At 42.9% G+C, this 72089-nt stretch overlaps 1 protein-coding gene and 1 pseudogene across 1 annotated transcript; both read right to left on the reverse strand.

Annotated features, from left to right (window-relative positions):
- Positions 1-1524: 1524 nt before the first annotated feature.
- Positions 1525-18712, reverse strand: LOC120837355. The gene is made up of 7 exons (XM_040206640.2): positions 18622-18712; positions 18098-18249; positions 13406-13504; positions 9049-9137; positions 7836-7931; positions 4119-4193; positions 1525-1630 (listed from the first exon to the last, which is right to left on the reverse strand). Exons 1-7 carry the CDS (start codon positions 18710-18712, stop codon positions 1525-1527), a joined length of 708 nt encoding a protein of 235 aa, XP_040062574.2.
- Positions 18713-32006: 13294 nt separating this feature from the next.
- Positions 32007-32494, reverse strand: LOC120837354 (annotated as a pseudogene).
- Between the last annotated feature and the right edge of the window lie 39595 nt (positions 32495-72089).

Consider the following 72089-nt stretch of genomic DNA (forward strand, 5'->3'; position numbering starts at 1 on the left):
CAGCTTTAGCGTCCTGATCTGAAGACAATTACGACTATTTTATTTTAGTCAGCGTATAACTATTGCGCCAAGATACCATTCAAAAGCTTCAATAATTCCACAAATTTTTCATAAAAATAAAACATATTTAATATATTTTCTAAATAATTCTGCCTAAGATTATGAAGGCTTAGTCAGAAAAAATAATATTTTATTTTTCGTTGTAAGGATTGTTGAGCTCAGGCGTTTTATTTTATTTTTCTGATTGGTTGAGAAAACTTACTTAATGTGTTAATTTTAAATTATTCTAAGTTTGTACTGAAGAAATCGAGTTTTCAGTGTTTGTCAAACATTTATTATCCGTGCATAAAAATTGCAATGTCACTTTACTTCACGAGCTGCTCATCACATCGTCAGATTTTGTTTCCAGGCCGGCCGAATCCATTGAATGAACGTTGCTGGAACCTGCGACAGTAATAATATGACGTTAAAAAAAATCAGTTCACTTTATGTATATTAATAAATAAAATAAAACCAGGGTTTTGTGTTTTCGGTGTTTATCTTGTTTGTAATACGGGGGTGTGTTTTTTCGGGGTTCATTTCTTTCCAAATATTATTGTGGTTTTTGTATAAACAGGTTCAGTTATGACAAATTTACACAAAAACACCAAAACCCCCTTCCCCCCCAAAAAAAAAAAGAAAAAGAAGAAAGGAAAGGCAGCATGTACACATTACATTTGGAGGGAAAAAATGAAACACCGAACTTTAGTTATAGCATAAACACAAGCCTCTCAGTAATTGATCGGTCGAGGCATATATATCAAATAGATTATTTGTTATGATCTTACCCAGATGACGTTTAGCAAGCACCTCTTCGAGATACTCTTCTTACGAAGCGTGATCACGATAAGCCGCACGTCCTTCATATTTTAACCTGTCAGTCTGTATATGAGAAGGGTCTGGGCACTGATCAATCTAAGTAAACATACGCCCGTGTGGTTTGCCATCCAGGGCTCAATTATCCCATTCGTGTGATCTGTGGAAAGAGCTCCGCAAAAAAAACAAAAAAACGGCGGGATAACTGTCTATTTTTCCACAAAATTTAGGTAATTATGTGACGCCGAATACAGAAGGAGCATGTGAAACGCAATATTTATTTTCACGTCGCAGACATTTTATTGTTATGTCAAAAACTTTTTTTCTGTTAACCCCTGTCTTTTGCCGGGTACGTTGCATAGATCTTAGCGATTGTGGGAACGTTTGCAAAAAAAAAAAAAATAACGCTGTGGCTAGCGTTACGTCCGGACGGAGCGCTGAAACGCGTATACCTCACCCCCCCCCCCCCCCCCCCCCCGCTCCTCTCTCTCCCCAGTGAACAAAGGAAGGCGAATATTTGGACGTAACTTGGGTTACGTCGGACGTAACGCTAGACACTTAGAAAAAATAAACGCGTGGAAATTATTTTTTTTGTAAGTTCTGATAGGATTAGTTTTCATCTTCGCAGTTCGCGTTTCTTCCGACCTATTGCGGCCTGAGTCAAACAGCTTAGCTGCTTACCCAAAGCACGAGTACTCCCAGTAATGCCATTGAACCTTTTCTGAATCCGAATGTCTCCACCAAATACCCGGCAATTGGGGACGTCACTATGGCACTGTAGCAAAATAGAAACATAAATGAGGTACACCAGAAACATAAATGAGGTACACCAGAAACATAAATGAGGTACACCCACGTAAACCTGGAAAACAAGTGGGGTATTTTGTATCAAGTTACTAAAGAAATGATAAGTTATGAAAGGAGCTACTCACCCGACAGGCGCATAGTTAGAGAGAATGATTGAAAAGCAATCTCTATGAGTTTGTTTTTAGCATTTTTGCAGCATAACTGCTAATGTGCCGCTCCGAAAAAAGGTAAAAAAAAAACAAAAAAAAAACCGTCGCGGTTGACATTTTGCGAAATTTTGTGCCTACACACTCAAAGAAAGAGCTCAGCTCTTACACCCCTTGTCCAATATAAAGCACCCAAAACTTCTGCTCGACGGACAGTTCACTGACGTGGAACCGAGGATACAAACTTTCACGAGCGGCTTGATAGCCGAGTGTACAACTCGTTAGATAGCTAATGTTCGTGTTAATGAATACAACAACAAGAATACTCTTTTTTTATTGGCCCTACAGCAAAAGCTTGTTCTTTTATTTTTCTATAGTTATTGATACATACTTTAGCTGTTTAATAAGTTATGTCGCACCGTTCTCAAGCCCCTCATAGAAGTTGGGGACGTCAGCTCCACATCAGTGCGCTGTACGTCGAACTGAAGTTGTAGGGTGTATGATATGAGACAAAAATCTGTAACACTACATTTTTTCTTATTTTTTTTTTCGAATGTATCCTCGTGGAAAAGGCGTGTTTTCATTGGTGTACGCCAGATGATTTCATGTTGTGTACCTATCAAGCGCAAATGCTAAGTTTCATCTTGGTACATTTGGGTGTTTTTATGTTATCGTTTTTATGCTGATGTTGAACAATTTAAGATCTTTGATTCAGGCAATGGAATATAAGTATCTAAATTCACTGCCTTGCGCCGCTCGACATCTATTGCGAGAGTTCATTGCAATGAATCTATTTAGTAATCATTATTAGCATTCAATTATTTAAGAAATATTTTACATTCGCTGAACCGCTAACTCCAATTTTAGTATTCCTGCAAAACTTTTCTCAGCTAACTAAATATGTTTGACCCGTACCGAGTCCAGTGTTCTAGTCAATATTTTTGGATTATGTGACTACTTTTTTTCTTGTTGAATCAATAATTTTCAACACCCCTTGAGTGTCAGTCTGCCTCTATCAATAAAGTGTGGGTGGACTGATTAAGCCAATATTTGCTGTTTTTTGGTGGTGTGCTCATGACTGGCACCAGTAGCCAATTACAAACAAATTGAGATCGAAGTTTATTATGGCGCATCACTGAGGTCGGCGCCGCGACACGCACGCTAAAATCAAAAACAAGATGTATGTAAAAAAAAAAAACAAAAAAAAAAAAAAACATTTGCGCTTAAAGGGGCCCTGCAATCGTATTTAAGCATCTACCTTTTTTGCGGTTTCCACGTCTGTTGAGGTTCGGACAAGCCAGCGGGCACGAAGAGAGTAACTAAATATCATTGCATCATATTTTAACCGGATGAGGCGGATAGCTCCTCCACCGACGGGGGCGACCCGCAGTACCAAAAGCGCTCGATGTGTGACGTGTTTGATCCTGGGCTTACTACTGGTCAGAGCCGCTAAAAGCTTTTTTTTAGTCCAAATAGAATAAATGAGTGGCGCGAACCGTTTCAATTATTTATAAAAGTAGTTTTTGTTCAGTATTTTAAATCAGGAAAGAAACGAATGCAGTTTAGAAAGTACGGAAACAAGAAATGACCCGTTGACATACCCGCCACCAAGCAGTGGAAAAGGCGGCGCACACTAGGAATGTGTTGTGGGATCAGGCACTAACGAGCGGCGAGCGTAGAAAGGTCCCGGATGTATGCGGCGGCGCTGCGGTCGTATACGTGCTCGAGGATCCGACCGGTTCCGAGCGTTCCGAAGGCCTTCGGCGAGCAGCTTTGTCTTGCAGTTTGGCCGTTTCGCGGTAAGGCAGCGCGAAGTGGCTTCCGTTTTGAACTGATCTTTACCCCTTGTTTGCTGTCGTTTGTGGCCAATGAAGTGTCATGCCGAATTAGTGTTTAATCGCGCAGCAAATGCAATGCGAGTCGCCCTGACTGCTTGCTTCATACAGCCTATCCAGAACACGCTTTAGTGGCGCCCTCTCACGCCGTCGACACGGAATGCGGCAGCCGTGACCGCTCGCTGAGCTCACTCCCTCTCGTCTAGTTCACGGCCACTAAAGCAACCAAGGACGTAATGAAGGAGGTATTTTTTACTTGTTTTTGTAATTTTAATTTGCCTATAACTTTTAAAATAAAGCTATATTCGAGAAAAGAAAAAAAATCATTAAGTTACTACGTTCAGCGCGCTCAGGTTCGGTGCAAATTAAAAATTAGAAAAAAAATCCTAGCAGGGCCCCTTTAAGATTTTCTTTTTAATTTTGTTCGTTGTCTATGCAAAATCTATGACTTGTCGGATAGTTTCTTACAACTTACCCTGTTACAATGAAGGAGAAAACAACGCCGGACACGAAACCGACTGTTCGCGCTGTGTCTGGATATCCGCGATCTCTGCAAAATTACATAACCATCAGTATCCTCTTAAATTTGTGTAAAACAAAGCATATAAATGTGTCCAGTGAACATAAATAAATGTATGTGCCCATGTAAAACTTAAATGCCTCTTGCACAATATTTTAAGGTCTGGCATATTTAGTAAAAAATAATATCAGAAATCGTTTTCTTTGCATGGGGTAATTACTACTTAAAACTCCATTAAACCTAAAAAAAAACTCTTTCACATTACAAAAGGGCTAGTTTCGTCTTATAATGGTACAACACACTTTGCACTGAATATCTACACTCTAACCGGTAAAGGCTTTTTTTTTTAATGAGGGTGTGAAGTGGCATTTTTTTTTCATTTTTTCTAATGATTCGTAAAGAAAGGTGCGACAAGAAAAATACTCACAAACTGAATATGACGGCTTACACTAGCTACGCGCAGGATTTGAAAACTTTTGTATATTTCTGAGAAAATAAGAAAAGTGGTTCGCTGCTTCCGCTACTTTTATTCTCTCAGAAATGCTCTAGAATTTCGTGCAGCGGTTATATATAACAAAGCGTGGTAAATGCAGTCTCAGCATTTTTCGGCAGAGTGAACATTCCCGAAACACTCTTCTCCTTGGTGCATGCTGATCAGGTTACTTAGCGTGTGCATGAAGGACGACCGCGCGATGCGCGGAAAATGACAAAGCCATTTTGTTGCTGTGCATACATGTTGTGCACATAGGGGCGACGACACCGTGGGCATACGACCTGGTGACACGGTAAGACGCCTGCGTGTAACGAACTGCGTGGCAGGCCGAAGAACAGAACCGAAGCCCTTGTGCGTTCACAGGTATGAAAAGCCGGCGGCAGGAGCTTTCGAGCGCTTCCAAAGCGCGCAGCTTCGCTCCGGCCGCTTATATTGAAAATCCAGGCGATAGAACGCATAGCAACAGCGGCCGCACAGGATCGGCTGGGTATGGAGAGCGGCGGCGTGACGTAACACCGAACAACAGAGGAGCAGTGGGGGGCAGCGGGGCTAGGAGGTGCTTGGGCCGTCGGCGCAGTGCCTGGAAACGGCGTGTACGGGGGGGGGGGGGGGGGGGGGGGGGGGAGCGGGGGGGGGGGGGGAGAGTCAAGGTGGGTTAATATTTTGTACGGAGACCTCAGCAGGCTGCCGCCGCGAGGCGGGGTTGTGCCCCCCCCCCCCCCCCCCCCCCCCCCTCCGATAACCCCACTTCGCGGCGACAGTCTGCTGATGGGGTTAGCAAGCGCCCCAGTGATACACCTCCCGTGCCCATCTGCTCGGCGCCAAAATTGCCGAAGGAAAACGTCAAAGGCGATCTTCGGTTGCAAGGTGTTACGTCACGGTCTCACGGTGTAGCGTGACGGCCTGCGGCCTCCATCCCTATGCGTCTTATCGCCTTGCCCCTCCAAATGTGCACCCAGCCGTCATCTGTCGGCGCTTGCAGAAGGTGTTTCCTAGCCAGTCTCGACAGCTTGCGGGACGTTGCGAACTTTAGTTTGTCCAAGCCGTCCAAGGTAGGCGTATGCACCAAGGCACCGATTCCAACGCAATGCAAAAGCGGGGTGTCACTCAATGCGATGCATTGTGGGAGCATAACACAAGGCATTCCTCCGACGTAATCTGATTTTCTAAGCTTTGTATTTTTTTGTTTCATCTATGCCAGGTTTTTCGAAATATATAACTTTTAACGGTGTCGCTCTTAGTTACCCATCTAAACTATTAACTGACTGATGTTAATTGCGACATGTTTCTTGAGCAAATTTACCTAAGGTCTCCTCAAGGCAGAACACGCGGCAAACTATCGATTTAGTGGTGCATAGTTATTGGTGGACGTAATGGGTGTTGTTTAGAAAGCTACACTCTAAAAATGGTCACGCAGAGCAAGCGTGACGCAAAGCGATTTTTTGCACGCTTGTTCTAAGCGTGGTGTTTTTCAACGCTTAGAATTCACGCTCCCTAAGCGTGAACTGCGTTACAATTGAAAGCTTGGCAGGCGTGACGCAAAGCGATTTTTTACACGCTTGTTCTAAGCGTGGTGTTTTTCAACGCTTAAATTTCATGCTTCCCAAGCGTGAACTGTGCTATGGTATAACACTTGGCGGGCGTGAGGGGGCCGTTGTGTTTACACGCTTATTAGGGCGTGCGTTTTCTCCATGCTTAGATAATGACGCCTCCTATGCGTGTGAAATTCGCGTCGCGGTGGGAACCTCTGGCCGGGAGCATGGGGCTTTCTCGTATTCAGTATACCGTCCTAATAATCTTAGTTATAGGGACGATATACTAAATTCGAGAAAACTCAATGCTCGTGGCCACAAGTTTCAACCGCAACGCGCATTTCACACGCCTAGAAGGCGTCATCGTCAAAGCGTGGAGAAAACGCACGCAGTAATAAGCGTATAAACACAAGGGCACCCATGCATCATATCGTTATCCGATATCGTTATCGAAGCTCTAAATCGATATACTAAATCTCTCTAGAGACTTCACTAGGCGAATTGAGTACTGCAAGGAAGCCTAACGTGCTGCTTCATGAATAATACGCACATATACGAAATGGAGTTGTGAATCAAAAGAAATTGCCCAGATGCGTCGCGTAGATAATGCATGTTACGCCTGGCAAATTGCGCCAATTAGCTGCGCGCTGTTTCTAGCTGTGGAATTTGTGTGAAAATTTGAGGAAATTTAATCTTGGTGTCTAAAAACCCAAAGAGAGAGAGAGAGAGAGATCCGGCTAGGCTTCAGTTACCAAAAGGAACAGTCCAAAACGAACTGAATAGAAAAAGGCAAACACATTTCAGCTTGGGGGTTATACTCTTTATTAAAAAAAAAAAAACTATTTTCGTTTGTACAAATAAAACAAATAAAACCAGGGTTGTTACCCAAATAATGTAGTCGTCAATTGATAGCTGGCGAATGGCCGCAGTAAACACGCCAACCAAATGGGAAGCCCTTCCCTTGGCAGGCATTCAGCTCAGTGTCGCGCAGATATTCGGGACACTCGCACTCGTTGTGATCGCAGCGACCCCGCGGTACTCCATGCACGTCTAGTGCTGTAAACATGGCACACTGAGCCCTAAATCGCACGCCATCTCCCGCTAAGCCTCGCCAGTCGCAGTCAAAGTCAAGCTGGTCCAGCCACAAACAAAGCGTGTCGGGAACTGACTGAGCAATCCAGCGAGCCACAGAAACAGCGCAACGGCTTTTTCGCTTGTCCAGCCAAAAAAGAGGACGCATGCGCCCTCTGTGCTTCCAGAAACAGTTTACATCAACAAAAAAAATTAAAAAAAACACGCGCTGGTGCATCTTCGGGAGGGTCAATCCATTCGGATATATATAAGCGTGACAGTGAAAATCTAGGCGTGTGTTTTGCGGTCGTCACGCTAACGTTCTTGATCCCGCTCGAAAAAAAATGGGCGATCGGGATTCCTCGGACCGCTGTAACGCTTGGACAAAGAAACCAAACGCTTATTATTGATCACGTGGTGCTTAAAACGTCATTCCTGTCGTACTGACGGCAGTTCCGCGCTTGAAACTCCCGGTTAGCGTGAGTTTCAGCGTGATAGTTTTTAGAGTGTATATAGGAGATGCCGGAATGCAGCTTTCGCTGCATTCGCCTTATTGTGGAAAAAAAAGTTACTTACATAGCGACTTTAATTGCGTGGCAGTAATGACAGGCGAATTGCGCAGCTGTACCTATTCCGATGAAAACCTGTGCAATGTAAGCCATCCACAAAGTCCTGTATGTAACAGAGCAGCATATAAAAATACCGTTAACATTTCGAGTTTCTCAATTTTACAACTACAGATAACGAAGGACTCAAACATTCAAAAATTTCGCGTCTTCAAAGTGGTTTCAAAAATCGAGATGTCGGACTAAAGAGTCAATCACCTGGATATATTCGTAGACTATTACGGCACTCGTGATATGTATTCAAATTACTTCAAATTGATTAGTCTTAGGAAGAATTCTATAGTAGATAGACTACATTTATTAGAAAGTAATCACAACAGCAATTAGATTACATTTTGAGGTACTAAAATTACTTCAAACGGTTACCTTTAGCTCGTATAAATTTCCTGCCAAAGTCTCGTCGAACCAAATCATATACAGGAGGATGGTTAACAAAAATTGTTGCATTAAGAGAATAAGTAAGTTATAATTCGCTGATTTTATTTCAGTAATAGAAAGTACGAAACTCCTATTTGTCATCCGGGAGAAAACTGTCGTTTTGAAAACCCGAATTAATTCGAAGGAGTTTTGGTTGCTCCTTTAAGTAACGCCCAATTGCTTTTAGTTTCGGGTAGTCAAGTAATCTAATTGAGCACTTTATAAGCAAGAACAATTATAATTAATTTCATATTTTTTGACTAACGTTTACAGTAGGGTTTCTTTAAAAACATTTGTGGAGCACACTTTTGAAGTTCGTAATTCCAAGATTTCGTTACATTCAGATTTATTTAAATCCGAAATAAACAAAATGAGGACGTTTTTGTTCGAGCTCCAGTTGAGGATTTAGATGTGACATTTCCAAAATTCCTTTAAATATAATGTAAGCATGTAATTTGTAAGTCGTGGCTGCTTAGGTGTGTTAACTCAGTAGGTGTTGAAGTTATGATCGCATTATGGTCAATTAGCATTGCAATATTGGTTCAATATGTATCATAGGGATTTTGACAAGTGTCTTTATAAAACTTTGGTTTCTTAGATATATAGTATATAATAATCACCTAAAAACTATATTAAATTTGTTTGTTTATAATCTGATATGTAATTTTTCTTGGTGGGTGGTGACTGTTGTTTGTCGAGAACATGTGCTGCTCAGGCATTTTCCTTAAGAATTCCAACTTTCTCACGGTTCGTAGGGAATGAAGGGTGCTGGTCCAAGCAGTATGTAAGCCAGAATGGCTAGAAGGTGTCCTGTAAGTCCGAATCCCGCTTCCATCTAAAATGATATGAAAGAAAGCAATATTAAAATAGCCTTTATATTTTATGATGTAATAAAACGAATCACCAGTCGCTTGCCTAGGCGCTTTGTTCTCATCCCCAAGCTTAAACAGGCCCTGCAACGACTTTTTGACTACTTTTTAATTCGCACCGAACCTGAGCGCACTTAACGTAGCAACTTAGGGAAACGTTTTTTTTCTCGAATTTTTCTTCCTCTTAAAAGTTATAGGCTAATTAAAATTACAAAAACGAGCAAAAAATAACCTCTTTCATAAGGTCCCTGGTTCTTGTTTGGGTGGCCGTGTCGACGGCTCACAGCTGCCGCACTCCGTGTCGACGGCTCGAGAGGGCGCAACTCAATCATGTGCTGGATAGGCTGGATTAAGCGGGCGGCCAGGGTGGCTCCCATTACATTTGCTGAGCGACTAAATTCTAATTCAGCATGACCCTTCATTCGCCACAAACCACAGCAAACACGGCGTAAAGATCAACTCAGAACGGCAGCCGCTTCGCGCTGCCAAACCGTTAAACGGCAAAACCGCAAGCCAAACCTGCTCGCCGAAGGCCTTCGGAATGCTCGGAACCGGTCGGAACCTCCAGCCCAAATGACCGCAGCACCGCCTCGTACATACGGAGCCTTTCTATAGACCTTTGCAAAAAGAGCGCCCTGGCCGCCGCCATTTTACGAATCGAGCGACCCCTATCAGCCAGAAATTTCTGGCACCCGCCTGAGCTGTGGAAACCCGGTCAGCGTGACTCCCCACCTGCATTTTGCATTCGGAGTTCGCCGGCTTTTCTTGGAAGTTTTTATTTTATTCGCCTGTTTAGGATGCTTATCCTTTGTATGTTATCTTCCACTCTGAGAACCAGAGAATACCAGGACCCGTAGCCTGCTCAGCCTTCGCAGGAAACGAACGAAGAGAGCGAACGCCAAGCAGCCCGCGACGCAGGCAGTTCGACGTCTTGGAGGATTATTTCCGTTGAGATAATCTCCAAAAAGCCTTCCCGGCTGTGTTCCGGATCTTCGCGAAAAATAACTGATAGGGTCGGGTCCGGGGTGTGGGGACAGAATAGACGTACGCTCGTTCATTTGCTTTGAAGCTGTGGAAAAAAGCTGCTCTCTTCTACATGTTCCCCAAAACACGCTGGATTCCGTCCGATATTGTCGTGGAGTGACTATCGTCGACACTGTACATTGGATATGCTGTGTTATTTGAGACCTTTCTCAAATCCTGTTCGGATAACGCGGCACCGTGGGGTACGTACAATATACTGTAAACGACTTAATTTTCGCGAGGACCTAATTTTCGCGAATTCCGCGGATCGCCTATAATTCGGGAAAAATAGGTCCCGCGAACAATTCCGGTGAAATGTAAAGACATTGGAATCTATATTGAGATCCCACCGCGTCGCGAAAATTAGAACCCGCGAATTATTCCAAAACTTCAGCTTTGACATAAATCGCGAAATATTGAGCCCGCGAAAAATAAGTCGTTTACAGTATGTTGTTCGATTGATGACACTCATTGAATTTCATGTTGTGGGCGGGGAATATCCATGCAGTTTGGGTATTCTATGTGGTCAAATATTTTGACCTATATAGATTGGTACAGCTGAGTGTACGGTGCCGTAAAACGTTCAACATAAAATGAAACAAACATTCCAGTTGCATTTGTTCTGCCGCGCACGGACTCACCAAAACAGCTTTATTTTCTTTGTTTTTGTTCCCAAAAATAGAGCACTGCTTCCTTAAAGACCTCTAAAAATTATGTTCGTCACAGAACACAAAATAAAAAAGAAAACGCGGCAATTCAGCCGCTACCAGCGTCCGGAATTGCGCCTACGCAGGCTGCCACAGCTGACTGACGAGAAACTCCACAGCTCAGCGCAGTCGGGCAACACTGACGTACACTCTCAAAACCAGGGACACGCGCTGTAAATTGCTTCGTTCGAGACTGCCGCTGGAAAGGTCTATAGAAAGGCTCCGGATGTACTGTGAAGGGGTGAGCGTATACATGGGTTGCACGTGACGTCATTCAAAGTGCGCTCCGATGACCACCAGAGAAGAGAGGAAGAAGGAGTTCCCCTCTTATCAGGATCCTCTTTTGTGCCTCCCGGATTTGCACAGGCATCGCTATTCTCCTCCCAGAAGATTATAAAAATAAGCCTTTCACTCAAAATTCACACAAAAGCAGTCTCCCTCTCCTCCTTTTACATGGTGGTCAAAAGTATGCGATGTGACGTCAGTGCAAGCCATGTATACGCTCACCCCTTCACAGCAGTGCGTGGCGTGCGTCGGCGCCTGATCCCACTACCCTTTTCTAGTATGCGCCGCCTTTTCCACCGCTTGGTTGCGGGTATGTCGACGGGTCATTTCTTGTTTCCATGCGTTATACCCTCTATGCACTGCATTTGTTTCTTTTCAGATCTCAAATACTGAGCAAAAATTATTATCATAATTAATTGAAACAGTTCGCGCAACTTATATTTAGTGTTTCGACAAAAAAAGGAGCTTTTAGCTGCTCTGACCAGCCGTAAAGCAGCAGCTGGCCAGGACCGACAACGTCGCGATGTCTTCACATGCTGCGCGCGTTTGGTACCACGGGGCGCTCCCGTAGGTAGAGAAGGCTTCCGCGTCGCCCGGTTAAAATATGACGCATTGATATTTAGTTACTCTCTCCCGCTGGGCTTCCCAAACCACACAAGATGTGAAAACCGCAAAAGAACTGGTAGACGCTGAAATAGGATTGCAGGGTCCCTTAAAGGGCCCCTGAAAACAAAAACAAAATTTTTTTAAAACAGTCTGGTTGGGACACGCGTGTCGAAAAATGAATTTTACGCGAAAAAAAAATGTTTAGAGCAATATTGACGGCGAGAGATTTATTTGAAAATTTGCGCGCAAATTCCAGGTCATTCAGCTCGGCTTCTCATTGGTAACCATGGTCATTAAAATCGGCTTCTCATTGGCCAATAGAATGAGTGACAGCTTAGATGTTGGTTATCAAATCGTCGTGATCTCTTGAAATCGCCTTTTGAATTACATATTTTTAGGTTTAAGAAACAATCCATCGAATGAATGTCGCAATTGTTTACAAACGTTTTACAAAATCGTAACTTCCGTTCGGATCCTACAACAAAACAAAAAACAAAAGCTTCGCCAGTTTGTTTTCTGTCATGGTCGCCGTCTTCGCGTCTCGCGTTCTGAAGAGGGCTTGTTGCTTGTGTTAGTTAGTCAGTCATCGTAAGTACTTAATAAGTGGCGCGGGGTGACAGGTTTATGTTTTTCTGCTCTTCTTTGCGAGATTCGTGTGTCCCGTTTACCCCATCTTTTGTTTGTTTTCTGGCGCGCGTCAGTGCCAATTTTTGTTTAGATGTCGGTTCCCGTAAAGGGAGTTTAGTGAGGCACGCGGGCACCGCACTCAACGTTTACTAAAAAATCAGTTACCACTGCGTGTCCTCGCGGCGGCTTGAAGGGTCGTGCGGCTCGGACGAACTCGTCGAGGCACCCGCTTCGCCGCCTTCCGCGGCGAAGTGGGTGCCTCCTCGCGAGCGGTTGTCTTGCGGCGATCGGAGCGGACGCCTTCCGGCTGGCGAGGCGTGTCCTCGTACGGGCGAAGGCCCAGCTGCTAGCAGCGTTGAAGCAACCGAAGCTTCAGGTCGGGGTCCACCGCGACGACTATGTACTGTGTGTACGACCACGGCACCACGGTGACCACGGTACCTGCACGATACGACGCGGTACCAGCGGTACTTCGTGCGACCGGCAGACACAGCCGGCCAGGGGCTGTGTTCCAAATCTCCAAATGGATCCGAGTTTCTCCGGCGGATCGTATCACGTGACAGCACAGATCGAAAAACGCTGTACGCGGGTAGGTTTTAGAACGCCAAGGGTACAAAACCCTTACCCTGGGGTAAGATCGAGTAAATTTTGGAAGACGGCCAGGAAGTAGCAATGGCTATCGGGCGGGGCGCAGCCAAGCAGGGAAAGCAGCCAAGCCGATTCACTACGAAGAGGCGGGAACTACCTCTCCTCCACGCGCCCGAAGTGCCGAGAGAGAGAAAGGTGGAAAGGAGGTGACTACCGACTAAATTGCGTCTGGCGCAGTCAATATTGCTCTAAAAAAGTTTTTTTTCCGCGTAAAATTTATTTTTCGACACGCGTGTCTAAATCAGACTGTTTTTAAAAAAACTTTTTTTTTCTTTTCAGGGGCCCTTTTAAGAAAGATAAATAGCAGTAACAATCTTAACTGTAACTTTGCAGCTTACCTTGAGACTGCAGAAGACTGCCGAACATACAGAGCCTACGGTATAGCTGGCGTATTGAACCATGAAGATGACGCCGATTTGTGCGCTATTGATATTGAACTGCGAAAGGGAAAACATTATGCTTTAGCTTGCCGGCTAGAGTATTTAGGATGCAGAACAGTAAAATGACATACACCCAAACATGACACGAGGACTTCAAAACGTGAACATCGGAAATACGTCTGATACCTTCATTTGACGCAGGAAGTAAACTTCAAATCGGACTTTAAATAGCAAAATTACAACATCGGACATCCTACATATGTCTTGGGGAAAAAAGTATTTTTAAGTGCATAACCTTCTAGGTTTTAATGTTTTGTAGTCTCATCGAATAGATGTTTAGAACTCCCTTGGGAACCAGAACATATGTTAGCAACTCAGGTTATAATAATGATTCTCTTAATGCATAAACATATTCTATTTTGACCAGAATGTATTTAAATGATTGACTGGTACGTGGACTCTATCTCCACTGTATGTGTATTAGTATCGGCGTACGTTAGATTGAAATATAACCCTCAAAATTAGTGGGCTAATAAACTCAAACTTGTTAATTCATTTTTACTATTTAAATTGTTAATAGTTGAATTGATGTTCTCAGTCTCATAAGCGGACGCCAAAATATTTAAACAATATCCGCAAATGCAATGGGTTTCGAGATATACGGTATTTGCGTTATTGTATCCCGATTCCGAGAATAGAAGATGAAAGAGAATAGCGCCGGACGTCCAGCACAGAATAGCACTTAGAGGAGTGACGAAGTCATATCAATCACGTCGTCGCTAACTCGGTAACCCGTTCTTGGAGGGTGCGCCGACGACACGCTGCTAAGATGCTGGTGATGTGCCAGAGACTAGCAGGTCACTGTCCCCCGCATAATTTTTAACAGTGCTTGCACCGCTATTTTGACATGCAGTTATGGTTGGCTAAAACGGAGTGTATGACTGTCCCGGGTGCAAAAGCGACAGGCGGTCTTGCACCACGTGATCAAACTTTCTGCTCATACTCTCACTCTAGGGATCCGGCGATAAAAAGTAACCGATTGATTGGTTCGGCAAAAACGAAACTACTTCCTCCCTGCGAGGTTAAGGGCTGTACAAACAAAACACAACAAATGCCGATCACAAAAAAAGAAAAAAAAAAAAACAATTGCGTGACATTTTTGGCGCGGGTTTATGTTTGCAGTGAGGACATCAGCCAAGCAAACAGCAGGCTTTCCTTCTTGCTTTCTAGCGGTCGTCTCCTCCCTCTTTTTTGTTTTGAAAACATTGGCAATAACAACAATAGCGGACGACTTGACGATAGCCTACAGAGCGTATGAGTGGTTGTCCGGACCGTGATGGGAGCACTCCAAACCTTTTTCCAATGACAAAAGCTAAACCCCCCACCCCCTTTTTTCACAAAAAAAAAAGTTAGAAAAATTATAAGCGAACCGGGAACGAAGAAAAACCTTTACATCCTCTGTAGTTATTGTTATGACCAAGAAGAAAAATAAAAATAAAGATGATTTCAATTGTTATTTAAATCACACCGGTTTTCTGGTGATGATTGCAATCAAATCGTTTCCGCAAAAACATTTAATAAAATCTTTCTTTTTTCGTCGTTCGTTTTTCATTTGAGGTCTCAATGCGTTTGTTTTGCATTTAACTAAAATAACAACAGGAATATTTAGAGCTGAGTGAACACGAATAAAAAGCGGCGTGGTGCTCTTACGAGGAAATCAGAGCATTGAGCTTTGCAACTTTCATTTAGTTCATCGGTTACGTATTTCCTTATTGCTAGCAAACTACAACGCAAAAGAAAAGCAAAAATCTTCACTAACTGAGCAATAGAAAATTAAGATGATTCTCTTCTAGTATTGGGGCTTGCACCTGTAAAAAGTTGTTATTAAACTGTACATTTAACGACAAAATTACAGCATTTTTTATCCCGCATTGTTTTCAATGATCGGGTGGATTGATCAGTCTGCCATGTTTAAAAGTATACCTTGCGTTAAGTAATCCAATTTCCCCGCTACACTGGTTTAAATCAAATAAATCTGAATAAATCGAAATATATCTTATTTATTTTATTTAAAACAAATATTAATTTCTTTCTACCTTGGCTGTGACTGAAGGAAATGTTTAAATGCTGGACAGCCTCAGTGGTTTCGCAGATTTGCGCTGCCTTCGCCGAGCGGCCGAGAGTATGCGAGCGAGGGTCGAAAGTCAAGAGTAGATCGGAGTCGCTGATGCATCGCGCCGCAGCGCAGAGTCTACCTTTGGCACTGCTGTCACCCTTGATATGTTACTATAGTGATAGTGACACTGATGGTGCGCTTGTGATACGCTTACACCTGAGAAAAAATGCTGCACCCAAAGCGGATCCGGCAGCAGCGGAAAACCGAAGGTTTTTACATATATTTCATGTACCGGCGGGGATTCTTTCGTTTGCCCTCGGAGCGTCGCGTCTGCGACGAGAAGTCTCGAGATTTTAATGCAACAGCATTAAATGGACCATGGAGTGAAGCCGGCGAAAAACGGCACCTAAATTCCCATTGGCTGAACGAAAGGGCAGCTAAATTCACATTGGCTGAACGAAACGGTACCAAAATTCCCTATGGCTGAGCGAAACGGCACCTAAATGCCCATTCCCAATAAAACACAGAAAAACACAGCAACGCAGATGCTTCGTCACGGAAGCTTCTGGGTTCGTTGAAGGTCAAAGCTGGCGCGCCTCAAAAATAAAACACAGAGAAAAGCAGAGCAAAGCAATGCTTTGTCGCAGAAGCCGTCGCGAAGCCTGCGAGGCTCGCCGCGCCTGCGCAGTGGGGAGCGTGATGTTACCGACGGAGCGCCTTGTGCGAAAGGAAGACGTGGCGCGGTGGTTACAGGAATGCGTAAGCGGTCTTAAGTGTCTTCTCGAATTTTTCTTGTCGTCTGTTGCTCTTGGCCACTCTGGGGAAGCTTTTGGATCCGCTCGGAGTACGTCCGGTACGAGTAGGCTTAACTTTGTTGACGCTAGGTCGTGCACCGCCGCGCTCTCTTCGCCACACGGGAAGAACCGCGCGAAGATGGTAAAGTTTTGCCGCAGAGAAGACGAGGGGTGTCGTACACAAGCAAGACAGCGCAAACTAAAAAAAAAAAAAAGCGTTGCAGCGCCGTTTAATAAACGCACGACTCTTTGTTTCATGTTGGCTCTTTCTGCATGAATAGCTGACCTCGTTTTGGGATCCGCTGCTTTTCCTGCGTTTCTTCGTTGTTCTCGTGTCATTTTTTGCGGAATAGACGGCTCGTGGTTTTCGAAAAATAAACGTTTCCTTCAGGCCAGTCGTGACTTGGAGGGTGTGAGACTACAGCGTGTTGGACGCAGTTGCCGGTCGCAAGGTGCTGCTGATCTGTTTTATGCAAAACTCAAGTAAACGCCAAACGGAATTCTTTCGTCACAAGGTAAGTACGTACGCTTTATTACTTGAGTAGACTTTTCTTGAAAAGGCGACGGGTATCGAAGCGTAGATACGGGTGACCATGTTCGCTGTTCCATCGAGCTAAAAACTCTCAAGATCACGACCCTTCTTCCACCCGGAACCATTATCCGCTCGTCGCCGGCGGGGCTCTGACCGTGAATTTGCAAGTGTGATTGCACTATGAGGCATGACGCATGGTACTGCTCTAGGCCACTGGGTGAAGCGAATGACCCCATTTAGCCCGCAATAATCAAGTTTTGAAATCATGGGACAGAAATGTGATATATATATATATATATATATATACTTTTCGCAACTAGTTTCAATTGGTGTAGCCTCTAAGTGTTGCAGCAAGCTCTGCGATTTAATCGTGGTGTAAAAAAAATAATTATTAAACAAAGTTTAGTAACAGAGTACATTTAATCATCCTAATAGTCAGGATGTTTTTGTCCCAGCAATGGGATTTGCTGAAAACTAATGCAGTGTCGAATCTGAGAGAAAGAGGCTCCAAAATATTTATGCACCTCGAGAAATATTCAATTACTGTGTTTTTAAGTGTGAAGATATGAAATGCCGCCTAAGGTGCCCTTTTCAATAATACAAATATCTTGCAGCTATGTTGCATGAAAAGTCAGTATATTTGTTCCATTTATCATTCTAAATAACGATGAATCTTGTGTCTGATATGTATGAAAGTGTAACACACAAAAAAAGTCAAATTTGGGGGTTTTACGTGCCAAACCTACGACGGGCATCTGGGACGCCCCAGCGGAGGGCAGGATTAATTTTGACTACCTGGGAATCTTTTGACGTGCAACCGAAAGCTCGGTTACACGGCGCCTTCTCCGCAACGAGCTCTGTCATATTGCGGGCACCTCGGTCGGGATTCGAACCCGCCGCCTGGGGATCCGTAGGCCGGCGCTCTCGCCTCGGAGCCACTGAAGTGTAACACAAATAAACCTTATAGAAACATCATTCACTCATTTACCACTTATATCTTCAAACTGTTGGACCAAATTGCCTATGTATTTTAATTCATGCTTACGACTATCTATTGTCTTAATAGATTTGCAGGTCAAACTTAAAAGTTTACCTAGCCATCACTGACGTATCAAAAATGTTTTTCCATATAAGAACACAAACGTTACGGACAAGTTGTTTTTCCCCAACATTGTGCATGGGCACAATGAGGAAACGAAAATGTTTACCTCTGCAAGATGCGGCTCCATGGTTGGTTCATTGAACCCCATGATTATCCAACTTAACATTATAGACACGATGTCGATCATGAAGAGTGGATCAACCAGGAGCTTGTAGTAACTAGAAATGGGCGTTGCTGACAAGTCATCTGGCGTAGACTCTGACAAAAAGAGGTGCAAAAATACAGTCAAATGCACCTCAATAAACGTCGATTTTAATTACTGTGTCTTTTAGTGTAGTACGGTCAGGGGCAATTTGAGCTGGCCCAGTTTAGTGCTAACCAAAAGGTATGAAATTCCGCATAAGGTGCCTAAGGCATAGTGATCTATGAAACGGACTGCTACGTTAGGACAAAAGGAAACCATGGCTGTACATTCTAATATCTTTTTTAGAAGCTTACATGCCCATCGCATGACTGGCGTGCCGCCCAGCCTTGAACGCCGATGGGCCAGCTCATATTGCCACAACTTGTACATGTCTTTATTACACTTTAGTATTGGTGAAGTCCAGACATTAGTACTGAAGGGCGTACTTTCAGTTCTATCTGCTCCTTGCTGAATTCGACTAGGCAGTCTGGCGTTCTCAGGAGTGGGGTTTTCAGTTTCAGGGGAACTAATCGCCATGTAGGCTTCGTAAAAAAAAAAAAGTGCATACAGCAAAAAAAAGAAAAAAATAGTAATCCTTAGTTTTTTGTAGGTACCTCCAAGAGGCTCTTCTTTGATTCCAAACCTAAAGCCCATGCCTTTTGGGTACAAAAATTGTTGAGCTGCGTAAATATATATACTACGTTTCGGACCTTGTGTTTGGTGGTCTCAGTGCAGAGGATGTTTACTAACATTTTTCGGAAGCTTATCCTTAAAATGGCGTCGCCAATTTGCCCATGCATTATTTTTAAAAAATCTTTTTTTTAGGTAATTTAACACCAACTGGAAACCTTTTTTTATTATCTTTCGGGTTTTGTTACAACCTTTGTTTGTTTGCATTACGTTTTTTTCACATATAGCTTAATCCTAAATGTAATCTACTGATGCGTCATTTTTAAAATGCCTCAATTACAAGAAATGGACATGAAGAAGCGGCTAAAAACAACTCTGTGTACCACAGATACCTGGAACCTATATTCTCCCGCTTCTGAAGATTTGCCCGAATATTTCTTTAGCACTCTATTGCACTAGTTTACGCCGTACCTATTTCATACGTTTTCTTGGCCCTCCTGGTAGCAAGCAGAGGTGTGGACAGCAGAGCCACTATTCCAATCGCAAAGAAGGGTAGGGGGTATGCCCACAGCTGAAATAAAATGAACCATTAAGGCCGCACTTCCTGGAACGCAGGACATAAGGGAGCAACTCTGGAACTAAAACACCAGAAAATAAATATTTATTGCAATAAAAATGGTCGCCTCCTCTTCCATATATGTTTTATATATGTAAGACGAGGCGACCATTTTTATTTGTTCTTCATATCATGTTGCTAAGCTCAACAAATTTCAAGAAGCGACGTTCAGCACTTCCTGTGGTTTATTTGTACTTATGTTCTGTACTAATTTCCATCAACATACGACATGATGCTCACACTAATACTTCGGTGCTAAATGCACTGGAAGTCGCCTTTTATTACGATAGGATTAAAATCGAGTGAAATGTTATAATTAACATAATATTCGGTAGATCATTAGGCTGTGCGTAGATACTACTTATTCTAATTCTACAAAGAACTAACAAAAAAACCTTTCTTTTTTTTTGCACAATTAAAGACACGTTTTTGGATACAGCTTTAGTGTATGATCAGGTCAACTGATCTCATTCGGACAACTTACGTTCACGAATGCTCCACCGATGACAGAACCGAGCATGTGACCGATCCCCCACGTCGAGTCCAACGTAGCCTGTTATAAAACATGATGCCATATTTTGAAAAATAGAACTACACACATCTCCAAATGAGTACACTTTTAGAAGTTTGTGATTGCATATTTCGACGTGATCCACTTGGAACGGCACTCATTGGTCTTTTTCCAATCAGTGCCGGCTTCTGAGAAGAGGTGTCCGTGTCCTGTACCAATAGTCATGCTGACCCAGGTGAAAAAGCGTCCTTCCATTTTGTCACTGAGCTTGCTTAACCATGGGTCTATTGTAGGTATCGGCCTTCTCATGGGTTAAAACTGTATAGAAAAGACCTATCATTAAAGTTCCCGCCACATACACACTACAAGCTCCTTGGCATTTAATATTGCATTGAAACCGGCTTATTTTTACACATAATTTTTCAGAACAATAATTACCAGGTTGCAATGTGGCACGGAATTTTAACCTGCAGATGTTTTGAGACCGAATCGTTTGGCTTATCGTACGTAATCATGCTTGAGATGTAGCCTAACAGACAGGTTTTTGTCAATAATCGTAAAAAAAAAAAACGTTGAGAGTGTGTTGATTAACCCTTTTTATCTTCAGTGTTTAGTCAACACTAGAAGATTTACAAAATCTTACGGGCTTAATTATTGTTTGTTGCAAGAAAATGATTGAATATGCAAGCATCATATGGTATCCGCATCAATATTATCTTTCTTCTAAATTAGAATATGTCCAAAGTAAAGCAGCCCGGTTCATTTCAAATGACTTTTCGCCTCATTCAGCTTTAAAAACAAATTTGGGTCTCACTCCATTGTCTACCCGGCGCAATATTTACCGCATATGTTTCTCTCATGACTTATACTACAGCAACTCGTGCTTTAAAAACACCTATTGTCATTCCGCACATTACATTTCTCCTAAAACCGATAATTCATATAAGGTACAGCAATACCAGTCACACACTAATTCCTTTTTGTTTTCACCCTTAATTTTATCGATTACTGAATGGAATAACATGCCAGACGAGATGGTTACTAACACAAATACTGTTGAATTGAAAACAATGTGCGAGCGCCTGTGGCATGTATAGTACACGACGACACGTACATGCTTGTGTTTTCATAGTCACTTTCCGTTTCTCCATATTGAAATTTTTGTTTTATACATAGTTACGTCCAGTTCAATATGCAGTTGTGTACGTACGATGTGACTTCCTTTTTTGTAAACTGTGCTGAGCTGTTGTTACAAATGCATGTACCACCTACCTCCCTCATGTAATGCGTCCTCAAAGACGCCCTTGAGGTAAATAAATGAAATGAAATGAAATGTGCAATTGCGGAGGTATATTTACCCGAAAATCGAGGGAGATTCAAGGTGTCAGTTTAAACGACTTGGATCGTCGTCACGTAAAGGAATATACTACCCGCAAACAATGAAGACAGAGAATAAGAAACAAAGCAGAAAATGTGCAGACTCTCAATTGCCGAAAGTAAGTGCGTGTACTGTCCAATGAATTATTCTCACCCGTCTTCGTTCTTTGAGCGCTTGCTGTTTCCCTCATGTCTTGATAAAGGAAATTTCATTATAACCAAACTGTTGCTTCGCGCGTGTTATTGCAATATGCGTTATAATCACTCTGACGAGGCCAGTGTGTCTACTTTCCTGGAAAGCACACAGATCCCTAATCCCTTCGACGTATGGAGGGGGCTTGGCGAACGACATGGCTGATCGTATTTTCAGATCTAAAAATTAAGACAAGCATATTACACTCCGCCTGACGTTGCACAAACTCAGGGAATATTCAACGATATATTGCACATTTAATTTTATGTTTTAATATGTTTCAAATTCCTTTGAGTACCGAGCTCTCAGTAAATCCCGAGGATTATCTCTGCGAGTGCCCCGCCATAAAAAATAGAAAAAAAACACGTATTATTTTTTTTCTGTTTTTTTTTTTTCTTTTACTTTAAGTGCTAAGATTTTACACGACTGAAGCTCGACATTCAGTTATGACACGTTTTCATTGAAAAACCGCCACGAACGTCAAGGTTAGGTAACATAACCAGACCGCACTCTCTCCTACGGTCACCGAGATTTTAAGAAATGCGGTGCGTAGCGAGTGCCTCGTATCTTTCAACCGCTCCGCGAAGTAAGAAGCCTGAAAGCTTTTTAAGCTTCAGGCTTCAGGCTTCGATGCCAACAGACATCGAAAGCTTTTTAAGCTTTCGATGTCTGTTGGCAATTTTGTCGACCCTGAGGTAACCACCTTGCATAAAAACTCTGTCTGTGATTTATAAGTCTATAATCGTATTCGCAAACAGCTTGATACGGGGAGGTTCTTATACTATAAACACGTCTAATACGCATTTCAAACGAAACAAAAAAGAGAAGCGTTAAAATCGCTTGGTAAATATGTTACATAACATTTTGTTTTTAGGATGATTCGTGCTTTATTATTTATGGAGATCGATCTTTTTTAGATGTTCAGCTGCCTCGTATTTAACGTACTATTGCCACTCCAGTGTTGCGAGGATAAAGTGCCGCCGCCGCTGTGTACAAACTGACGGCGTACAGGCCCTCAGCGATTCCTCCCAGTGTGGCCAACGTGATGGACACTCCCAGCAGCGTCTCGCCCGAACGGCACCAGTACAACGCGCTGCAAAAAAAAACGAAACCAGAACGACTTTAACGTTTCGATCGATGCTCAGTAAAGGCCCGCTAATAAATTTTGGATTAACAGGCACGTTAAGCAAAATTCTTGCAACTCAGATAATAATAATGATAATATTAATATTTATATTAACAAACTTATTTCCCATTTACAGTGGTGGAGGCAGGAGCCTTACTACGTGCGACGATCACAATAGTCGGGAATATATCCCCCCCCCCCCCCCCCCCCAAATATCCAACTCGAACGCCTAAGTCTCCTGCCGAACTAAAAAAGCTTTCGTGTCCCAACGTTCGGTCGCATATGCCACCCAAAGTGTGCGTGTGTGTGCGTTTTTCCTTGGGGGGGGGGGGGGGGGGGACAGTTGCGCTGTCTAGCAGCGTGCCGAGGTCCCTCGTTCGTGTTTTTTTTTTATTGAATACGTTTGACTTCGTGTTGACTTAGTTAATTCCTTTTTACTATGACTTCCTCCTGACATGGATGATCAACAAACATTTTATTGATATTGTGTTGAAAATTTTCTGACGATTTTCCTCAACCTTAGTCAGAAGCAAAGTTCTTGACTCTCTATTTACACCCTGTTCATGTTTTTCTGCTGGCTTCCTGTTGACAATGTTGGCAGAAAGATTGGAGACGGTGTCTTTATTTTGTGTTGAAAATGTTCAGGTAACTCTGTAGTCAGCGTGAAATGAAACGCTACAGACATTCTGTTGACTTCTTTTATTCAACTTTGTACTTTTTGACTAGATGTCAAAAATCACCAGGTTTCTGAATAGTCTTTGACAACGTCACAACGGTAGAAAGGAGCTTCAGTTGTCCCGCCTCCAACGCGAGCTTTCTACCCTTGACAACCCTGCGGCGTCTCGCGCACCCCGAGCGTAAGCACAGACAAAGCACGGCGGAAGGCCTGAAGCGCGTGCTGGTGGCCAGGGCTTTCAAAGACACGCCTTCAAAGACACGCTGTTCTCAGTTTGCAAGTGACAATAGTGGACTTTATTGACCCTATTAAACTAGTCTACTAATAAAAAATGCAAAATAACTATTTTAAAATAGAACAATTACCTTTACTCGCCTCGTCCTCAGTGGTGCAATGCAAAGAAGCAATGACAATTTCTCCAGGAGCCGTTTTTGTGGATGTTGTTTTAGCGACTGCGCCGAATTATTACTAGTTGTGCAATGCTTTTTAGTAGAAGATACAGTCCACGAACTCCGAAACACTCTTTTCCTTTCGACAGACTCCCGAGGAGGAGATTGAATACTTGGAACCTTAATGCATGCTGAGGTGGCCACTGGCCAAATGATTACCTTTAAAATGTAGGCTATCTAAGGCTCTGGAACAGTCAAAGGGACTGTGACTCAGGTGTTGAGTGCTTCATGGTGGAGTCGAGTCCACGGTTTGCAAGCGCCTCCGCAGCTACCCCGTTTGGAAAGCCGCGGTTAACTTCTTCATTTCTCTTCACATCAAGGTGCTGCCAATGTAGGCATAGCAGAAAAAGAAAGGCTTCCTTGTACCGTGGAACTTGAACTGTGAACTATGTCCCCCGCCAGAAACTTTCCAGCATGTTTTTTTTTTTTCCTCTTTTGCCCGAAAGCAGAACCATTTTGGGCAGACCTACGCTGTAGACTACAGGTTGAATTGTGCTTGGACTGGCGCAGCGCTAAGCTCCTTGAGTTGGCGCAGGCTCTGGCAGTAAATGTTTGGAGGTAATTGAACTGTTAGGACCCAACGCAATATGGAAGTCCCTCACGGACCACCCCTTGGTTCTCGAAGCGAAAAAAACCAGCATGGCGTCGCTTTGAATGTTTCACGATTACGACCAGCCTTATTGCTGAAACGGACAACCCCGAAATGGCCGAAAGGGCTGATTGGGAAGCGCGGTTTAAAGTGCCGACGACGCCTCGAAATTGAAGGAGATGAGTGTGGAACCTCAAAGGCACTGAATGTGGCAGGGAACATGAAGCTATGCTGTTAAATGGACTCGCCGTGCTGTACCTTTGTCCAAGTGTCAAGTGTATTTTAAGCTTGTGCCTACCGTTCATTTTCTGTCAATATAAAGTCAAGTTGGCAAAAAAAAAAAAAAAAAAACCTTGAGTGCTTGTATTTGTAAGATGCATTTAGTGCGTTAAGATACCACAGGAACATCATTTCTTTAAAAAATTCAAGCATAGAAACATTTTGCTTTTTTTTTCGTTTTACGATACTCAGCGGCAGCCAATCTGGAGCAGAGTGAAATCCGTAATAATCATCCAAAGCCTTGGTAAAGAAATAGCTAAGGTGTAAAGCTTTTTTTTATTTGAAACGGTTGTAGGTTTTAATTAAAAGGCTGTAGCTTTTCAGCTGAGAAGCTACAGAAGAAGCATCTTCTAGCCGACAGGAAGCTGTTTTACTTTCTACTGAAAAGTAGATCAATACTCAAAAGAGGTCACCGGAAACGCTAGAGAAAGCCAGATGAGAAGTTGCAGACACTCTATTCAGATGACCTTTTTTTCAACCGTCTTTCAACACAAAGCACCACCAAATTTTAGTCAACTGAACATTTTCAACACAAGGTAAACATAACCTCTGCAGTCTTTCTGATGACTAATAAAATGTCAGCAGCTTTTCTTTTAACTCACTCCAAAAAAAATCCTCAAACAAATTTAAAACAAAATAAATCAAACTCGCGGTTTACCATGTCAACAGAAAGTCAAAGCGAAATGAAAGTAATCAGAGTCAACAAAAAGTCAATACGTTTTAATAAAATGTAAAAAATATTTTTTATAGGGGAGTGCAGCCCAGATACCTCGACGCGGCTAGAAAATTTTTTCTTGTGTGTGTGCGTTTTTTTAAACAGCCTGCCACCCGTATTATTAATCTCCTTTTTGTTTTAATAATCTTGAAACCATCCTCTACTCTTCTCCTCTTAAACTTTGTCGTTCGAGCGAAGCGTTCAGACGTGCGAGGTGGATTTTTTGTGGGTACGGTGCATTTCACCGTACTCATATCACTGTGCATACCTGTTGAGTGACTTCAGATGTGAATACTGTGCTGCTTTGGTACTTAATTAGCGTAGAACAGTGTTTGCGATTAAATTCAATGTCAAAAAACAAAATTAAGCATGTTTTTGCTCTTCTCAAAATAGCAGTACGGCATGAAAAGTGCTCCATTGACCTAACCGGAATATTGACCGGTTCGAATGACTGGTTTCAACTAACAAACAACAGATCAATAACTGGTGTTCTGATGGTGTTGCAGGGCAGCATAAATGAAAGAGTATTTGCTAAAGTACATTTTTCGAGTCGTGCTAATTAGATGTCTTAGAATCTGCGTGTGTTGACAGTTGCGATGGGTCTTAATGGTGCACCGCCACGGACTGGTGGTTATTGTTATTATTTGTTTGCTCTACTAACAACAAGACCTTGGTAAGCTCAGTTGGAAGAACGCTCCTCTTGTCTTGCAGAGGTCCCGGGGTCGATGCCAGGATCAAACGGTGTTTTGCCAGTGGCACTTCAGTCGCCTAGAAGGCGCTAGATCCGCTTCAGTTTAGGTACATGTGAAATTCTTCTTGAATATGTAGGTTTCGTAACTTAATATTCCTCCAGCGTTTGTGTTTTTTGAAGGAAAAGATATAAACATTATTGTGCTTAAAGCGAATTACTAATTAAAAGTCCTTTAGCACATGGACAGTAGTAAGCTCGCTGAAAGTCAATAGTATTAAACCTAAACCAGTTGTATTCCGCCCTAAAAGTACTACATGTAGTTTAAATAAGTCGCTCGTGTTAGATTAACATGAAAGTTGTTCCTACCGTAAAGATCTTAGGGGTACTTTTTAAACTGTACATGAGTCGGAACGAACAGACAAAAATATTCTGTCTATGTTGTCAAAAATAATACGTTTAATTTACAAGCATCGCTTTCATCTGCAAGAGCCGGTCAAGATTATTATGTATACCTCAATTTTTTTATCGTATTTAAATTGCTGCGAACTTTTGTGGGGTAATACGCATTGGCGGTTCATATATTTTCCTTCAACACGCCTCTTAGACATCAAATACACATATTAAAAAAATAACCTTAACGCGCAGAAAGCAACAGTAATTATTTTGCGTTTATTTCGCACACAATATTTATTATTAGTCTCTAAAATAACAGGGTTTACGACTGAGTTAAGGGGAAACCATACCTAAATGATTGGTTGATGAACGGCCACATTTTTGTTTTTGCACACCTAAATATTGTATCACGTCAGTATCATTATTATTAATAAAAGATTATAAATCTATTTCAACATTTTCTTTTCATTTGACTTTCGGAAGAACGGTGCGCTTAATTCCAACTGTCGAATGTTTGTTTTCACCATGCGTAAAAATAACGCAATATAAAGTCACCACAGAAAGCTAATCTAGAGTTTGCCATAGATGCTGTCAGAAAGTGCTATGTGATGTGAAGAAAGTGCTATGTGATGCAAAATATACGCCAACAACGGTGTATATTTAAATAATAGGCATAAGCTGAAAACGTCAGTCTGAGTTTCCTTTGCTTAGGAGAAAATGCACTTTGAATACGCGCACGCAGCATGTACCCAAAAAACAAAACAACAAAATCCGCTCCAAATGAATTAATATTTTGCTCTGCTATTACGCTTTGTACGAAAGATCAAGGTGGTGCTATGAGAGCACCACTGAAGCCGCAAGGTTTTCTACGTATAAAGTATTTTGTCTCGTTTATACTTTCGGCGGGTCTCGCTCTCTTCGTCCACCTTGATTTTTCATACAAGACGTAATAACAGAGCTAAATATTAATTAAGTTGAAGCGGATTTTTGTTTTGTTTTTTGGGTACATGCTGCGCGCGCGTATTCAAAGTGGATCTTCTCCTAAGCAAATGAAACTCAGATTGACGTTTTCAGCTTATGCCTATTGTTTAAATATGCACCGTTGTTGGCGTTCATTTTGATACAGCCCCATAACGGGGAATTTTTCCGTACTATCGGTGAAACACATGATACGATACAGGAAACGAACTGTTTCAGCTATTAGCACAGCGCTAAGAGCCCAGCTGTCAGCGTTGTGCTGATAGCTGGGCTATTAACACAGCGTAAGAGGTTGATACAAATCTAAAACTATGCTTTTTTCACCGAGCTGTACATCCACGGTGTTTACGAGAAGCGCTTGCCATGTAACCCGGCAAGCTAGGATGTAAAGCACCGTTTGCATGTCACAGCTACAAAACTACGGCGCAGATATCGACCGAATTTATATGAAACTGGAAACGTTACCCCAATATCACGGCGAAGACGTTCAGACCAGGCTGAGAAGTGAATAATACCTTCCTCACTGAAGTCACTGCCATCTGCAATACATTCGCAATCATATATTCTCGATAAAGGTCGTTCAGATCAATGCCCTGTTAGGAGCCAGTAAAACAAGTGCCACGTTTGTATCATCTGCACCTGCTGCAGAAATACAACTATAATGAATAGCGAAACTAATAAATAAATTATTATTCCGCAATCGTTTTATAGACCCCTTTCGAAATGCTGCCCTCTCATGATAGCTTTGGAATACCTGGACAATGGCGGACTAAAACCTCAACGTTACGGCATATTGAAAAAAAAAAAAAAAGAAAACTACAATTACAGAAAAAGGCGATGAGCGCAGTGACGTCGCCCTTTCGACGCTGTTTGATTGGCTTGTCGGCTCGTAGTGGGGGCCTCGCTCCGACGTTTGCTATCTTATGGAGTTGCTTGCACGGCGCTCAATGCAGTTGTTCCGCCATTGTGCAGTGGTTCCGACCTTCTAATAATCGGCGCGTGAATTTCGGAAAGGGGTCTATTCTCTAACTAAAAGTAGAGGTGCGGGATTGGTGTTCCACTGAAAATAGACATTTACAAACATTTTCAAATATTTACATTTTCTAAGAACATTACCACTTTTGCGTAAACGTTCTCGTGGAACGGTAGCAAGTGATTTCCATATTTCAACGAGATAGGCTCAGTTCATTTTTTCCCGGTGAATGCTGTATAGAGTGATAGCCACATGAAATCACCTTAAGTAATATTTCAGTTATTGCTTCTTTTTATTTTTAGTATATGAAACTGCGACTAGTCTTCTGCAGGTTCTTTAAATTAGCATAACATCCCTAAATTTAGGGGGCTGCGAGCGCCAATGCTAGAATCTCCAGAGCCAATAAGAAGGGCGATCGGTATCACATCCTAATTTCTACATCGCACCTCCTTGCTGAGGCTGCTTGTTCATTAGTGCCTGACACCGATGGTCCATCTCGTTAGTTGAACTAGTTACAGGAAGTCCATTATTAATGCTTGGAGTTTCTAAGGCTGGTACCAACCGAGCTTCTAGGAACGTAACACAGCCTTTGGTAGTATTTGACTGCGTAAAGCATGGTAGGCATTAGAAAGTACTGAATACGTAATATTGAGTCTGCATGCCCAAAGGCCAAAAGATACACTGAAAGTTTAAAACAACGTAAAGTATATTTTGTAATCTCTTTAACTAATCATTGTCCCAAAGTTATGCTGTTACCAGCTTGTGTCCTGCCATGGATGCCAGCATCCTGGTGATCTTGTAAGATGAGAAAACGAAGGCGTACTTCCATGCTTCCAGTCCCATTGAAGCTGCCTGTTGAGCAACGCAAATCAGGCGCTCAGCCGTCAACGTACTTTAGCGCTCTAGTAATCCCCAAACCAATGACATATCAGAATTGAACTATCTAAGGTCAGCTCCGATTTTCATAATTCATAATCATTGTTATAAATCGATTCCATGCCAGTCTTTATGGGGGAAAGTATAACAATAAAGCCGCGTTGCAAACCGCTGTCATTGAAAATTAGATACATTTTTAAATTCCCATGAGTTTGACAACTCTACGTGACCCAGAATAAAGTGGAGACCCAGAATAAAGTAATTTTCCTCGCAGATTTCTGAGTGTATACTCAAGAACCATTAGTTCAACGAATGAGATTGGGAATCCTTATCATTCTCTAGTTGTAGCTTCTCTGTCAAAACTGCAACTATTTTTTTGGCCAGGGAGATATCATGCCCGTTTGAGTGTCATACTCAGCACCGTTTTGATTAGTTAAACTGATTCAAAGGATACCGTTCATCGGCATTTGGAGCGCAGAGTGGAGCAGTGTACAGAAACACTGTTCAAAAATGGACTATAGTCCCAAGGCTCCAAACACAGTGGTATAAGAAAAATTATGGCACATACTGCAAAATTAATGAATTAAAACGAAACAGAAACGTAAAAGTGAAGAACGCAAAAGAAAATAATATTTCCAGCGGACGAGACGCGAATTCGATAGGCTCATGTTATCGGGGATGCAATAAGCATTTTAGCTGTATCTGAATCGCGCGGCTCCACTTTGTGTTTCTCAGCTATCTATTGTGCATAGTTCTTCTGTACTTAGTTTTTAGTCAATTATCATTCTATTGACCCTTAATTAACAAAGAACATAACAGATCCTCAAAGTGGATCCCAAACCACAAATATGGTTCGGTTGCATGTATACAAAAATGCACTTGCAATAGCAAGAGCACGTGCAGTGGCCCAATTTTTAAATAATATCAAGCGAGAGTCGGCCTCTGGGACGGCGAGCGCTGTGCCGCGGAGAAATGCGGCGTCATGGGAGAGATTAGGCGCGTGCGCCAAAAGCTATTTCCGTTGCGAGCGTCGTCTGCTAGGCTATTCCGTTGACCACAAACAGCCCCTGCTCATTATCTGCTCAGGACAGGCGTTGCATAAACCGCTCGTGATGCCGAGTAGAATTTTTTTTTTTCATTTCATGTTTGCGTTAACTTTTGTAAATAAAAAAAAAGAAAGACACGGTGACGGGACAGACTGAATGCAACGATTCATTGAACTATATACAGCAGACAATGCTACAAGCCATCAAAACTAATCCATTGCTTTCACCCTTCCACGTGATATCGTGCTTCCCCGTGCAGTTGTACCCAACGGGAAGGTCACGTGGCACACTTTTAGCGATAGACTGGCCAACATGGCTCGTTGCGTCGGCTGCGGTACAACACAAAGTAAAACGCAGTATAGACAGGGTTTTCGCTTGGCGTTTTGTATTATCAACTGCGTTGTTGCGGTCGGCATCTAGTCTATGTAGCCGGGTAGTCACACTTTTCTTTGACCAGTGGGCGCGCGCACATTTTTGTAGCGTGAGCTGCACTGGCCGAGGTTGAGCCGTTTCGCGTGGTTGACAAAGAGCCGTGCTACGCAAGCGCGAGGAGCAGTGACGTCACACGGCGCACAGCTGGCGCGCCGGGGTCGCCGCCGCCGCTCGTTCCACCGCCACCGCACGCGCCTCGCCGGTCTGCGCATTCCAGAGGAGTGACATCATGGCCGCGGCAGAGGCACTGGCGCCGCCGCGTGTCCAGCTGTGCGCCTCCGTTGCGCAGTAGCCAAGTCTGACGCTGCAGCGGAGCCGCTTGATAGCGCCTCTCATTTTGTGCGCATAAGCTCACGCTACGTATATCCTGGCATAGCCGAGCTAAGCCACCGCAAATTTTATGCCTCCTCGAGTGCTTATAGAAACACGGGAACATGTTGTGAAAGTGTCGATGGGCGGCATTGTTAACGCATTCCGAAAGGAGGGGCGTATCGGCGATGCACTTTGACATTGCAAGCGCCCTGCGCTCCTTTGCATATACCGCGCGTCATCTCGTTGTGTACGAAGCTACGGAGCAGGGGCTGTGTGCGATCAACGGAATAGCCTAGCAGACGACGCTCCTACTAGAAAGGGCTTTGTTCGCACGCGCTTAATCTCTCCCGTATCGACACACGCCTCCGCGGCACGACACTGGCTGTCCCAGCGGTCGACGCTCGCTTGATATTATTAAAAAAATGGGCCACTGTACATATAGCCGAGCTGTGCATTTCCAAACCCAAGAGCATTGTCTGATATCCAAACTTATACGTGACCAAGCCGTTCGAATAATCAAAAGTGATTAACTTATCTAAGCTGATCAACAGTCAACAGAGGGTTTGTTTTATGATGAGGTTAAAACACAATACTAGAATACTTTTAACTATTAATGCAGTACATCTCTACGTCAGTTGAGCTCGCACTGTAGGGATAATCAGTGCGACTTTGTTTTTAAGTACTTACCTTTGCCATCGACAAATTTTCGCTAAAATGATCTGCTAATCGGATAGGAATGCTGTGATAGACTGGAACGCCTTGTTTTCTTTACAACGGCGTTGGATTATCTGGTGAGTTATAAAACATATGTTTCTGTCTTACTTGGTTGTCCATGTGTCATTGATGCTACTTTTATTGGCATTGAAATGCACAAGCTAGCCCGTAAAGGTAGTTTATTTTTTTCATTTTATTACTACTACCCATCACCATTAGCAGAAAGAGAACATACTCATAATATGCAATACGGCATTACCACACAAAATACGAGGATATATTTCTCTCGAACACAGATGCGCTTGAACTTTTACAATTCTTTCTGGCAAACAATTCCAGTTGTCTATAGATCTCACAAAGAGAGCAAATTTAAATACATCAGAATAGTACAGATAAGGATCGATATGCCGGTTATGCTCATGACGAATTATTCACTTAATTGAGAAATGTATTTTCTTTTCTATTTTCTGGGAATTGTTAACAATTGAAAATAAAGTTTTCAGGCGATTATTTTTATGTGCGCTTCCATAATATAAAATTCAGTTCTTTTTCGTAATTGGGGAACTCTATCTGGTTGTTCTGTAATCATTAAATATAAAGCGGAGTGTCTTTTTTTGTACTCTCTGTAGTTTTTCCATGTTTTTATTTGTGAAGGGTTCCCAAACAGGGATGGCATGGTCAATGAATATTACAACTAGGCTTTTAAACACAGTTATTTTTACTTGGGGAAAAGCGTCTCGTAAAGTTCTTCGTAGGGTCCAGAGCCGTTGCATGGCCTTTCTGTGCATTTAATTAACATGAAGGTTCCATGAAGGATCGGGACGGAATAATACTGCAGAATATTTATGCTCAATCACTTTTGTGAGCGATTTCTCCACAATATGATAGTCAAAGAGTAGAGGGGTTAGCTTCTTAGTTATTGTCATAAAAACGGTTTTATTTATGTTTACTAACAACTGCCATTTGTCACAACATTTTATTTTTATTATTTTGCAAATAAAGATTTAGTTTTTGCTGTTCAGACCTAGTTACGATTTCGCTATAAACTACCGTATCGTAGAAGAATCTGGAGTTGGGCAAGTTGGTACATCTTAGACTCGAAAAGCGCCAGAAAACAAGGACAACAGAAGGAATAGACGAATCGATGCGCTCCGTATCGTACCGTATCGTACGCGTATTACTTAATACGTACTGTTTCTTCAAAATATTTACCCATGGCACAGATCAAAAGAATAACAAGTACAGGCCCGAGCACAGAAGCTTGTGGCACCCCAGATACAACCCTGCGAGATCGAGATTGTCCATCTTTTATACGAACCCCTTGTTTCCTCTCATTCATGTAGGTTTCCATCCATTTAAATATTGAGTTTTCTTCAAGATATTGTGAAGCTAATAAATTAGTCTCGAATGCGATGCAATATTGAAGGCTTTGGCAAAGTCTTAAAATATTACGTTAGTATGACCACCATTGTCTATGCAACTGTTATTTTCGTGAGTAACTTAAGTAAGTTGAGTAACTGTTGAGCGACTTGATCTAGAACCATACTGGTTGTCACCCAGTATATCCATACTTAAAAAAGTCATCCATTGATTAGCAATTGTATGCTGGCGAATTTTACACGACAATGTGATTAATGAGATGGACCTATGATTTCCCGAATGAAATTTTTTACCAACCTTCTGAACAAAAATTATTTTTGCGCACTCCCACTCCCTTGGGATCTGACCGCAGTCAAGTGATTTTGTTGCATAGAATTGTCAGGTAGTGGGACATTCATAGAGCGTATCGTTTTAGGAATACCGTAGGAATTTCGTCTGATCCGCCTGATTTTTTTGTTGTGTTTATGTTCAGTAGCAAGTTAAAAACACCAAGTTGACAAACTTCAATATCGCGGGCAGCAAGGGAATCATATTCAAAAGAAGAGAGCGCGGGAAGAACACCGGTCATCACTCTTAAAAACGGACTGGAAATATTCGTTGAAGCACTTGGCCATATCTATCCTAGTGCTAATTGCAACTTGATCAACAATGATAGTAGTAATACTATCTTTTGGGGGTGAAATATATCTCCGAATTTCTGGGGTGCTGATGTCATGAATTTGTGAAGCGTGGTGTTTATCAGCAAATATTTAGACTCTGTGATAGCATGACGGAGGCGAGGAGATGAGTTCTCTATCTGCAGACCTCTGACCGGCGCCGCGTTATCTCTTCAAAGCCTTCTCGCAATCTTTTCAACTTCCGTTTTAGTAGAATAATGTTCCTTTTAATCAACGGGTTTTTCCTAGCAATTATATTGGTGCGAAATGGAACGAAGCGTGAAATAGCGTTCGTTATTACCCTTTTAAGCTTTCCCCAGACCCCATATACAGGTAATGTATGCAAAACAGAGTATTCACTGTATTCATCAAAACTTTCGTCTAGGTAGTCTAACGTCCCACTACTAGGGAGTTTTCGTAGATCGTTTTCGCTGTCCCGCAATGCCCTCCGCAATCGTCAATGATACCAGAAACTCTACAGTTAAGGCCGTCGGTGCGCAGGCGCAGTAGCGGCTTCGTTGCAGAGGGCCTAGCGGAGGTGGAAACGCGGTCTACGAAAACTCTCTATTGCCCGCTTTTTCTAAAATTAAGCACCTTTTGATTAATACCAGTGGGAGGTTTGTTCTTTATAAATGGGCAAGTGAAAAAAACTATATCATGGTCCGATATACCGTCTATCACCTGACATGCGTACGAAGTTTTTGTGACGGGTCTACTTCGAGAAATGAGGGCTAGTAACGACTCACAGTTTCAACGTGTTTTCGTGCTGGATTAATAGCTTGGGTTAGATTAGATGAAAACTCCATGTTTAAAAGTGAGAGAGAACGCATACTTTTGCTACCAACTTCATGTAAATTGTTCCAGTCAATGTGGGTAAATAAAGGTCCCCAACAAAAATTAGCTTACAATTATCTTTAGCGTATACAGAGGGGTAATCAATCAATACTGAAAAATAGTTTGAGTTCGACTCGGGGGGTTGTACAGAGCAACCAGAGTAACCGGACCTTCGCTTAAAGAAACCTTAGTAGCTAAGCATACTGTGCCGGAAACCACACGTAATTGTGCACAAGCATATTGATCCTAAGCAATAATAGCAACACTCCCTCCCCTTATCATGGTCGAACAAACACTGTATCTTTTATTTCAGCTGCTGACTATGTCTCTTTTATGAATACAACGTTTGGTTCATGCTCTGACAGCAGGGATTCAAAATGGGTCACTTTATTTGCAATGCTACGCGCGTTCATATTCATTAATTAAAAGAAAGTTTTCAGGCAAACTTTGTTAAATCTTGTTGGTTGGGAGATCTCCGCTCAGATATAACATCCTGCCCTTTATTGATTAGTTGGCGCGTGTTAATTATCATGTGCCAGGTAAAGAGCATACCATTAACCCTTTGGTGCCCAAAACTTTACTTGAAATACTGGAGACCTAGAAATCTTGACGTGGTTTTAAAACACACAGAATAGCAGATATCTGGTCTGAGAAAAAAACATTACCTCATTTTGTAATTATGTTTTTAGAATGTTAATTGTGAGCAACATTGGGGTTTGCAGCATTATCTTACGTCCAATGACTGAAAGCAGTTACCACCTCGTAGAAGGCACAGGTGCACTTCTCATTTTACACAGCAGATACACTCGTAACTGGATTTGCGTGATTTGCGCCTGTTTTTCTTCTGAGAGTTTCGAGGTCAGTGGTGCGCGCCATCATACCTCACATTCCCTGTCAGCTTGGGTTTCAAAGGACAAGGGATATGATGTGACGATGCAATTCGATTCTTCACTGCTAATCGCGGGTACCAACGCTTAGCATTGAGCACCCTTCCGACAAAGGGTGCTGAATATATTGAAGCGGACATGGCGTGGAAGAAATGAAATCATTCTTGGGTTGTGCCTGAGCAATACTGGGCATGAAAGGGTTAAGTGACAATTCGTTGAACACAAAGAGCGCTTTAACACCTTAGCCTCTTTCAGCAACACAGCTGGCCCAAAGTTTTTCGTGCACATTTCGCACTTTTTTTTTTCTTCTTTTTTAAAAAGACTTTTTTAGGAAATTATTACTACCCTCCAGTTTGTTGCAATTTCTTAGTATCTCAAGTTTCTCCTTGAAATTTGCGACACGAATGATGATTTGGGGGGATACGTCTCGTTTAAAACCATGGCGATGCAGACGCTCAATCGTTACAAGGTTAACTCTTGCCTTGTCAAACAGGGTCGATTTAACTGTCTCAACAAGATTATCAGCGCTTTCGCTTTCAGTCTTTTGCAGACAAAGTATAATCAGGTTATTTCGCCTTGAACAATTTTCGAAGCCATCAACTTTTTGCTTTTACTCACTGTTGGTTTTATCTCGGTGGTGGTGGCATTCACCAAAAAGGTGATGCTTGTGCTGACGTAAACAATGACATGCGGATTTACAGGTTCAATAACTATGGGCAGCAGTGGCGTAGCCAGGGGGGGGGGGCTAATGCAGCTTTATCTCCCCCCTCCACCTTCCCCCTTTTCCAAATCCACCCGTTCCTATATTACACACGCACATTTTGCCCCCCCACTTCAAGTCATGAACATCCCACCCACCTCAACCTCCTCCGTCTCCCCCCTCCCCCCTCTCCCCCTCCCCCCAGAAGAAACGTACCTGGCTACGCTACTGAAGGGCAACTAATTTTTGCTTCAGTAAGGCATCGACGTCGTCTTCTATTAGTAAAAGGAAGTAGATATGCGGTTGTACTGTGAGTATATTCACCGCAAGGTAATGAGTAAAACAATATTTTGCAGTGTGCCCTCCTCAAAAATATCATAAGCGTATGTCGTAGGATTACCAAATTGAATAACTCACCAGCGGAGGGAAGTAGGGCTGAAGAAGGGATTGGCCCATAGAAGTCCATAGGTGCGTATAAACAAGACAGATGAACCACGAGTGGCGTTTGAACCACGTGCATAACGTCATCACCGATGTTTTCATCCCCTCTTTTTGCTTCACCTTCTCCATCGAAAAACTACGCAGTCCCTCTAAAGGATATTTGATCGGTTGACTGTGTTCATTTAGATATGAATGTTAGCCACAATAATGCATGCAGTATGCCGCATAACGTTAAGCCGAGGTTCCGGTTTGTTGCTGTAACGAAAGGGGGTGAGGCAGAGCACAGTATGGTTTAGGAGAATATTGGTCGCCAGCTGTTGTGTCATAAAGTTTCCTCGCTAACATGTAGCGTTTTTCTTTTTTGTTATTAAATGTTGTTGACTACAGGGCAACGCCAGGTTTCAGAAATTACTTTAAAGGTGATACGAAACTTTGGTTTGTTTAAACAAATACTTTCAAAGGATACAGTTTTTTTGCAAAGCTTTGATAACTATAAACACTTCGCGAAAATGTACTAATAAACTAGGATTGCGAAATTTGTCCGAATCATACCTATACTCCTCATGCTAATGTAAAGCTACCTTAAAAAGACACTGACAGGGTGTTTATGCTCGCCGAGGTTTTTAGTTGTACATGACATATGAGAGCCCAACTACCCAGAACACAATTTGCGACTCGAAATTCGGTTTCTTTCCGCCCCAAAAACCGCCGATCAAGAACTGACCTGTTCGAGTCTCGCTCACTCTCTTGTCCGTGGTCACGGGCCGTTTTCTAAGGTATGGATGCGACCACCAAATTTAATCAAAGTCGTCGGTCACTGAAGGAACACACTCAATATTAAAAATAGAAAAAAATATGAAACCCATTTTTTTTTTGTGGCTTCGAAATAGTTGCAAATACGTTGATTGAAAAAAAAAGTTCTACAGAAAACCGGAAGCATTCTGTGCGTGCGTCGTTTCGCGTATCGTGGGACTCGCGGGGACGGCGATGGCAGCGGACGACGGGCGTGGGGCCTCTATTTCGGAACGGTCGTTCGCGGTACCGGCGAATTCTGTCTGCCTTTTAAAGAGAAATTTGGGAATGATCGAAAGAATTGGTATTCATCCCGTACGACACGCCCGACCGCCAAGCCGATTTGCACGAAGACGTCGCGAGCCGTCGCTTTCTTCTCGTGGCCGAAGACATCGCTCGCGCAAACGTCAAGCACGACGGGTCTACTTCGAGTTGAATATGCACGTGTACGATTTCTTTACTGGGTGCGAATGTCGCCAATGCGTGGTGCTTCCCGACTTGGACCCTGGAGTGCTTTTGCTGAAAGAAAATCGGCAGCAAACTTTCCAACTTAGTTTACCGGCTGAAATATTACAAAGGAAAAAGAACCCCCCGTAAAGAGCTGCCCGAGTAGCTCAGTGGGAAAGACGTCCGCTTCGGACGCGGTAGGACCGGGTTCCATCCCCCGTGAAACTTTTTTTTCACACATTTTCCGATATCTACATTTTTTTTTTTTTTACAATTATCACTGAAGAAACAAACAAATGTTGTGGACGACACGTCGCTGAATTAAACGGTATGGGATTTCCTTTTTCGCACCTGCCAACTCAATGTAATCACTTTCCACAAAATGCCAGGAGCATATAAATCAGGTATCGTCGGCTTTCCGAGGTGCCTGTAAATGTTCTACAGGAATTGCAGCCAGCCATTGGTCCCGATCCCGTTGATCTTTCGGAAACTCTGTCGTACAATGCCACTTTTTTTCGAACCCAGGACATGTGAGCCAGCTCTTCACGCCACATCTTGGGTGCATACTTTTCGGAGCCGATCATGGAAATTCACCACGGGCACTCACTACTCATCTCCAACTCCTCAATGTACAAAACAACTCATCTTGGAGTACAGAACAACTAGCGGAACAAACATAACTGCAAACGAATCGCACGGCAAACAGTTCCCCTAAGCCGCATGTCGTCTGCTACGGAGAGGAAAAAAAAAAAAAAAAAACCGCACGGTCGGGTGTAGCCACGTGATTTCCGCCACTCACTCTCTTCTCTCCACTTCTCCGACCTCCGTCGAGTTTCGGTGTCGGTTTCGAGCAGTTGCGTCTTTTGGCTTTATTCAAAAAATACGCTACTCTGTTGCAAAATATTTATTGGGTAGTCCTGCGACACCATAATGAAGCGCCTGGCAAAAAATGAAAAAAAAAAGTTTGGTGGACACCATAATGAAGCGCCTGGCAAGAAATGAAAAAAAAAACAGTTTGGTGGGTGTGAGTGTTCCTTTAAGCAAATGAAAAAAAAATGAATATATTTGTCGATTAAATTGGATGGGTCAACCTTGAATTCTTGATTCCTAACATTTTCCAGCACCTTTATATTTTATTAGTACAAAATATTGAGAACGCATGTGACAGAAATATATTTGACATACATATATTTTTAAGCCAGTCATGCGTTGCTAATTTAGTTGTCAGCTCATTTGGGTTTGATTTTTTTGTCAAACTAGCTCATGTAGCAATCATTTGTGCAGTCAGGAGTGGAACTGACTTGCAGTCCACTTAAGGACAATATATGATTTTAAGAAACAAAAAAAAAAACATGAGACATTAGTCCCATTAACGTAATGTAGCCGATACTGGCCAATCAAGCGACGCAGCACGCTAAATATTTTCATCGCAATACTTCTGGTTCTTGTTTCATTTTTCTGTGTCCGCTGATTACAATGAGCGCGGAGAAGCGGCAGGGATGTTGTGTTTTCTGTTCATTTGTGTAGACTCGTGTTCCTATTTTTTATTGCAATAAGTGTAATACACCACAGCAAACATTCGGCTCACCAAAGATATTTAATAAAAAGCGTTCTTCCTATTCATTAGTAATATTTTTATAGGGTTCTGGTGCACAGTTTCGTCTCATTTCTGGCACAAAAGTGAGCTTTGATAGATTGAACAATGCGCCTGTGTTGACGTGTTTTAAGATCCAAAATATTTGACTTGTCAGCTCTTCGTAAAGTATTTGACGAAAAAAAAAATGTTTCTCCTTATGTTTCCTAGCAAAATTTAAAGCTACGCAGGGCGTTTTCTAAACTATAATTCCGATGACGCACAGTGCTCATCAACAGCTGCAAGGACGCAGAAGAATTTGAACAAACAAATATATAAATGAATTCAGCCTCAAAATCTGTTTTTGTTTTCATTGGTGAACACAACTTATTCCCATATAGTCACTCGTTGAAACGCCGATCTAACCTCGTTTACGCAGCACAGCTGGAATTTCCAGTATTCAGCATGTACGCTAAAGCTGGTACGTTGATATCAGCGCCAACTTCCTTCGACAAAGAAAGAACCTTTTTTTTTTGTCTCTTGTACATAGGCTACAAAATGATAATGATTTAAATATAATATTGATAAAAGTAATGTACCTTAATTTGTCAAGATATTGAAAATATTGTCCTAAGCGTGACAGGAAGCCTACGCCACCCATTTAGTATTAGAGCATTTTTATTTAGACCGAAGGAATGCATGTAAAAATATTCACTGGATGGCATCGCTTAGAACCAGCGTTTTGAGGCTATTTTAGTTCGCTAAATAGTTTCTTCGAAGCAAGTCGTGTAATCGAGATGTTTTACGATTATGATAAAATTTGAGGACCGAAACGTACTATTTTATCCAAAAGAGGCTTATCTTTATGTACAAAGCAGGAGCGCATACTTTCCTGCAACGCTACGAAAATCCAATCTTTCCGATTGCCGTATGCGTCAATCGGAATTATCGGTGCCATCTTTTTCCGTTGGGCCAGTTATAATTGGTCCAACGAAAAAAGATGGCACCGACAACGTCGGGGCTTTAAAACGGTACGTGCTATGTTATTCATGGAGTTTTAGTCGATCGTTGCTATACCTCCAAGATATCCTAGAATCCGCCGACGCCCACGCGCCTGCATAATATCGCTATCCAGTATATATATATATACATCAGTGTGTCGAACCGAAAAAAATACGGGTTCGGTTACGGTTCAGGTTCAGGTAAATTTATTTTGTTCCGGTTCAGTTCCGGTTCGATTAATTCGATCCGCGAACCGGTTCGCGAACCGGTTCTGAGCGCTGAACCGGTTCGCGAACCGGTTCGGAAATTATAAATGACAAATTGCAACATCAAAATAAATTACAAATAAAACATCTGAAATCAGCACATACGAAACGGGATACATCGTAGTGTAAGGATCAGGGATTTCTACCAGGAATGGTTTCTTTATGTGCACTCAAAGGTTACCTCACCGACGTTTACGCATTCGGACTTCATCTAGTTGGGTCCGACGCAGTAGCTGTAAAATCCGCGACCTCCTTACAAACCCACCTACAAGTAGAACTCGCTAACTATCCCGCCACCTCGGCTTGTAAGCAATTGAAGGAACAGTGGGGAGAAAATACAGCTTTCTTTATTTGAACTAGCCTTCGGTAGCTCAAATTAGACCCTTAAAGAAATTTTCATTAAACAAGATACGGAATATGAAAAACACTTCACCGAACGCAACGCCAGAAGGACGTAATGGGATAAATATTAAAATAGAAGAGTTCGCTGTCTCACAAATATGTTAGCTTCTAAGTGCCTATACGAAACCGGATGCATTATTATCAAACTCCACAGCCTTTTCTCATTCCGATGGAAGCAAGCTTCAAGAACTCGCGCGTTCTGGAAACGTGTTATGAAAGGAGCACACAGCAGCATTTAGGATTTACGAGATTGTAAGAAAATAAAATCCCGTGACGCGATTTTTTTTTTTGCACAGCCTTTTAATTCTTTTTCTTCCGTGCAAGCCGCGACCAGCGCAATACTGGTTCCTATGTCAAGATTCATGGATGCCGCGTTTGTCAAGATTCATGGATGCAGCGTTTATATTCCTAAGACTGAGTGGAGAAGAAAAATATGTAAGCGATGTGTGTGTCAGTTGACGGCACTTAAAAAACAAATGGCATTGATAGCACATTCATTGTCAACAGCGCGTGGCCGAAATGTTTTGACATGAGCCGGTAACCGATATTTTTTTTCCGGTTCAGTTCCGGTTCGGGTTCATCGCGATAACAATATAACGATTCGGGTTCGGGTTCAGTTCCGGAAAAAATACCGGTTCGGTTCCGGTTTTCGGTTCAGTTCGGTTCCGGTTCGACACCTTGATATATATATGTATATATATATATATATATATAGATAGATATATGAGGTATCAAAACGACCTAGTAAAACTGCCTTTCGTGTGCGCACAAATGACACGCACGGCGTCTCAGAGCCCATTACCGTTTCCAGCGCCCCTCCCCCACCCCCCGAGTAAAACATGATTATTCCCTCCAATAATAGGCCTCCATGGGCTCTCCATGGAAGCAGAAGTACGGGCTTTGTCTGTAAATAAGGCCATGTTGTGGCGAGTAAGTACGCGTGGTTACGTGCGGCTTCTCGATGGTAAGACGTAGCTAATTTCATATTGAATTATTTCCACAATCTTATAGGCAGACCCTATGCACACAGAAAAAAGTGTATATTCTTACACCCCTTGTCACATATAATATACCCAAAACTTTAGTCGGACGTACCGCGTACTGACGTTTAAGGGACGGTACAAACTTTCACGAGCGGCGTAATAGCCGAGTCGTACAACTTATTGAAACAGCTAATGTACGTGTGAGTGACTGCAAAGTAAGTAAATTTTGTTTAGTCTTGTTTCTGTAATCTTTGATACGTACTTTAACTGTTTAATATGTTATATCCCACCGTCATCAAGCCTTTTGTAAAATTTAGTTAAAATTTAACTATCTTTGAATGGACCATTCAAAGGTAGTTAAAAGAGGAATTGCTAAGCTTTGCCTTAAGTCCGCCCTCAGAAAGTCGTGTGCTCACAGGATACAGACAAACTTTAGCAACCAATTGGCTCGACTATTGTCAGCGGGCTTCCCTGATTAGGTCTTGAGGAGTGTGGCGGAAACCATCCTGCAAAGAGTGAAGGGACACACTGCTGCAAAAAAGATGCAGTCAACACCGGGGAATGTGAGGCCTGAAGCGGTACCATACGTGCACAAACTTTCGCATAACCTCAAGAAGGTTGCGAACAGACATGGGGTGCCAATTGTGTTTACAGCTCCGAGAAAACTCGGCCAACTCTGCCCCCGCATTACTGGAGAAGGCAGACAGAAGCGAGGATGCAGTACGAAGCATATGCCAGGCCGTTTGTTGGCTGCAAAACAGAAGTCGTCTATGATGTCCCGCTCACGTGTGGGAAGACACACGTGGGGCAAACGGGAAGGTGTGCCAACGACCGTCTCAGGGAGCTTGCTCAAAATTTAAAGACCAATGACGGGGCACATTTACCTGCACACTGCAGAAACTGTAAGTGTGAGCCACGTGTTTCTGACACTGCAATTTTGGGTGGAAGTAAGAGACAAAAACACGTGAGCTGTTGGAAGCCTTCTTTATCAAAAAGAAAGGCGACCTATGTGAGAGCGATACCTCGATAAGTTTGTATAATGCTGAAAAACGCTTCCTTGATAAGTTTCTGTGACGAGCGTGTGATAGTGATACGACGCATGCGTGGACGCATTGAAATCGACGATATATCTGTATGTTTTCTAAAGGTCTATTCAATACAGTTGAAAGTTGCGCTCGTGTTTGTTTCTCTCTCTCTTATGTCCGTCTTTTTTGAGCAAAACCATGAATCCAAACGTTCACCAACTCGCCCAACAACAAACTATTTTAATAGATGTCAGTTCTATGGATCACTAGGGCGAAATAAAATTAAACCACAACAGCTAAGTCATTTATTTCCAAATGTTTGCAAACACAGCAGGCGCAAAAGAGAAAATTTCTGAAGAAGGGCACGCGTAGTTAATTATAGTATTTTTTTTTGCAAGCACTTAGTAGGTAATTGAGCGCAGAATGCAATAATGTTTGTTGAGAATAAAAACTTCGGGCAGACTATTCCTTCTCACACAGTGGTACATCTCTCTCCTTTTCCGCACGAGTGTCTCGCTTTGTTCCACAAATAGATTTCATCCACTGTACGAATGTTACCGGAACCTGGAGAAAGAGAGGTTTATTGAAACCAAACAACAACATATGTAAGTGCTTTGTCTTTAACAATATTGGTGTGTTGCCCCTTTAGTTTTCGCGCAGCTGCTGTGTGCGTTTTTTATAAGAGCACCTTATGCATAACGTATGTCAATGTTGGAAAATATTTTAACTGATATATTGAGAACATCTTGAAAACAGGAAACCGAAAGAAAAAAATGGTAGAAAGCACAGGCCATTCGAATTAAAAAAAAAAAGAGTATCTTCATTTACCGCTTCTAGCTGAGCTCTACCAAATATAATTTAATATGTACAGCCACAAAAGAGCTCGAAGAAATATATTTTTGTTTTGTCGAAGGTCCACAGTTAACTTGACATATTACCAGCAATGGAACAAAAAAAAAAGTATCTTTGATACGATGCTTCACTACTAGCTATTACAAAACGTTTTTCTCCTACCAGTGTGATTGATCACGTATACTTTCTAACATTCTAGACATACTAAGATGTCTGACGTGCTTTATCTATGCCATCATTTTCTCAGTTTAGAGGTTAATTTCACTTCTTTTATATTTTTGAAACTAGCAAGTTTACCAATACTTTGTTTGCAGCATCAGAATACTTGTATCGCGTAAACATCAAATTAGTCCTATTTAAAATTGTTCAATCAGACGTGGGTGTCACGGCTCGCACGTGTCGTGATATAATCGCGTGAAAAAAGAAATATATTTCTTATATAAAATCTTAATGAAAAGCACTCAGCTTGAGCCTGCTGGCTGGGTCCAGAATAAAGACCTGTTATATTCCTCATAATTTCGGGCTATTATTTCATGCTTTAGATCAATGTATCATTGCCAAGCTAAAGCTTTGTGTTTTCCACTTATTCATATTACAAGAAATGCCAGAAGAACCATGGAACCAATACTTTGTTTGCAGCATCGGAATACTTGCATCGCGTTAACCGCAAATTAGTCATAATTAAAATTGTTCAATCAGACGTAGGTGTCACGGTTCGCATGTTTCGTAATATAATCGGGTGAAAAGCGAAATATCTTTCTTATATAAAATCTCAATGAAAAGCTCTCAGCTTGAGCCTGCTGGCGGGGTTCAGAACAAGGACCTGTTACATTCCTAACATTTTGGGGCTATTATTTTATGCTTTAGACCAATGTATCATCGCCAAGTTAAAGCTTTGTGTTTTCCACTTACCCATACTACAAGAAATGCCAGAATAACCGTGGAACCTTTCCTGTACCCATATTTCTCTACCACGTATCCGGCCACCGGAGATGTGGCTATTGCACTGAAAAAAAAAATGAAACACTTCTTTAGGCGTTTCGTCTTACTTTGGCATATGAAGTGCCTAGTATATATCTTAAGATCATTATAAAACCATGCACCATTACGGAACGATTAGCATTCACGGGCAATTTATGCAAAGGAACCAAAGAAACATACAAAAAAAATTTGAGAAAAACGTTAAAAAAATTGTTTTATCGGCAATCTTGAACAAACTGACAATACGATTTAGAGACAGGTGTTACCTGCTCGTGTTTTAAAGCGAAAATTGACATTTTACTGTAACATACAAAATTCTTGAACACACACATGATCATGAGGGAAGAGAACACCACACTGGAGATGAAGCTGATGGTTCGTGTAGAGTTTGGATAGCCGCGGTCCCTGCAAAAACACGTTTTATTAAAAAACGTAATTATTCATCATGGTTACAACATCTCCAGATAAGACTTTTTACCCTGTCATATTACAAATGAATTTCTACCGTATTTTCTAAAATATACGTTTCATCACCAGTGCTGCTGTGCTTTACTTTTATGTGGCAGAACCATTGTCCTGAATAAGTAAACCAAACAACGTGTTAGTCCTGTTAAGTTTCCTGTTGGCAGCAGAAAAAATGACTTCGGGTACGTTTCAACGTTTGCTGAACATTGCCCAAGGTTTCTTACTTGTACAGAACGGTGCAGCCGGCGCGAAGGCAACGCGCTCGCCTCAGTTTGGGGACCGAGGGATGGGGGATCTCCACAGTTCTCGTGGCCGGGCAGAAAACTTAACACATCGAGTTCACTATCGAGCACTCACTGCCTAGATCAGCCCCACCTTCCCCTTTTTGTAGCCGTCCTTCGTGTGTCCCGATATAGGAGTTCGCTTCCTCCAAGATTATTTGCGTCAGCCCCTCCCTCGGGACACCGGAAAATCTGTCTAGGGCTCCTCTGCCGTCTCGCCTATATTGCATCTAAGCTGAACAATATTTCTATAGTACCTAGACTCGTCCCCATAGGTTGGTTCTTGAGAATTGCCGTGAACGTTGTTTTCTTTAAGTCTTCAGAATGAAGCGAGCTCCAGGCAAAATAAGAGCGGGTAATTGAAAAGCTTGAAAATTTGGTTTGAATATTTGTTCTAACGCCACTAGAATGTAAATCTACATACACCTTTTTGTGCATTTCAGAATAAAGGAAATAAAAAAAAAAAACATTCCCAATAAAAACTTGACCCCTTTTAGTTGAGTTTCATTCTATGATAGCTCAGTTAAATGACAAAAAATACTCACCCAGCCACCTTGAGTGCGTGGGAATAGTGGCAGGCAAACTGGGCAGAAACTCCCACTCCCATGAACACTTGAGATACGTACACCATCCAGGTAGTCCTTTTTTCAAGCCAAGGGGGTGTGTTTGAAAATGAATCAATACCTTCAATATTACTACATGACTAGCTCACTCCTGATGTAGTCTTGGAGAGCACTCTTATTCACTATTTAGTGAAAAAGTTGCGTTTATTTTTTGTCTCCTAATTTGTCCAAAACATGCCCGAAAGGTATCAAAAGGTATTCAGTCGATCTTGAACTTACGCTTCGTATGGAATGAATGGCGCCGGTCCCAGAAGAAGGTACGCCAGGATGCTTAGAATATGACCCACAAATCCAAATGGTATCTCCATCTGGCAGCAATCATGTTATATTTAGGAGCGATAATATTTCACTGATAAAAAAACACTATGCCGACAGATGATTGAGAACAAGTTCAGGTTATATAACCCCTCAAGTAGCTTCATCGATTGTACGTTGTTTTCTGTTATATTTTCGTTTGCTTGTAAAACAATTTTCAGATCATGGGAAATTGGGTGCAGTATCAAAATTGTCACAGTGAATTATATATTAAATGAGCTTAGAGCGGGTTTTTGGAAAATATTTCGAGTATTTCGAATGATATATCTTCTGATTTGTTTATAACCTTTCTCGTTTTATGTGCTTGCACTAGTGAGTCTTAATATTGTTTCCGTGTCAATTGTTTGTTTACCTTCATATTGCACAGTACCGCAGAACAAATGGAGCCAAATGTGTAGCTTGCGAACTGTACCATGAAGACGACACCGACCTCCGCGGTATTCATTCCTAGCTGCATAAAAAGAGAATATATTAGGTTAAAGGGACACTGACAGAGTATTCATGCTCGCCAAGGGTTTTATTTATTTATGGCATATGAGAGTCCAACTATCCTGAAAAGAATTTGCGGATCGAAATTAGTTTACTCTCCGCCCGAAAACCGCCAATCGAGAACTGGCTGGTATCAGTCCCGCTCACTTTCTTCTCCGTGTTGACGTACCGATTTCTATTGTTTAGACACAACCATCAAATATAGTCAAAGTCGTGAGTCATCTAAGGAATACACTCAATGTTAAAACTAAAAAAGAATATGGTATCCTTTTTTTGTGACTTCTAAGTAGCTGCAAATACCTTGATTGGGGGGAAAAGAATCACAGCCACGCGACTTCCGCCAGCTCTCTCTCTCTCTCGCCTATATGTCTACTTCCTCCCCAGTCGTGTTTCAGTTTCGGTTTCAAGCAGTTGCGTTTTTTGAATTTATTAAACCTATACGTAACCCTTTAGCGAAATATTGATTGGGTAGTCTTTCGGCACCATATTGATTCGCTTGTCAAAAATGAAAAATAAATTTTGGGTTGTCAGTGTCCCTTTTAGGGTAGAGTTTTTTTTTTATATATCAACACGCGAGTTCCACAACTTTAAAGAGGTACTCTGCTAATTTTGGTGACGACATGGGCTTCAATCGTCCGGGTATGTTATCTTGTATTTCTAGTTTAAAACTTGATATCGAGAAAACGACAATGAAGACGACGACAAGAAGAGCGTTAAACTTTTTTCGCACTTTCCAGAGGCGTGTCCTTACTCACAGGAAGACTTGCGGGGCAAAGTAGGCAGACTAAAAACACAGTATATCGCGTAAAATTGACAACTGTTGAGCGAGAGCTGGAGCAAACAAGCTTGGACATCATCTATTTCTCATCATATAACTTGTTGTAATCAGGTACAAGTTTTACTTTTCAAACGCTAAACTTGAGCCTGCCGCTTGGTTCAATTTTGCAATGTTGCCAGGAAAGACGTTAGTAGAAAAAAAACCGTGATTAAAAATTTAAAAAGAAACACTTCGCAAGGAAAACATTTTTACACTATATTTGATTTTTGGTTCAGTAATGTGAGTAAATTTTGAGGCAAATAATCAATCCTGAAAAAAAAAAGCCGGGTACTCTTTTACGATATACTAAAGTGTGCTAGCTGCGAAATATATTTCAAATCTTCAGAAATATTTGGTGAATACAGAACTTGCGGTGTCTAGAAGGAAATGTTACCTTCAAATTGATTGAGCTCACAAATGGATTAGGCATCCAGCGACTTGGTGGAACACCCCAATCGATAGAAAGCACGAAAGTATAATAGAAACATTTTCGGGTGGAGACGAGACACCGGGAGCATACTCAGTCCGTCTGGCAAAGCAAGCAGGCCATTCGTATGTCCTTGAAGCATCTGAATTTTGTCAAAGGTTAAACTATCTTCAGATTGTAAACACCTTGTTGCAAAAACACTGAACCATCTTGAAAAAAAAAGTGGCCTCGAGCATGAGTCGAATAGTCGCGGGAATTTAATCTGAAACTGAAATGTTTTCCCTGACATTAGTTTCAAGAATGTGCTTTGTATGCATTGAGAATTTCCATGGCATAGGAGGTTTGTGACTTCTATGAATATTCAAGTTATTTTGTTTGTTTTTTTCAATTAGAGACGCAGACGACGTTTTATTAAGAAACAGCTTCTCACGGTCTTGATAAAACTGTCTCTGAGCAATGCTTCGGGTAACAGCTTGGATTTCTTTGAGGTTCCACTTAAATGTCGGTACAACTAGATACATACCTCTGCCAGATAAGGTTCCAGGGTCGGTTCGTTGAAGGCCATGATGACCCAACTTAGCATCATTGATCCAATGTCAGTAAGAAACTCCATGTCCGTCAGAAGCTTGTAGTAGCTCTTATGGAATACTGCAACCGGTTCCCCTCTGGATGCCATTTGGAACTCTGGGGAAACCCAGAAAATATCGGAGAACTGATTTTATGAACGGTAAGGGTGCCATATAGCTTCGAATGTTTTGAACTAAGGTGGCTTCATTGCCTTTACGTGTACATTGATTGACTTGTAAATTGTCTATTACGTCAACGTGTTTAAAGAAACCACAGAAGTGGACGGAGCTGGAGAAAAAACAATAAAAAAGAAAGCAGCCCGTTAAAAGTCGACGTCTCTCTAAAATACCCAGGTTCTTCAGTCCCCGAGAAAGTTAGATCTTTTAGCGAAACGTCGTCTGCCACGTAGGGACTATACTTCAATAGGTTCCTTTTTTTGTGGTCCTACTCTTTGTTCCGCAAGTTGTTTAATAAACTCGCCCTGCAGTCTACGAATAAAAAAAATCCATTCAGCAAAATTTGCATTCTCTGTCAAGTCCGGTCAAATCCAAGTGAAAGTTTCGAGTTGGATTCAATTATTTAATGTATTTAGGCACACAAGCTTATATAATTTGGAGATAACGATTCCGCAGTTTAAACGGCGGTCTCTGGGACCAAGAGTGAAAGTGGTGTTAATTTTTTAAATAATTTCTTAAAGCAGAACCCGGGTTTCAAACACTCGGCCCGCGACTCTGGGACGCGATCCGCAAACATCCTCCGGCAGCGAACCCCCATTCCTATGCCACGAGTGCTACACCCAGCATAAATAATAGTCTTATATCGTCGATTCATTTCCGCTCGAAAAGAAGCTCTGCCCAAATTACCTGTTTGCAGATTTTCAACTATTCTGTTTTCTTTTGAACTGAGTATTGTTTCGTCTAAATATTTGCTTCATAGCCTTTTCTTATAAAAATAAGAAGGAACGTGCCACTACTAGGCTAGAGGTGCGACCTCCTTGTACGAAGCGACACCCCGGCTGTACTCGATACCTCTCACTAGAAGCAACAGCCAAAGATAAAGCCATGTATGAGCTTGGACATCTGGCTGTCACACGATACCTTAAAATACAAATATTTTCTTAATATGGTGCTATGATAACCTGCAGAAAAGCAAAAAACAGCCGTATATAAAGGTATTGTCATCGGCCCGTCGAGCCTATACTTTGTTGCAGGCAAAAACGGCATGCTTGCTATCGTTCCCCTAGCAGCACATTTCCCCGGCTTATTCTTGGGCCAGTTGGGCGGAAGCCTGGGCCGAGGAAGTGAGCTACTTAGGAGATCTATTGAAAAGTGCCAGTACCTTGGTTTTTTAAATTTTATAACGTCAGGTGTGGGCCCAAAGGTGTATTAGTAAAAGAAAGCTTAAGACGGCAAAACCGTGAACCAAAAAAAACCACAAGGTTCCGTCTCTAGCCTAATCACTAGAGTGTCGCTGAGACAGTCGGCTGCTTTGCAACGTAAACTCCACTGCTGCTTGTCCGTTTGTTTTTTGTGCCCGAATAGCAAAATATTGCCCCCCCCCCCCTCCCTTCCCAGGCATTCGATCTTTCAGGGGTGGGCTATCTGGCCCACCCTGTATTGGGGAACACCGGTCAATGGTTGTGAGGAAGGGCTCGAGCGACAGAACGAAGAAGAGAGGCGATAGGGGGCAGCCCTGGCGAACACCCAGCGTGACGGAGATGCTGGCCGCACTGCCATCTCGCACAGGTCACTCCTCGTGACGGCGTACAGGACATCGAGGAGGCGGACGCCTTCAGGAGGGAACCCGAAGGCGTCGAGCCTGGCGAAGAGGAAAAGGTGCTCCCTCCGATCGTAAGCTTTCTCCTGGTCCAGGAAGGCATTCAAGCCCCTGGCGTAGCCGGCGTTCGTATAGTGGAGCACATCTCTCGTGAACGATGACAGTGCGTGGACGCTCTGACCCACAACCGAACACGCCTCGTCCTTTGTTACAATGTAAGAGCTCCGAAGCGAGCAGCTTGTATCTTGGATTGAGCAAATGGGTCGCCACGCTCCTGGTAAACTGGGGGCTCCTTCCTCTTTCGCAACAGGGTTATCATGCCCTGCCGGAAGGACTCGGGCAGGTGGTCCTCCGTAAAGAAACCGCGGAGGACTACATTGACATGCCTCCCGCCCCCCCCCCCCCCCCCCCCCCTATCAGAGATACTGTGGTAAAACTCGGTCGAGAAACCGTCCGTACAGGACGCAGATCCACTCTTTATTAACAGGAAGGCACTGTGCACATCTTCCGCGTAGGGGTTTTGAACAAGTGTGCGCCGGTGGTTGATGGGACCTTTCTGAAATCGCGCTAGAAGGGGTTTGTAGCCAGGGTGGCGCGGTTCGCCGTTGACTCCGGAGGCGCCAGTGTTTCGAACTGGGCGCTGAAACTTGGGATTGAAGGTTAGCCAGGGGTCGTAGTCGTTGCTGTAAGAGCTGGACAAGGCGAGATTTACCGCTCCGTCACCTCTGGGTGTTTGTAGCGAAGTACCTCGAGATGAAAAGGGTCCGCTTCCTCCCTGAAGATTCGTTGCTGTGTTTGTGGGCACCCGTAGTAGGCGTTGGTACTGGGTGATGAGCTGCGACAAGCAGCCCTGCATCAGGGGAGTCCCAGCGCCCCCAAAACTCACGATGCGGAATTGCAGCGAGGTGCCTTGGAGGTCTTCTGCTTTCCGCTGGCGCAGCTCATCCCTACGCGCGCCACCCGCCCGATGTCTAGGAAGTGGTCCCAGTTCGCTGGATCAGGCGTCACTCCAACGAGAGGCCGGCGCAAAGCTTCTTGGACGCAGTCACGGCTTGTTGGGTTTCACAGGACGCGGGTATCCTAACGTCAGAAGCATTGGTGCACGGAATGGAGGGTAAGTCTCATCTCCGTGATCACTGGCCGGTGGTCTGAAACGTGGCCGATGTCGGCTAGGAAGTCCACTGTTCCACAGGCCTGGACGGCTGAGGCTAGAGTCTTGTTGACGTAGACCCTGCCCAAGCGGCTGCTCGAACTACCCCGTTGCCACGTGTGCTCGACATTGGCGCCGTGAATAAGGGTCCAGCAGTCCACCAGGTCGAAATTTTCAAATGTTCGTTTCTGCACCGCACGCGCTGAGCAGGAATGAGCTTAACTACGGCGGCCGCTGAAGGTTTCGCAGTTCACGGCCTTCCGAAATCTCTTCGATGAACGACGTCAACGTACACCTTCATTAACTTTGAGGTTCTGGCAAACTAGTGAAAACGCACGTCTGGGTTACGTAGCGAATTGTTTGCGCAACCCACGGCGCATCAAGGCGCACTCAGCATTGCACAACGATGCTAGTCCCTTGCGCGCCTTACTTCGGCATCGCGACACGCTTAAACGAGCAGGAAGTAATTTATATTTATGCGTGATGGATGAGGAGCACTTACTAACGTCGGTCGCTAAAACATATAATAACAAGCAGAAATCGTCCACTAAGACGGCTGAAAGCGAAGAAGAAAAGCACGACGAAAGAAGTGGCAGTACGAACAATTAGCCTCCTTGACGTCGGTGTACAAGGTTACTTGACAAACAGCCAACCCGCTCAGAGCTCTTTAAGAAGATGGATATAGCATTTCTAATATCGGTTAAAGATTGAATTCCTGTTTCCCGATAATGTAATAGTTTGGCATTGCTCGTATTTAGTGTTTGTGAATCGAAAAAAACCATTTATTTTCGACCTTTGACGTCAGTTAACTTTTAGTCCTGCTGTTCAACGTGGAAATGTGCTTTATACTATATTGCTAACGGCTTTACATATACTTCCAAAGTGACATTATTTTTTCACCAACTCAAATGCGCGAATGCATTAGGTTTGCACTCGTCATGCAAATTACAAGCGCTCGTTCAAACTTTTTATATATTTATTTATTTGTTGGTACCCTTAGGGACCCTTACTGAAAAGCATTGACATTCCTTCGAAAAAAGCTCGTTTATTAGAAGAGGCCTATATGTGTGTTCAGCTTAGTTACATATTTATCTCGATCTTAGTCTAAACAGATTGTCACACGTACCTTTATCCTCCATTGGAGCGTTTCTCTTTGTGGCAATAAGAGGAGTGAAAATCATGGCCATTGTCCCAAGAACGAAGAACGGAAGAGGAAATGCCCAGAGCTGGAAAGTGTTAATAGTAGTTATTTGCACCATATACATGAGAAAGAGATTAAGGCTAGAAACGTTTTAATTCCAGCAAACTCCCGGTCGCGTCAAGAATAATTGGACGATGGCAATTGAAAGTGGAAAAAACGTCAACAAATGGTATTTATTGTGTTCAGAGAACTGAGCGACTTTACCAACAAGCGTTAGTTTAATTTTGAACGCTCACAAACACCATATCAATCAAAATTAATATTGGCTTGCATTTAATCCTTCAAACCGAAAGTGTATTAGGCAGGCAGGAGAGGCTCTGAGCAATAAAAAAACGTGTACGTGGAAAGTGAGAGCGCAAAGGGAAAGTTATCTGTTTTCTGTTTTCTTGAAACCATCGTTTATTACCTAAAATATTGACGAATATTAAACTTGAAAATTATCCGAGTGGCCTCTTGCAAGCAAAACGTAAGGACAAAGGACGATAAAAATCACCATCCTAGTGGTGCACATTTTGATTCAAAAAAGGCTGGGCGTATATTAATGGCGTTAGAAGAGACTTCCTGTGGCATTTCTGAGCAAGTGTAGGAGCGTCAAAATTTAATTCTATCATAAAAATCAAAATCTCAGAGATAATAATTTTTTGCGTGTTCGTTACAACATGTTTATACGTTGCGCTGTCTCCTCATCCATGTTTGTAAAAGAAATGCACGGTTGGTGACACTGAAAATGCCCAAAGAAAACCCGTAATCTTTTCTCAATTAGAGGTGCGTTCTTCGTCCCTTAATTGGTTATTATCTCTAAACAATGTTTCCTCCGTTTATCTATAGAGGGGCAAGAGTAAGAGACAGTTTCAGTAAAAGCAATTGGTGGTTTCGCTGCTACCAAATGTGTATTACAAAAAATATAGGGAAAAGGTCCAATCTAGAACTCGGTACATTTTACATGAAGTGAATGCAATGCTTCAAATCCATCCTTTACTGCTTACTGCTTCAAACCGGGGTAAGGCACCAACTCGCATCTCCGCCCCCCCCCCCCCCCCTTCCCCAGTACTAGTCCAACTAAGGAACATCGTAAGCGAAACAAAGACATCACTAAGATATACAAAAGCGTTCAGGAAGTAGGTTGTTCCTAAATAATAAACGTGCAGTACTGTGTCCAATCCGTGTTTAAATGCATTCTGAGTACCGTAAACTATCTAAAGGGAGTTTTTAAATCTTTACAGATTTCTTCTAAAAGAAGCCGTGAAAGGTACACTAATGCCGTCTGGGCAGGTAAGTCATACGGCCAGGGGGAAGTAGTATAAAGGAATAATGGTCACAATAAGCCAAATGATTAACTAAAATATTTTTTTAGTTTTTCAAATATTGAAGATTAATATATGATTCCAATTAAAACTCGCTGAGCGTTCTTGAAAACCGTAAATAAATCCATTTGAGAAAGATTTGGGGCCCGTGGGAAGCACGACAGTGTGTTAAAGTCACCACTCGTGTAACAGGACAGCTCGCTGTGCTGGTTAAGTGAACGACATAATACGAAGCAACGCAACAACTTTCAGCCTTTCCACTCGGGTGAAAAAGGAAGAGCAGCGGAGCTGTAGCTTCTGTTCTCGGCAGTGGCTTTCCAGGCGAGCGATCTGCTCTTCTTTGGCAAGGGAATCTGAAGCGCTCGACGAAGTGCGATAGCGGCCTCGCGGCGGTTTCTGCTGCGTACGTCGCCGCTCATTCCGTTCCCGCTCTTCTTCAACCGAAGAAAGTTTGCCACGATCTGTGAGCGATGGCGGCAAGCGGACGACAGGCAAACAAACGCTCTGGACAGCTACCGCCATCTATGAGCGACGGCGGCAACCAGAGTTTTGTGTCGACATCTCTTTGCAGGGGACAGGATCCTGGGGAAACTAGCCCTTAACAGCTCCGCTGTAAAAAGGCGGGACACAAAGTGGGTTCCCCTGCGTTGGACAACACAGAGGTGGTAGGACGCATGAGGGGCAAGCTGGAGAGGGAGGTCATAGAAGCGGCCCGTATACTTTTCTGTGGACCAGATCACTGCAATAGTGTCGCTTCAGTGCTTCTGACCGACAGGGAACTGCAATTTCTCAATTGCAACCGTCCTTAGCATACTGTCACACGCGAGCCGTAAAGGTCCAATTTGTGTCCTGAACGCTGTGTGCACGTGTTGCGAACGTGAGGTGAACGCAGCGCACAATCTTAGCGTTTTCTCGTGCTATTGTAAAAAAAAAAAAAATTTTCTATTATTTATTCTGATTACGCGTTTCGCAACGTTCTTTTAGTGCCGCTGTAGAAGTTGATTTTTCCTCTCACATTCTTTTTTTTTTACTTTTTTTTTTGCATTTATCTTTGTAGAAGGAAAAAGAAGGGCGTATGTGTTTGCGCGTGCCACTGTGCGCGCGTGGAAGTTATAGTAAAAGTTTGGTTGTTTGCGTGTGTCCCGTGTCCTTTTACATTGTTTCCCGTCCTTTTTGCGCTGTTTTGTAATATGTCAAACCACTCGTGAAACAGGCGGAAGGCTAGCGGTGCGCAAACGAGTCCGCTTGGTTCTTCCGCCTCTTATCATCCGCGTTTTCGCAATGCCAGCATTGCGCCCGTTGCAAGAGTTGGAAGTTTAGCGCACCACCACCTTCCCCACCCGCCAAACGTTTTTTTTTAAGCATACTTATTTAGTGACTGTCAATGCGCAGCGATTTTTTAATTTGATATTTTACTAAGTACGAGGTAAATTAACAAATATTAATTAATTATTCGACTTATCCCGACTATTCGCTTCTTATGTTAGTTCGCCTGACCGTATAACTCACCTGCACAAACTGCCTTATTGTGGCATTCACGGTTTTTTTAAACGAATCTTTAACGCCAAAAACATTGAGCTGTACACTGGGAAAATCCCGCACAAAGTACAGACATTTTAATATTGTGTTGCACGTTCTTCCATACCTCCCTCATAGAAGTCTTCCACCTGATAGGCGAACCAACATGGTTGGCACTCCTCGTGAAATCACGTCATGCTACTGCTTTATTCTATAAATATTTTACGCAGTAGTCATTTCCAAAGTTCCGGTAGATGTGTTGCAAGGTCAGAAGTCATAAAAAGTCAATTCTTTGAAATGTTTTTTTTTTTTTAATTTACTTTGTTCAATACATATATCTCTTGACCACAGGCGACCTACTGTTTCGCGATGCGTCAATAACGCTCTGTTCCCCCGACTGCGCATTCCAACCTGTTTCCGCGCCATGCCTTCGCTCATCACGTTCAACGTGTAACTCTCGCAAGCTGGTTGATGGCTCGTTCAAGGTATCCACGGTCTTCCTTTTGTCACGTTCAAATATTCTATCATAGACCGGACTTCCGAGACTGAATTGTTGTTTTATTAGTTTTTTTTACACAATTACTGCAAAGTACGAACCGGAAAATGAACTACTCCCAGTCTTACATAATGGCATTAAAATGTGAACAATGGATGAGGTAATACACAGATGCTTGATGGGGAAGGTAATATTTACGTCAATTTTAGGTTAGGTCTGCACTCACAGTGTGCTGAGTTCTGTTTTGTGTACCACGTATTTGGGTAGAAAGGTTAAATTTTGACAACTTACTTTTATTAGGAATCCTCCGGCGATAGACCCCAGCATGTAGGCAATGCCCCAGGTGAAATTCAAGGTGGCCTTTTGTTCAAAAGCATCGAGATTCAAGACACGGTATCAAGGTAATGACGGTGTTTATCTTAGAATAACTTTTTTTTTTCTCTAGCAATATGCAATATACAAGAAAGAGTCACAATATATCATCTGAAAATCTCCGGTATGCGGAACGTTTTATGATTTTTGTGATAAGTTGACAAAGTCAGACACGACAAATGCTTTGTTGAGTTTTTTTTTTCTTTTTTTAATTTACATGTTAATTGTGTAATTGGCCAGTCATAGATCACAACGACGCACACATCAGGCTAGTCTGACTCTTGAATTTTTAACTTCTTTGTGTAGTTAGGGTTTGGATTCCAGAGATCATCTCTGGAAGAACTTCACAGACCAAGGAGCAAAACTGGCGGCAGTCACTCGGGTTAAACACTCGTGCACGCGACGACAACTTCGTCTATTCATATTCTAGGCCATGGAGTGAGTGAAGGACGAAGCCGTCACTATGAGAAAGTTTCCTTTTTTTTTTTTTGTCAAATTGAGTGCCATAATATTTCCGAACCCTGGATTCTGACCTAAGATTTCAGTGGCCTGGAACCGAATTTCGAAACCACCATGCAGAAATAACGCGACAATAAATTGCTTGCAACTTCTTGGCACATCCTTCGTTCCTTTCGATGGTATGGAGTTATAAGCGACGCTATCCCATTTATTATTTTTTTCGACTAGGATTAGGCAGTGTGATCCAAGACTTCTGGGATTAGTTTCGTATATCATAAAAAAAAGAAGGCATCACGGTCATGCTCGCGCAACTGTCGAAGGCATATGGACCTTTAGGAGGGCAGGCACATGGGCTAGTTGGTTATTCATAGTTTCGAGGGTAAAATCGATAAAAGAATAACGGACAAGTGAAAGAGACCAACACAGCGCTCTGGGGTGTTGGTTTGTTTCAAATGTCCTTTGTTTTTCTTAACGCTTTCACCCTCCACACAAAGTATATGGACCTTCATGTCTCAAAGGGCGTCGCAACTGCTCTATACGTGCTCGAGTACAGTGGTGATTTCAGCATGGAGTGCAAACCAAAGGGTGAGCGAACACTAATCATGCGTTCAACTGGGCGAATCTGAAACAGACTTTTGAAATTATTATCTAGGCTTATTAAGAAAATATCAGAGACGTTTACAATTCTCTGTAATGCCAAATTAGAGCGCAGCTCTTGAGGAGATGTAGGGGAGGGTGGAAATATGGAGGGGATTGTATGCCCCTCATCCCCTCACCTCCTCCTTTTCTTCTCCCCTCCCATTGACCGGGAAATGTTCGCTAAATGTTTCGCTACATTTAGTGGGGAATTTTTAGCGCCAGATTTAGCGGGAAAATTTTTCCGTTAAATTTAGCAGGGAAAATGTTCCGCCCATTTCCGCTAAATCGAGCGAGAAAATTTTTTCGCTACGTTTAGCGGGGAATTTTTTCCACTAGATTTAGCGGTCGCAATTTTCCGTTAGATTAAGCGGGGAAGTTTTTCTGCAAAATATTGCGGGGAAATTTTCTCGCTAAATTGTAGTGGGAAAAAGTTTCCGCTGAATCTAGCGGGGAAACTGTCCCTCTAAATTTAGCGAAAAAATTTTCCCGCTAAATTTAGCGAAAAATGTCTCCGCTAAATTTAGTGGGGAATTTTTCGGCTAAACGTAGCGGGGAAATTTTTCCGGTAAATTTAGCAGGGAAATTAACCGCTACATTTAGCCGGGAAATGTTTCCACAAAATGTGGCCGGGAAATTTTGCGCTAAATTTAGCGGGGAAATTAACCACTACATTTAGCCGGAAAGTTTTTCCACAATATGTGGCCGGGAAATTTTTTGCTAAATTTAGCGGGAAATTTTTTTCCGCTAGCCTTAGCGGGGAAATTTTTCCGCTGAATTTAACGGGGAAATTTTTCCGGTAAATTTAGCGGGGAAAGTTTCCCGCTAGACTTAGCGGGGAAATTTTTCCGCTAAGTTTAGCGGGAATCTTTCCCCGCTGAGTATAACGAAAAACTTCCCGTTAAATTGAGCGAAAAAATTTCCCCGCTAAACTTAGCGAGAAAAATTAGTGGGAAAGTTTCCCACTAAATATAGCGGGAAAACTTTGCGAAAACTTCCCCGCTAACTTTAGCGGGGAAATATTCCCATAATGCAACGCGCAGTTACGCCCTCTTGCATTATTCCCATGATGCAAGGGCGCGGTTACGCCGACGGCGATGCGACGCCGCTCAAGCAGTATCACATAGAAGACAAGGCGTGCGCATGACGTTTGGTTAGTAGATTCCCTACCCGCCCTAAGCGGCAAACAGGCTCAAACTTTGTGAAAGTATGGGCCGCTTGCGGCCGCGGTTGCTGAGCGCGTGCGTTGGCGCGAGCTGAGAGCGAGCTGCAATAGTTCATTTGCAACGTGCATGCGACACCACTAAGATCGTCGAGGGGGATCGGTGGCCGAGTGGGCTAGCACCACGGTGGCTAGCACGCCACCGTGGTGCTAGCCCGCTCGAAGCACGTGGAGTGAAAGCTCGCGCTGCGGAACCCAGGGATCCTGGGCTCGATCCGCAACCCTGCCCATTTCGATCTGGGTGAGAATCGTACCGGCGTGCAGTCGTCTATCACTACAGCGTGGTGCACGTTAAATACCGCAGGCTAGCAGTCGTACTGCACTGGCTAAATTTCTCACCTACAGCGAGTGACTCGTCGCAACTTTGAAATGGCTGACCAACAACATGCTGTCTAAATATCCAAACAACCCCAATTATTCCACGATTGCCGGTCTTAGCAGCCGATTGATGTGGGCTCGTGCGACACACTTGAGATCGCCGTACTTAGAAGCCTGTTAATTTGAGCCCGTCCTGAGTATGACCACTGAAGCAGACGATGTAGCAGACGATGGCGCTCATCCGGGCCACCTGGGTGGTGCTGAGAGATCTACCAGTGATGACGTTTTGAGGAGGAAACGCGCATGCCTTCTCTTCTAAGTGCTACCGGCTTAAGACGGAAACGGGCGCCTAAGAGCTGCGTTCTAAAAACAGTAAGGCGTGCGAGATCTCTCGACTGCGCCGCAAAGTGTTCTCGCATGCATCAGTGCTTTTTTAGATCTCAGCTCTTAGGCGCCCTTTACCTGCTTGAGGGGCGACGCCGTCGGCGTAACCGCGAGTTGCCATATGGGACGTTCCAAATAATATTGTCACACGTGACGTCACGTGTGACCTCACGAGGGCAATCTTTTTCTGCTAAATTTGGCGGGAATACTTTCGCGTTAAATTTAGTGAGAAACTTTCTACCCCCGTGACGTCACACATGACGTCACGTCTGAAGTCACCGGATGTCACGCGTGGCCCTCCTCCTCGTACCTTCCCCTCCTCCTCGTCAAGAGCTTCGCTCTAAATTGGCATCACAGAGAATTGTAAATGTCTCGTTTTTTTTCGACAAGTCTACAGAATCATTTCAAAGCTCTTTGTTCAATATTCGCCAAGTTGGATGAAAAATTACACTCTTAAGAAAAAAAAAAAAAAAAATAGCCGCATCTCCACGTGGTGAATGATGTTGATTGGGGCGAAGCTCTGGTGGTGCTTGTCTGCGTAGACGCTGAGCCGCAGCATGCCGAGCCTTTCGTTTGTTTTCATCCATGTCACGCTGCGGTCAAATGCTCAAATGCGTACATAACCACGTTCCATACAACACATTCTCTTTCTGACATAGATGAAAACGAACGAACGGCTCGGCATGCTGCGGCTCACCGTCTACGCAGACAAGCACCACCAGAGCTTCGCCCCAATCAACATCATTCACCACGTGCAGATGCGTTTCTTTTTTGTTTTGTTTTATTGTTTTACACGAGCACGGGAGCGCGTGCTCACGCGCTCGTGAGCACGAGCACCCAACGCCGGACATCGGACGGACATACGGACATGGCTAGCCCCTAAGGAGCTTCGCCCCTAAAAGCTTGTAACAGCTAGACACTCCAGCAGTTACTGCACGTTTCTGACGACCTTTAAAGGGATGCTGAACCGAAATCTGGATTCCACAAAGCACGGCGGCAAAAACGTGCAACGGAATGCTACAAACATCAAAACATCGGTCATACAACAATATATCGAACAAATAACCTTATTTAAAAAAAAAAGAGGCACATTTGACAGATAAGTTCGCGCCTTGTTTTTCCGAGTAGGAGTGGGAACGGCCTCGCGTCTTCTCCACCTCGCCGCCTTGAGGGGGCGAAACGAAAAAAGGAGGAAACGAGATATCTTGACGTCACGCGCCTCGTCGGCCTCGTTCAATCCCGACCCTTTTTCCCCAAAAATACGGCCGTCGATTCGGGATATCGCCTTACCAGTGGTGTTGTAGGGATTGTAGCATCCCGCCTATAGCTCCTGCATTGTTTTCCGAAATCAAAAATTCGATTCAGCAACCCCTTTAAATATTTACTGCCTCAAACATGCGATAGCTAGTAAAAAGTTAGTAAATTCAGCAGCTACTACATTTTTCTGACGGTTACTCTCTTTTTAAAAGTTATTTACTACCGAAACGAAATACGCGGACAAGATGGCGGGATCTGCTGCATCGGCGATGGCCAGTGTTAGCGATGCACTTACTGTTTCGGAGGTATCCTCACATAATCGTAGCATTAAACATTGTAAAACAACAGCATGTTTGAGGGTTGGAGCTGACTTCATAACGATCGCAGCCTCCGTTCCACCACGTCGTGGAAGCCAGCGCTGCCGCGAGCGCGGCCGTCGTCGATGCAACGACAATGCGGCTTCTAACTTTCCTCCTCATTTGGATTCTTTCGAAAGCGTTTATATTTTCGTTTTTGTTTAATCTGGAATGAAAATAACCACGCAGTACGTTCTAGAATGTTTCCCAAGAGAAAAAACGTTCATTCCGTGCTTTATTAATTATTGAATTCTTTAAAATTTATGTTTCTTTTCGCGAGAGGCGCTTGGCAACATTGTACGATATGCAAGTTGGGGGTTGGGGGTTGGGGGCAGTCGAGGTTTGCGAGACACTCATTTGTGCGATCTGAGCCTGTCGTTTTTACTCCATGTCGTCTGCTATTCTGGTGTTCCCGTTGGTGTGCAAAGGTACTGTTCATGCGCTCGACTGGGCGACTGTGTGCGTAGACATGGACTGCTCCGAGGATAGGTTTAACGAGCTGGTGACGAGAGTGCGCTCATCACCGGGTCTAGCGCTCGACGGCGGTCGCTCGAGCGGTCCTATATCAGACTGAGAATGTTTTCTTCACGGTCTGTGTGCGCTCGGTGGTTGGATGATTATCATGGAAATGTCTTCGGCTGTGACAGGGGCCATCAAAGTGTAAAGTTCCGACCAGGAAGCGGAAATACAATATATAAACGATGCAGTTATCACGGAGACGCGCACGCGCAATGTGGGGGAGTCAAAGTGGGGAAGCGAGAACATCGCTGCTGGGAGCCTGAGGGGGCGCAGTTATATCGACTCTCGCGAATGATTACCGTGTGTACCGTTAGTTCCTAGTGATAAATGCATTCTTTGAAATGTTTAGCAAACATTGGAAAGCAATATTGGTGCGACAGCGGCGCCATATTTGTAACATCGATTTCTGACGAGGTTGTCGCTGATCAATCAACTTTTTCAAAAATGATCAGTATAAAAGAGTCATGGGTAGCCATTTGCGGCAGCGATTGGGTTAGCGTGTCTTCGCGTATATGCTGTGCGTTTGTGAGTCTTCTTTGCGCAATTTCCTTGTACGGGTTAAATGTATAATAGCTGTGAGAATGTGAAATAAATGGTGTGTAAATGTGAATGTAAGCATCGTGCAAAAATTTATTCCAGCGATAATTCTTCTTTTGCCAATTTGAATTTGACGTTAACTAGCGGCACATGGGCTAGGTTCATTGGTAACCGCCACTAGCTCCTTGACCTAGTAACCGTTATTAGCTTAACCGTTCCCTTTCAGAAATACTGAGTGTAGTACTTACACCCCTTGTCCCATATAATGCACCCCAAAACTTCGGTTCGACACCGTTGAACCGAAGGTACCAATTTTCACGAGCGGCTCGATAGCCGAATCGTTTAACTTATTTAAATAGCTAATGTACGTGTTTCTGTCTGCAAAAAAAAAAAAATAAAAAACATTATATAGTCGAGGTTTTTTGGTCGTATTGAAAACCTCCGTGGTTTCGTTTTTATTGTTTTTATACATACTTTAGTTGTTTATTAAGCTGTATCGCACCGTAATCAAGAATCTAGTAAACGTTGGGGCCGTCAGTTCGACAACAGTGTACTGTAGGTCGAACTCAAGTTTCATGATGCATTATATGGGACAAATGGGTTGAAGACTACACCATATTTTAGAGTGTTATGTTGTTAGGTACCTAATAACCTACGGTTATTAGGTACCTAACAACATATATGACAAGCGGTTACTAGCGGCTACCTGTTAAATATTACTAGCTTTTTTTTAAAGGTGTCGAGTTCGCATTCAGAACGGCAGAACATCACTCGAAGACGCGAAGAGAAGTAGAGCACCTTCCCTCTCTTCGTCTTTGTGATGTTGTACCATTTGTGAAACGTGATTGCCAGTCGAAACGCTTCGCACGCCGCAATGCTCTTCCGCCAGTAGAGTGCCAAATCATTTAAAATGTACTTGTTTTACGCTTTTCGGGGAGTTTGACACAAGATTGATGTTCGCACTGGCTCTGGTTAACAGTCTCTGCAACATTCACCATTGTTCTCGCTTATGTGGTCAGGAAAACTCGCGTAGAGCTGCTCCGAATGTTGACACAACCGTGCAATTGACATGACGAGTCAAACATCGAGAGGGTGGAGAGTAAAAATCAAGATGATTTAAACGGTGATTTCATTCATAATTTAAATCATGATTCAAAGCGCACCGATTCGGTTATAATGATCTAAATCAAACAGTTTTCCCCGAAATAATATTGACCCTATTTTCTATAATCCTTTTTCATGCAATGTCTACTTGCCATGCCTCTTTAGGTTGCATTTCAAGCATACGATGATACGGCAGAAAATATTTATATCCGTCAGCAGTTAAAACGCACGTCTGGCGATAAAAAAACTCTTTTCTAACTAAATCGTTTCAAATCAAGCAAATTTGATGGAATGAATTATATCTGATTTAAATAAAATAAATCGGGTTTTATCATGGTACATTTTTTTACACTGCACGCAAGGTTCCCTGCCTTTTTTGCAGGTGCGGCCGCATCACCGAGTTGCATTCTCTCTTTCTAATTTACAAAGCTGGTCCCATAATTTTCGTATCGGATATCGTAAATATATATATATATATATATATATATATATATATATATATATATATATATTCTTCTTTTTTCTTTTTGCGGCGGTTGCGTGGTTTATTGCTTGTACCAACATCCTTCGCACCGGGATGCGCAGCATCTGGTTTAAATCTCACCCCCAAATGCTTGTCTCGACTGGAGTGTCCATGCGGAATAATTACCCCTCCGGCCAGCGTTCCGTTTAGCCAATCTTAGTTCCACTTTAAGTCCTACCGCAGCCGACTCTCCTATTTGTTGGATCCGATCGTGCTGCTCCAAATGTGCTTCGCCATGGCACTCATCGTCCTCGTACGTTTTGTGTCACCGACTGAAACAATCACGCACACTGAGTGCGGCACGAACCTTCGCTATCTTCTGTGCGTGAATGGTTTAGCCGCTGGTCACGAGCAGGCAAAGGCAACGAGCGCCGCCAAGTTGAAAATTTGACGATGCTTGATTGGCTTCAACTGGACGTAATGTCGCCGTACTACGACAAACTGCAATGCACTTAATGTTTTATATAAAAGCGAAAACAGGCAAGGGGCAAAAACGGTTTTCTTTCTATTCTAGATGTGGCAGCGACTCACACAAGTATTGGGTCGAAGTCCGAAAATCGTTCACTGCATATTTAAATACCACGACCAGTTACAGCACATCACGAATCGTTGTGGCCCATAGAAGTTACTTGGAAAATCACAAGTTTCTCTTGCCAAGAGGAAGGAGAGTGATATATGACAAAAAATTATTTCAGGATAAATTTTTTTCCTTAACGTGTCTCACAATAATAATTCCGGTATTCTGAGGGTAGGCTGCAACACCGGAAGTGTACACGCTGACCGAGTAGAGGCCGTCCATGAAGCCTGCTATAGACGAGACAGCCAATGAAAGTTCAAGCAGGACTTCGCCGGAATGACACCAGTACAGGGCACTGGAACGAAACAAAAACAACGCATAAATGCCTGATATCGATGAACCAAAAGGCGAACAATACGCAGATACGCGTGTATCCTTGCCTTTTACTGTTCTTCGACTCTAACAAATTTTCAATACTCATGCTTTCACGCAAAGTTCTCAAAAGAAACAATCGCGAGAATCTAAGGTGAAGTGACCGAATACAGGTTCCGGTCTAATAGCACTGCGTCATTTATAAACTTCACAGTAGAAGGAAAAGTTGCGACAACCTATTTTTTTAAACAGCGTAAAACCTAGAGATAATACTGCGCTAATTGATTCAAACCGGTGTTCGCACTCCTCCAGCCTTAGACCTTAAAACATCCGCGATGTGGCACTGAGCAAGGTGAAACGCCATGCGTAATGTCACAGCGTGACTCCAATCTAATTTCCTAGGTCTAAACGCATTTTGAGGCTTGTCATTCGACGCGCTCCCTCCGTACATTGCAGCACTTAGCTCTTCCAATTGCACTTTGCTGGAAAGTATATACTCCGGATTATTCTTCCGTCAGCATTAGTACCCACATGGCATGGAAAAACTGACTGCCTCTGTCTCTGGACAAACAGTAGAAAGGGAAGCGCCCCGCGTAGAGAGGAGGAGAGTACTGAAGGACAAAGGGCGAGAGGGACGTGACGTCACGGGGCGGCGGCCAATGCGCGCGCGAATACCGGGGCGGGGAGCGCGTATGCCTTGGTTTGTGCATTGTATACAAAATTGTATACAAAATGAAGTATGAACCAAATCCTGGCGCTAATCTAAGTACGCAGCAAAAAGCAAAGTTAAAGGAACATCCATTGGTGGATTTTTAGGGAATGCGCTAGCATGACCTTTGGAAAACGCCACACACGTCGGCCTTTGGGAAACGCTAACACTGATTCTGTAACGAAGCCAAAAACGCAGGAAAAAAATAGAATAAGCGAAAGAGAGAGCCGGAATAGACAAGTGACGGGGTCAGTCAGCACCAGTGTTTCCCAAAAGAAGGCGTTTGGGGCGGTTCCCACGTATTCTCTATTTTCTGTATAAATGTGTCCGGTAACCAAAATAAACGCGCGGATGAAACAGCTCTGGATCCGTGAAATAGACAACGCCATGCGTAAAAAACTACTTTTTTTTTTGCACTAGGGAATTGCATTTTACGTCGCTGAAAGATGAATCTCCACCAGTATGCAACCGTAGTCGTTGGTATAAGATCCCAATGTTTCCAAACATTAAAAACGGAAGCCTCTCTTTCCTATATGGGAGGGCACCGTAGGTAAGGAACTATAAGAGGAAGTACGTCTGTTTTCTTTCTTTTCTGTTTCTAGTAGCTCAACAACTGCGGAAATACGTGCATACAACGGAGGACAATTCGAAACAATATATTTAATAGCTTCACTGAGCTAATGTTTGTAATTCATAACCTAAATGAATAATCAATACTAAATCCAATCATTGGGCAATTGCAGCTGTAACAACTGTAATTCACCGATAATTGCGTTTAGTATTGAATATTTATTTTGCATAACAAGCAGATAATATGTCCATTATGTCACATTCCCATTTACACTTGAAAACACTTTAAAAAACGAAAAATCATACCTGATCCATTTCAGGAGTTGAAACAAAATATTGTAGATATGTGGAAAAACTAGGTCAAGTTTCATAACTGTAACAAAAATACCCCTTCATAGGTTCAATATCAGGGTGAGAATATTCTTATGATCCATAAAGTTGAAGTGTCTATCTCTTTTAATGCTATTGAAAGATAAATAAAGTAGCAATAAAAGTGAATATGAGAGCCTGCTATTTGCGACAGAATTAAGGTAAAAAAATCTAGAACAATTAGAGAAGACAACTGTACAGAGCTCTACTTGTAACTGAAAGTTTAATCGACAGAGCAGATACATCACGTTAAATGTCGTATGATCAATCCCAACGCACACGCTTGAAACAGCTCAAAGCCAGTTACGGTAAAAAAAAAACAAAAAAACACGCGGCCTCGTTGTACCACGTGTGAAAACCAAAGACTCTTGTATTTCTCTCCTCTTTTGCCTTCGGTGTAGCTTTAAGACAGTAAGGCCTTTTCATTTTTTTTCTTTTTGGTTTTGCTATTCATTTGAATTTGGCACAATGAAGATACAGATTACGCGAAGGCGAAGACCAGAACAACTAAGCATGTTTACTTTTGGACCGTGAATTGCGTATCTGTCTTGCTTGTTCGTTCGTGTTGGTGTGTGTGTTATAATTCGGGATCCGCGCGTTTGATAAATTCCGACAGCCCCTGATAATTCGCGCCGAACCAGTTTTATCGCAATTGGAAAAAAACCGCAAACCCTTAACCGGATTTGTCTTTGAATCAGAAAAAGTCAAGCTAGACGGAAAGAATTCTTACAGTTTTTCTTGTATTGGCCTAGAACACAGCCCGCACTAAGATTTCAAGGAGTCTACCGCTATCTTCGGTAACCAAACGCCTTTTGTCGTTGCTTTCACTTACCGGCACCGAGACAAGTTTCAATTATTCGGGTTACGCGCATGTTCCCCGGAGGATAGAGAACACTACATCCGTGTCTTGTTTTACTTAGCATATGAGCCTCGATAAACCCCGACCTTTCTTCCGACGCCTAAACTTGTCGCCGAAGAACACATAAGATGTTGAAAAAAATGCCCCCCCCCCCCCCCCCCCCGCCAGTCAGATTAGAGAAACAATAAGCCCCGAAAACACAGAACCCTAGTTGTAATCCTCGAAGTATGCCTTACAAACTAGACCTGTCGTGTTCGTTCCTCTTCGTAGTCCGTGTTTTCTGAGCTGTTTTCCCCATCATGTATAGACCATGTACACACTTTACTACCACTGTTACAATTGAGCTCGACTCCCGTAACTCTCTTTTCTTAATGTTTTTTTTTTTTTTTTTTATTTACTGTGAATGTTATCTTCTTTTTTGCAATTCTGCCTGTTTTGAAGTTGCGAGGAAACTAAGACACTGGTATTTCTTTTAGTAGGCATCATTATATAGTACAACTACTTAGGCTATACAAAATTCGAGTTACCCCCAAAGGAGCCCAGACAGATTCAGTCCCATCATGCTGAAAAGAAGCATCTTCTTAGCCGATGTACACATGATCTGAAAACAAATCAGAGTTATTCGTATTGCCTGCGTAAAGGATAAATGTATGAATCATTGTCATCTTCAGCGAGAAGTTTGCAAAGTGTGTACGTATTTTTGAGTGCGAAAAACAAGTTCCTATAGACTATTGAAACAAGACAACTGCGCTAAAGGAAGCACCCTCAAACACCACGCTTCGACCAGTGTCCAATGGGACGTACGAAATGTAGATGGACGCTTTTCCGTTTCCATGAACTCAATGAAATTGTGCATTAAAATGGCGGCATAGTAATGCAATTGCACTCTGAGAATTCGGGGTCGGTTTTTACCCTACAATTTTTGTTGCACACTACACATTTAGGCAAGGGCGACTTGGGCGATCGGTGGCCGAGGGGGCTTGTGAGCACCACCTCGAAGCAAGTGGGCCGAAAGCACGTCGCGCTGCAGAACCCAGGGATCCTGGGTTCAATCCACACCACTGCCCGTTTTTATCTGGACGAGCATCGTACCGGCGTGCGGTCGTCTATCACTACTGCGTCGAGAATGCTAGCGGTTGTACTGCACCGTCTAAATTGCTCGTCTTCAGCTGAGAAACCTGACGGCCATTGGAGCTGACTAACTTCCGGCTGTATAAGCATACCCTCAACACAAATGCTTTTAAGGGCGACTCTTACGCCCAGGATTTGTCGACACAAAACCTCGACTGGCTTAGGCACTCCGTAACATGTCGCGGAGGTGCGATAGCTTTTGATGGGATTCTTTCTGTCGAAACTTAGCCGAAATATTTTTTCCCCAAATATGACAGGAATTTTGGACGCCACATCGGGTGACACTATGGTGTCACGTGCCACTGTGGCATTACATAACATCATGACGTCACGTGACACTGTGGCCTTATGGTACACTGTTTTGTCACGTGACACCACGAAGTCACGTGAGATTGTGACGTCACGCGATGAGACCAACACGATAAACAAAGACCCGGAAGGGTTTGAATATAAAGCTATCGCGTTCAAAATATGGGCGGCAAAAATGTAATCGTAGTGCTCGTACCAGTCTGTCCGCCGAGAGTGCAGCAATTGTCCTGGTTACCTTGTGCCCAGAGAAAACGAAAGCATATCTCCAGGCCTTCAGGCCCTTCGATGCTGCCTGTTGAACAACGTAAGCACTGGAATAAAAGCCCGTTCACACGTTTCGTTTTTTCAGGCCCTTGTGTACACATTGGAACGCTGGCGCCCTCTATGAGGTCACCCTGGAACCTTATTGCGCCAGAACGATGGTTTTGCGGTATTTGCGACACCAGAAGTCTGTACTGTCTATAAGAAATGGTCGTTTATAACATTGTCAAAGGTTTCCGTTTCTAAGCCAAAAAGGAAATAATTATGCGGAAGACAAAAAGGAAACATTAAGAAATCTAAATTATCCCACGGCTACTCGATAAATGACCCAATGTTTTCTCTCGTCGTCGGAGATTTTAAGACGTTCCAATGCACACGGTCTTAAGAAGTTGCAAGTGCGTGAATGGGTCTCAAGGTTTTATCACCCACTGCACTGAGAACATTCGAGCAAAAAGTCCACGCTAAACACGCTTCGTAGGCGAATACGTATCTCTCCGCAATCTTCGTGAATCGTTGCGCACACTCCAGGCCTGTGACATAAGTGTGGCACCAAACGTTGATATGGTTTTTAATCAGCTTAGCTAATGAGAAGGGCGATCAATAGCATGTTTCAGCTGCAATCCAGTTTAACTTGCAAAAGTGGTGGCGCCGTCTTGCCATTGAGACTACTTGATAACTAAATTATGATATATATCAACCGTATTGCTGCCTAAACAATGATTGCTATTTCAGGTGCAATACGGAGGAGCCTACATGCAAGAGTTTTTTTTTTTTTAAGTATGGGTCTTGACTGCTGTGATATATTGCGGTCAATATATCTGTTTGGTTCTTACCTTATATTTGAACGTCAGTCTTAGTAACTCTAACAGGGCATTCTCCCTCAATTAATCCGTATTAAACAGGGGGAAATAAAATGTTCCTTGAGTGGGAGCGAAAGTATGACATATGCTTTTTTCGCTGAAGTTGCAGCTGAGACTTCGAGACGCATCGGTTTTACGCAAAACAAACGCATCGGCCAATGATAAATGGGATTGTATTGCTTACCAGCAGAGGAAAGTACGGCTGAAGTAAGGAGCTCGTTGCGGAAGTCCATAAATGAGTAAATATCAAGAAAATCGCCCACGAATGTCTCGTTATCCAAAAGCACCAATGTATGAAAAGTGGTTTTCTTAAAACTTCTTCCTTTTCTTGCATTGGCAGCCGATTATACTTGACTTGAGGCATGCTGACTACGCTGACATTAATATTTTTGATACTAAAATGTACTGACACCAAAACAGCGCGATGCATGCGACCACTGGATTGGAGTTTCCGTTGTTCTACATTCTACCTACCACCAGCTGTACTTTCAATTTTGGTTTTAGGGACACTTAGTTTTGGTTTTCCTTTTGGTTTTCACATGTTAGGACGGCGATATATGAAGTCTTGCTTCGCACGCGTACAACCCATATTGTCTAGATTTTTTCTTACTGAAAACTAAGTCGAGGTATTTAGAGCAGAATGTAGAAAGAAGGAAAACAGGACAGAAAAAAGCGCTTTCTTCTGTCATGTTCTTTATCTCTCTACTTTTTGCGCTAAATACCTCAACATATTACACCACCAACTAGCCCAAATGTGAACTTTACCGCTGAAAACTAAGTCCCGACAGAGCAATGCCTAGGAAAACATGACACCTTAAAGCTTTACGTTGAAATATTTAAGTTCTTTGTGTTGAATTCGTTGTGTATTGCTTTCTGGTATCATGTAAGTTTTGAAAGACTGTTCTCCTCCAAGGTGAATAGAGGTTTTACAGAAAGCTGTGGACGACTGGAACGGATAAAATTATTTGTTTCCGATGCCTGCAACGAGCCATGGAATTGCAACTTACAAAACAAACGATGACGGAAAAAAAGTTCAGTTGCTATCTGCTCTTACTAAGCGCAACTACGAACAAATGTACGCAAGTCTGGTAAAGAAACACGTTGTAATACATAGATTTTCAGGCTTCATAAAAGAGTGATATGTTTAGCATTAACAACAAATATTTGGTGCACTGCTTCTTTTCGTAATTTATTTAAGAACTTTAATTGTTAACATAGATAGCGAAAGCGTGATTATGACAGAAGCTTTGATAGTTATAAAAGAAAACATAGGGTTCCTCATATTAGAGTAAATAAAAATAAATAAATAATTATGCTTTGAGAGGCTAACCTAGTGTTATGGTACATAAGTTAATCGACTCGTAACACAAACAGGTTGTACACTAATATTCAATTCAATACACAACTGGGGAAACTCCTCTCATGCTCCAATAGGCCAGACTCTTGTAGTGTTCGGCGCATCCGTGACGCCACCACGATTTTGGTTCACAGGAAGCTGGCAGGAGGCAAGAGACGGCTCGTGTCGTTTCGCGTGCTGCACGCGCAGAGCTCCAGTGGGGTTGTGGCACGTGCAGAAGGACCATAGTTCCCTCAACGCGTTGCGTCAGCGGGGGCCAAGTTATGGAACCCGGAGTGCGTCTTCGACTTGTGTGTTTAGCGTCTTATGCTGCCCATACATGAAAGCTGGTCCCGAAGAGGCAACAAATGTCGTCACAAAGCCAGAGTGTCTTGCTGTTTGATGTCGCGATTTTAGCAAATGGTTATAAAATTGCTGGCGAAAAGCATAAGTGAACGCGAGTGCCGCTCCTTTCGCGGTGTCCCAACTTCTGTCTGCCGGAGCTCCCCGTGGACTGTCACACTGGAGAGCCCCCTGCAACCGAACAGGCGTCTGCCATATCCATCACCATTGCTGTGACACCGCCAGGATCGCGGCTTACGACAGCATGACACTTCCATAGGCCTCTTGCGCTGAAGCTTTGAACAAACTTTGGCACCCTTATTTTGGGTAGTACAAGCTCATGTAACTGGGCCTCGCACTACTTCT

Source organism: Ixodes scapularis, unplaced genomic scaffold, assembly GCF_016920785.2.
Source record: "Ixodes scapularis isolate PalLabHiFi unplaced genomic scaffold, ASM1692078v2 PGA_scaffold2__306_contigs__length_199485367, whole genome shotgun sequence".
NCBI lineage: Eukaryota > Metazoa > Arthropoda > Arachnida > Ixodida > Ixodidae > Ixodes > Ixodes scapularis.

Bases quoted from the DNA above. Each gene is read 5' to 3' on its own strand.
- LOC120837355 (XM_040206640.2), bottom strand. From the start codon at position 18,712: ATGGCGATTAGTTCCCCTGAAACTGAAAACCCCACTCCTGAGAACGCC. The intron at 7,932-9,048 runs GTGAGAAAGTTG...TGTTACATACAG, and splicing joins CCCTTCATTCCCTACGAACC to GACTTTGTGGATGGCTTACA. The intron at 1,631-4,118 runs GTAAGTTGTAAG...ATTTTGCTACAG, and splicing joins TTCTCCTTCATTGTAACAGG to TGCCATAGTGACGTCCCCAA.